At 44.1% G+C, this 60948-nt stretch overlaps 1 protein-coding gene across 1 annotated transcript; it reads left to right on the forward strand.

Moving 5' to 3' along the window:
• The first annotated feature begins 3970 nt into the window (after positions 1–3970).
• Positions 3971–50572, forward strand: zeb1b (zinc finger E-box binding homeobox 1b). The gene is made up of 8 exons (XM_034126738.1): positions 3971–4101; positions 35113–35268; positions 40307–40468; positions 41507–41709; positions 42466–42571; positions 43033–44690; positions 46275–46455; positions 47154–50572. Exons 1-8 carry the CDS (start codon positions 4044–4046, stop codon positions 47861–47863), a joined length of 3234 nt encoding a protein of 1077 aa, XP_033982629.1. The 5' UTR covers positions 3971–4043; the 3' UTR covers positions 47864–50572.
• Positions 50573–60948: the final 10376 nt, after the last annotated feature.

The following is a 60948-nucleotide window of genomic DNA, read 5'->3' on the forward strand; positions in this document are numbered from 1 at the left end:
TTGAGGTGTGGCTCACTCCGACAAGTGTGTCAGCTACTTCCTGTCTGGAGAAAAATCCATAGAAGAAGACGGAAGTGACTAGCTTTGTGGAGGAAAATAAAGAGATTGACATCTACAGTAGTCCTCAAAACATTGCATTGTTGGGCTCAGACTCTGACAGCAAGCATTCAACTACTGAATACTTTGGCTGATATTTGTTTCAGGAGTTTCCCCCAGGGACTGATTTGACCTCAGTAGAGAGACATGAGAAAAATGCTCAGGCATGCACTAAGATCTGTTTATTTGCAGCGAGCCAGATTGTTATAAGGAGCAGAATTTATAAATCAAAAACAGGGTTTCCTAACAAACTCCTCTCAATTCTCACGGCTTTTTATGTGCACTCCACTTCTAGGCTGAAATTGATTTTTCCACACAGTATCAGTTGCAATGTAGGCTCCACCTGAGCACTTTTAAAGTGTGCGTGTGTGTGTGTGTGTGTGTGCGTGTGTGTGTGTGTGTGTGTGTGTGTGTGTGTGTGTGTGTGTGTGTGTGTGTGTGTGCGTGTGTGTGTAGGTGTGTGTATCTTTTAGCTGGATAACTGCAGCTGCAGCTGAGTGCCATGAGGGTGATAGTGGGGGTTGCTGGTCTGTGGGAAGGGGAGGAGGAGGAGGACCTCACATTTAGCTGCCGTCCCTTGGGAGAGATTAAGCAGTTTAGTCTTTGCTGTGTCTCTCTCTATCACTGCCACCGCCTCCTGCTTCTCCTCTCTATTCGGAGTGTACCTTTACTGTCATCCTGCTTTTGCACTTTCTGTTCCTCTCTTCTACTCTCATTTCCTCTGTTCCTTGACTTGCTTTCTTTACCATTCATCCTGCCTGTTGAGCTCTTTCCGCCAGACTGTTTCTATTTTAAACCCTTCTCGCCTTCTCCCTTTTCTCTTACCCAACCCTCTGACCCCGAGACATCCAGCTGATTCTCTCCACCGACAGCCCAGATGGCACAAAGCTAGTGTTTGTGGTTGGATGTACGGGACAGTGCTGACCCCCCCCCCCCCCCTCTGTCCCAACTCACCGATAGGCTGCTTTGGCCGGGCCGTCCCACTGAGCTAAACCTCTGGTCCTGCGTGGAGCACCACAGGGCTCAACCACTACTCACATTAATCTCCTAAACGATCCTGGACCTAAGAGGATCAATACTCATTTTCAGGGAGCAGCATGATCCCTTAATGTAGTGGAGGATGGCTGCTTATCCCTCACTCTCTCCCCCCCCTCCCGCGCCTCAGTTTCAACTCCCCATAGGAAGAGCAGGAGTCAGCCTTTCATTCTATTTCATGGCCCACTTTAGTTAAGACAATATCTTGATTTTACTGCCAATGTCGTTATTCAGGTGAATAGCACCTGTGCGTCCTCTTGGGGGAGACTTTTCCAGGCCTTCACGATAATAAAAACTGCCTCTCTTTATTAGCTGAAGTAGCAGTTTTAGTGAGGTACCCATTTTTATGATTGGAGATCAATGTCTTGTAATTGACTTCTCTGACCCCGCATTCTTTCAAATCATAGAGGGGTCATCGGGAATCCTGCTTGTTTCTAACAACCTCACCACCTCCATGTATTTCTCATTTGTTGGAATTTGCTCTGGTACAAAATACACAGTAATTTGCCAGAGAAAATAAATCACACTGTTTCAATCCAGTTCCTGAAACACAGCAGAGATGTCTTCAGGCTATTTCGTACGAGTAGTGGTCGTTGATTGTTATTCTTTGTTTTCCACAGACGCTGAAAAATGACGTCATGCTAATAGCGGGGCATCCAAGGAAAATGGGAAAGACCTGACTTTCCATTGGATAACAAGCATCCTATTTTTCCAGGCTCGGTGTCGGGGCACACCGCTACGACTGCACGGTTAGCCGAGCGTCTCCTCATTGATCTTTGCTGATGTCGACGGTTTCTGGGGCCTTTTTCATCAGGGGAAGGCAGAGACAACGTCTGGGAGCCCTCCCCTCACCATATCCCTCTCAGGCAGGCTGTCTATTGGTGGAAGAGGCCACCTGGAGCAAGTTTGGAGGTGTTGTTTATGCTAAAGCTATTACTCTCTGTCTGGGCAGACTGCCCTGAGAGCTGGTCTGCTACTGAATTATTCAGCCAAGAGATCTGCCATCCTATGAATACAAGCTGTCAAATGTAGTTGAATGATGAACAGATTGTCCAACAATGAGGTGTCCGTATCCTTGAGTATAAATGCTTGATATGTAGATGTACCTTAAGGCTACATGCTTGTGACATAATATCTAACTTAACACAAAAAGTAAGGACATTTGTGTTTGGTAGATTGTTTTATTGTAACAATGCTTCTTGGCAATAAATCTTATACCGTTGGAAAGCCTGTTTATTTACCTTTCAAATGGTGCCACATTTGTGAGGAACATGCATTTGTGGGATGAGCAGCAGAGCTGAGTATGTGGGTTGCGCCCATGAAAAATGTGACAAATATGGCAAATGTAAATGTTAAGTTTATGATGGTGAAATATTGGTAATGTAATCCAAATGTATCCCGTAGAAAGACAGAAGTCAAACTGGTTACTTCTGCTTGCTCCCGTAAACATCCAAAGCGATTACAAAATATAGCCTCATTTAACAGTCAATACAGGACACACAGCTTGAGGTAAAACTGGGTTACACAGTCTGCTACAATAGACTGTCTGATGACAACATCTCACATACCAGAGGTCCAGGCATCAGAAACCTTATAGTCATCTGCCTCAAGAATAGCCGCAGCCTGGCAGCAACTGCTGCTCTTCTGACCTATAATTGCATGTCATGGGATCATTTCATTCTGTGCTCAGTTTTTATACTTCATCTTCCCTTCACTATAACTTTCCAGAAGAATTCACCTCAAACATGTGATTGTGAGTTATTTTTTCCTTTCCAGTTACACAGAGCCTACTGTGATCAGTAGTGTGTATGTGTTTGTGTGTGTGGAGGTTTGTCTGCTGAAGTGGGCTCCCCTCAGGAGAACAGCAGGGTTTTTCTTTAGGTAGAGGATCGAATCACTGATGACAGTCTCATGACCTCTTCCTGTCACACGCACAAACACAGACACACGCTCTGTCTGCTGCATTTCTACCACACACACACACACACACACACACACACACACACACACACACACACACACACACACACACACACACACACACACACACACACACACACACACACACACACACACACACACACACACACACACACACACACACACACACACACACACACACACACACACGTAAACGTAAACAACAGGTCAGATCAAAGTTGATTAACAAAATGACTTAACTAAAGTTGCTTATTAAAAACATGATGCGCACTGATTGTATTTTAAATTGTTCTTCAATCAATTACTTTGACATGTGTTTGGGTGTGTTTAGTTTGTTTTGTTTTGGTTTTGACATTTACCTGTATATCATTTTAATTTTAATGTTATCTTTAATTGTATTAATCTTATGTGAATCTACTGTCCTGATTTTCGCTCTCACTCTCTTGCTGCTTAAACTCCTGAATTTCCCCACGGGGATTAATAAAGGTCCATCTTATCTTATCTTATCTTAAATTGCCAAATACATCACAATATTGACATTATTCCAAAACACTTTTTTTTTGGCAAAACAAACAAACACAAGTGAACAAGTTATGTAACTTGGTTTATTTCAATGTTGTAAGCAATGCAAACTTCTCTACAACCCCTATCCAAAATTACCTATTTCTACCTTCTGTACCTTTAACAGCCTATAAAAGACATAAATACATCTCTGTATCGTGTTTTAAAACATGACATGTTAAAAGGCTGCAGGTAGGGTGCGCATGCAGCCATCTCTCTCACTTCCAGTACTTACAATGAATGGTACTGGCAGCGTGGGTCGGGGAGGTGCGGGAAGGTGATGTCGTAAAGCTTAGTGTCGTAAACCAGGTGCGGAGAAGGGGAGGTGAAGGGGAGGGAGAAGGAGGAGGGGGAGAGGGGGTGAGAGAGGAGGTGACTCTCCGGCAGCATTTAGACACAACGAAAGGATCATGGCGGATGGCCCCAGGTGTAAGCGCAGAAAGCAGGCGAACCCGAGGAGGAACAACGGTGAGTTAAACTACTTCCAACGCGGGGCTTGTCTTTCGGGGAGACGGTGCAGAGGCTGTTCTGTCTCCCGGTAATTTCAGCGAAAAGTTTGGGACCCCAGAAGTCCGGTTTTTAGTAACTGAAAGTGCTGGGAAGTAGCAAGTGAGCGCTGTATTACAGCCCTATGTGGTGTACCGTTATACCTGGGTCGCGTCTCTCCCTCCGCCTAGCGGTCCGCTGCACTGGAGACCGTTATACGCACCTCACCCTGTTAATAGTGGACCAGCTTTTGTCTGCACTTTGTACTTCTTTATTCATTTTAATACACTTTAACCCTCTTTACAGACTCTGCTTTTATTGAATTTGTTGCATTTTGTCGAGTTTTTGAGCCAACCACGAAACTCGGACCTGTTTCTGTGTGAAACAGGCTACCTGATTGTTATTGCGGAGATCGACAGACGGGTTATCTTTAACAGTTTTGGTTAAAAAACATCAGATTTAGCGGTGATTTTATTGAAAACGTTGTTAATATGGTTTATGTTGCTGAAACAGAGGGAGCACAACTGTTTGGTTTGTTCTTTCTTTCTTTTGCTCACTCATAGCAGGTAGCGATAGGACACTGTTGCTGCAATAGAAGGGCTGACAAAACGTAATTCGACGGATTTTATCCTGTCTGCAATGTGCTTCAAATGAAGTCTATATTACCGACGGCATCATATCAACGTTTTACTAGAGAAAAGTGAAGAAATACGTGTTGTGTTGAAACGCGCTTTGGGCAGGTCTCTTTTCTTCATCTTGCAACTTATAACACTGTTGTAGTTATGTACTGCTCATGTCGTTAAAGTTAAATGCTTTCACACTGGTCTTCGATAGTAAACTAACGACAGAAAGATCAGTCGAAACATGGTGAGGGTAACCGAGGTTCCGGAGAACGAGGAATATCTCACGCGCTGTTTGTGTGAGCAGGGCGAGCGCAGCCCATATAAGGAGAGCGGATCCTCTCCTGTCGCGCGCTGGGAATCCTGATTCTTGTTCGACCAGGGACGCGAGCGAACCTTTACACAAACTCATTTTTTTAACGTAATATGTTAGCATTTTCTCTTATTTTAATGCGCCTGTATAGCCTACTAACAATTCGAGTGGATAATGTGTGTTTCGGTATGCGATGACCAACGGTTTTCACCCAGGTTATTGTCGTGAGAAAATAGTGTTTATATTGTTACAAAGTAACTAACGTGAATCTCTTCAAGGATACAGTTTTTTTTACTAGATTTATCTCCTAGTTTTATCACACATGTGTTTGCTAGTTGCGTTTATTTTTGTTAAAGGGAAAACTAAAGGACTTTTTCGAGTTGTTGTCTGTTTTCCTGCTGCATCTTTCCATGTATTTACGTGGGCTCTTGTGAATCCGTAGAGCGATATTTTACCACGCAATTAGCTTTTTATAACTATTTTATTGAGAAAGCAAGCCTTTTTTGTCGCAGGTTTGACAACATGTGTTGTCTATCAACAAGTCATGTGTTGTGCCACCCAGTGTAGCTCAAAGGAACTGGGGTAACACAGGACATAGCGTTATTTTGTCAAATCAACCTTGTATCATTAGATTCAGGATAACCGTACTCGATAACCGTAAAGCCGTTTCTTTTTTGTGTCAAAAGCATTCGTTTGGGGAGGAAAAGCGACCAAACGATGTGCGTTATTGCTGTTTTGTGAATTTTCTCTGAATACCTAGTGTGCAGAGTGGCTTTTTATAGGTACTATCGATGTTTTCTACTGTCATCTTGTTTTTTATGGGGTGTGTTCAGCTATGCATTCCCTCCCTGGAGCGTTTGTTCAGTTTAATATGTGCAAGGTGTGGACACACCTTAAATAACGGTCCTGCTGTCTAGGTGTGGATATTCCTCTGCCTTGTGTTATTTGCTCTGGAGAGACTTCAGGATCTCTACCTGTCATTTGTTGCTTTTCCCCTTTACCTTAACAGGGTTATTTTAAATAAAGACACATCTCTGTTGATATTTAAAGTCACATCCTTAACTCAACAGATGTGTTTCCCTGTTACTTTGCCTCATTTGCATTTGTATCAAAGAGCTTCCTACCACCTCCTGACAAGAGAGTGATCTGTCATGTAAATTAACATCTCAGAAAACTTAACTATTTAAGACCTGTTTTGCATGTTGTCATACACTTGATTTGGTTGTCATTTTATAAGTTTGTTATAGCTAGTTTGTTAAATGCTCTCTGAAGGAGCAAATTACAGCCTAATGGCTACTTTTTCATAATAAAAAAAGTTTCTGTAGCCATTGCTTGGGCTATTTTAATTAAGCAAGTCCTAAAGTTGTGCCCGGCTTGTTATAGTCGATGTCTCTGCCAGGTCCCCGGCGAGCAGGGCGATCTGAGATCAAGGTGAGCCCCATTCCCCGCTGTAAACAGAGAGGTGTTAACAGCCTGCAGGACGACAGGTGTTTGCAATCGGCGGGATACTACAGCTTCCTTTGTCGCTTCTCCCCACTCAGCTCCCCTAAAGGAAAAGCAGCCGTTCCCTGCAACGGTAATTTAACACAGCAATTTGGGAATAGAGGAATGCGCCCGGTGTTAACATTCTTTGCAAAAAATAAACAGTGCTGTGCTGGGACAGCTTTGTACCCATGTTCAGGAGCTGATGTTTTAAGAACAGTGGACAAGTAGCTAGGATTTCTATTTATTTAGCTATATCACACGGGCCATTTGTATCATCCCCTAACCTGTCTCTGTGTCTTCCCCCACTCTCTTTTTCTATTTCTGAACACACACTGGCACCTTGATGAATCATCCATCAAATGAAGTAAATGAGTTTGTGGGCTTGGCACTCGGCAACTCATGTAATGTTGAGGAGCATGTTTATTGGCCTGGTAAAACTATACTTAAACTATACTTAGTGCCCTGGACTCCCTCACCCTGTCTAGAAGCTATTGAATACAAGCACATGCTGTAAGTTAGTGGGAGAACAATAAAACATGCTTCAGCTATAGCCACAGTTTGTTAGACGAAACAAGTGGGGCTGTGGTGAAGCTTCGGAGGAGGTGCGGATTGGCTCTGTAGCTCCGCATGCCACTTCGGTTGTTTAAAAGACATCTGTTTACATTTAAAAGGTCCACCCCTGTTGTGTGAAGAGTTGAGCAGAGGAGGACATTTTTCATTTATCTCCCTGCTTTTCACCAACTTCCTCGGCAGCTTCATTTAAAAGTGCCAAGTAAGAAGAAAATCTCCCCGCCTCCGCACTCTCTTTCTATCTCTCTCTCTCCCCTCTCACTCCTCCTTCCAGAGCTTGTCCTTTATTTCGGGGGGTTAAGACACAGTAGCCAGGGGTGCTGTTGATTGCCCCCTGACCTAGGCACCCATGCGTGCCTAGAGTATGACTTCACTTTCCCCCCCTGTGCCATTGTGAGGCTTCCAGCATGTCCAATTGTGTTTGTGTTAAACTCTGTTCAATGAAAAGGGAAGAGAGGAGGAGGAGGAGGGGTTGGAGGATGAGAAGGGGGGGTTGTCGGAGCTGCAGATTTTTCTCCCTTCTCTCTGTCCATTCCTCCCTGACCCCTTAAACTGTGGGCTCCCATGTTCCCTGTGGAGCCGAGAGGGGGGATGGAGAGAGTTGGTGAGAAGTGTCCGAGGTGACTAAAGAATTTTACAACAGGTGACAACTGAGGGATTGTTGCTGGCAGATGGAAAGCATGACACACAGGGCAGCTATTGTATCTCCTGCGGGAGAGCTAGATTTATGTTTTTCAAATCAGCTGAAGTAAGCTAATTCTAGACCCCAAACAGGTACAAACTTTTCACATGCTTGTTTTTTTTTATTCATCATCGGAAGGGGAAGGTTTCTAAGCTTCACCCCTCAACTTGTCCGTCAGGGTGGGAAAGGGCTGTCCTCAGCTGACCATTGGGCGGAATTAAAATTATGTGATGTACGACCACACTCCCACCTCTGTTAAGGCAGCTTAATGATTAGCTGCTCCCATGGAGGCTGAGAGCATTAGCCTATAAAAAGGTGCTCTCTCTTCGTAAAGAAGGAGTTTTAAACCCAGAGTCAGTTTCAGTAACCCCCTTAACTGCGCTTGGATGTGCTTTATTGGGGTTTGTGTGGCTGAATGCTTAAATGAACCATTGTGTGTTCAGGCTTTAGTGAGAAAGCCTGAGGAGAAAGAGCCTAGTTACCTTTGCAGTTTGCCTGCTCTACCTCATACACTTTCAGTGGCAGAAGAAAAGGCCCATTCAGCGGCCCGGCATGGGGAGGGAGAGCCCTTTTCACACTCCGCTTGTGGGAAACTTCTCCTCCATACTGTGCATGCCATTTGCATATGACCCATTCTTTTCCCAAAGGTCCCCGTGAGGGAGGAATCCGCGGAACGCTCACAGAATTCATCAAATCCCTCTCTCACACGGCCCTCGGGCCCTCAAGAGCCTGCTTTGCAGCACACTATTTGACATTTTTGTCTTGGAAATGTATCGTACGTCTGCGTCATGCTTTAACGTTATCGCCGACACATCCCTGTGGCATTTATGTGCCGTGTATTTTTGAATGGCAATGCACTACCCAGTGGGCTATTTTTAATGCCAGGATGAAGGCTTAATTTGGCACAGCAGGCAGGAGTTTCCCCAAAATCCCCAGCATGGGCAATGAGGGGTCCATCTGCATGACAGGACAATGTGATGGGGGGCCGCGCGCCTCGGAGGCTCCCTAACTGACGCGGTCATCCACAGATCGCCAGCACTCTCCCTGAATGACACAAATATTGAGCATAGGGGGTATTATAGGGGTGAGGCGGTGGGAGCTTGAAGCGACGCGTCGGCTCAGTCAACTGGACAAAAACACGACCGTTGCTCTCCCCCCCCCCCCACAAATGCTGCCTTGATGCAACACAACACGTGCAACAGCATCCATACTGACATGCTTGTTGTTGCTGAGAGAGATGTGTTAGTCTGCAACAGCCTTGACCCCAGACACTGATACTGACACGTAAAGTGGTGCAGGCAAGTATTTGTTGCAGTGCATTGTAGGGAGGAGAGCTCAGTTAAGTGTATCATGTCGGCTAACTGAGCAGAAAAGCCCCCTCTGCCCTCCTCCCCTGACTCCAGAGCATTGAGTCACGGGCAGACAGGTGTATTTGCAAGATGTCTGCAACCCCTTCTTTTCCTTTACATTAACTGTCCCCTTGTTCCCTTTTGGCCGTCTCAGCCCCTCCCTACTAGTGTGGGGGTGAGAGATAATATTCTCCAGCAGTGTGTATACTTGAGGGAGAGATTACCTCTAAATTGCCATCCTGGTGGAGGTAAATATTGTGTATGGTGTGCGCAGCGCTGTGTGCTGATGTGTGTTTTTAATCATGTATTTGGTGGCCTCTCTTCAGGTCCTCAGTGAATCCCCTTGGGTCTGTCTGCAGAGCCCTCCTTGTCCCCCCCCCCATCATCACCACCACCTCTTTCTTTCCCTTCCCGCCCATCCATCCCCTCCCCTCCCTTGTGGTCCTCAGTGGAGCGGTTAATGAAAAAGACTGGACTGACACAATAGGCAGAAGGCGGGCCCTCTAAAAGGGGCTCCTGCACCAGCTTGTGTTTATGGTAAAAACTCATCAGCGCTAACCTCTTCTTCAGCTTCACTTCTGACCGTTTGTGTGTGTTTTTATCGTCTCTCTTGACATAGATGTTGGATGTCTTATCCCTTTTAAATATGCTTGACCTCACCATAGTCCCACAGTGTCTCTGTCTACAGGGATAAAATTAGATGACATCAGATGAGGAGTAATCCGCTGCCATGTATTGTGCTTTGAACACTGGCTTTTTGCCAGGCCGTTATGATGACCATATTGATTTTCCTCTCCGTAGCACACAGAACTGATAATGGCCCTCCTGAGGGGGTAGGCATTCATATTCACATACTGATTCCAGTTGCACAGCTTGACTGTGATGTGACTGACAAATCAAATGCCCTTCTGTCCCCCAGGTCCCGAGCAGTGAGATAGCTAGGCTAGCCCTGAGACGGCTTCACCAAAAAAACCTTAGTCACCCTGTTTGTTAGTCAGAGAGAAGGACGGCTTCTATGTTGACTGTCGACATGGATAAACATCCACACAGGATTAATGAGAGGAGAATGGTCAGCCTGAAAACAGAGGGGAGGGTAGAATAGAGGGAGGCACGGAGCATCCGCATCGCCCCATTTAACTCATGAGTGTTTTGTTGGGCTCCCCATGACCCTGCTTGTGTGACCTAACCGAAGGAGGCAGCCAAGCCTATCACTGTTGACTGTTTTAAGAGAACAGATACATATGTCTTTATGAATTCAAAATTCAAAATATGGATAAAGGGCAAAGGAAAGAATAACATATGCAGCCTAGACTAAATTGACACTGGATCATAAGAGCAGTAAACAGATTAAAACAAAGACAGATTAGAGTAATTCATTCTATTCTTAAGGTATATTAGGGTTGTACAGGTACATACATGTAAGAATACAGATTTAGGAGTTACAGCTAAGTGGCAGTTAGGTTAAAAATGCATTAGACTACATTTATTTGGATTTATTTTAATCAAACAGTATATGAAAGTTACATTTTGCCGACTATTCACTCCTGTAAACATGTGTACACTTATGTAATATACAGTAAGAACACTGAGCAAACACTCTGTCAAAAGCACAATAGGTAACACAACTGAAAAGCTTCTCCTATGCTATGAAATATAAAATACATAACAAAACAAGTGGCCCATGTATAGTACCAGGGTGTTTCTCGATGAGTACAACAGCTACAGCCTTAGGAGACATGTTCTGCTTCCTAATGACTATGTTAGGTCAGTCGTGTGAAAGCGGTTTCATTAACTTCCTCCTTAAAGAGACTCAACAGGACTGGCCCCATTTGATAAATACCTGTTTGAGTGGTCTACATAAGTGATTTCAAAAAAGCTTATTCCCTTTAAATCACTTCTTTACACAACCTGGAAATGTAGGTTCTCTTCCCCACAATCACCTGTGATGTTTGACGGCCTTCTAGAGTAAAGTACATAGTCCAGTTTTCCCCACTGGGTTGTAGTGACACTGGAAACTGGAATGAAGCCACTGACCTTTGACCTATCTCAGCCCAGCTGTCCTATCCTCAGTTCATCACTACCAGCGATCATGTGTTTACAGTCAAAACAAACTTGGGCCTCGTCCAGCACATTGCATAAACACACGTGTGGGTGTAATGTGTGTGTAGCAGGTAGTGAAGGGAAGGGAGTACATACCCCTCGGATCCTCGTCGCCAGGCGATGATACATCTGTCTTCTTCCTCACGTAGACAGGACCCTCCCCTCTCTCGTTACACTGGCGCCGCCGCTTTCGCCTGCAAGTCAATGAAGAGTGGCCTTTAATTGATCACGTTTGGAGTTGTACGACACTGTCAATTAGTGCTTGCTCATCACTTGTTTGTTTGTTTTGTCCTATCGTTGTCATCATAACACCCTTCATTAGTTGTGCTAGCAGCGTACCTTACAACATCTACAAAGCCACATGCTGTTACTTCACTATCAGGTACTTCCTTTTTCTCACAAAGTGTCTCTTTCTTTGGCTCCTTTTTGAGTCCTATGTATTCTTTTCTTCATGCCGTCTCTCTTTCCCCCCCACTCCTCTCTCTTGCAGCTGTCTTGGCTCTGATTCTCCAACACCAGCAGGTGCTGTAGGCATGAAGCAATTCAGCTATACAGCACTCATAAATAACACCTGACAAATGTATGAGAGAGCCAGAGCTACGGCCCGAGTGAGGTGGAGAGGCAGAGATTGAAAGTTTCCTCTGGCAGGAGAACAGGGCGTGGCTCACAGTCAAATGCTGGCCTTCAAAAGAAGGACATGTTCAGAATAAAGAGAGAAAATGTAAGAGAAGCAGAGAAAAGAGCAGCAATGAGAGGTTTTTTTTCATGTAAAGTGTGAATGTGTTGCCTGTACTTGCTCTTCGCCTTAATGCCAACTTTTCAATAAACCCCCTTTCATGCAAATTTCTAGCAAAATGGATCTTTTTAGCACAAGGCCAGCACTTAGTGACTGGTTAAAGAGGAACTTGAAATTGAAGGAAGGGAGCGTTATCTTTTCTGTAATTAGGACGTAAGAGCTTGGAACAATGTTAATTGTGCTCTAAAAGCAAATGAAGAGGTCAGGGAAGAAATGATATGCACACTTTTATAATCATCATCCGTAATGAAGCAGCACTCAGAATAAATGAACCCATAAATCAGGCCCGATCAAGGACTATTAATGAACACAGCTCAAACTAACTCTGAGCTGTCTCTTTGTCATGTTATGCTCTTTAAAATCCACCACGGGCAGACACACATCCTGCCTCATCAGAAGCTATCGATCAGCCTCTCAGGGCGAAGGTTAGTTTGTCATTTTCTCTTGCCTCACGGTGAACAAAACCAGGAAGCGTGTGAGAGATTACGGCCCAGGATGCAACCTGAAAGCTTTTTATCTCTGTGAAAACAAGAGGCTTCCTGCGGTCCTGCTCCCATCCAGGCCACCTCCCCCCCCTCCTTCACCTAACCGGGCCCCCAGCACCTGTGGCAGCCTATTTAAGGCTCCTCATCAGGGGCCGCGGAGACCACAAACCGGGGAAGAAAACATGAAAGGCTGGGAAAAGAATCAGCGCTATTGCTAAGCTGAAGACTTTCACACAGAGGGCAGAGAAAAACAGAATCTCTTTTCAGACACATAACATTTAAAGGTGATCCTGGGAAAGAAAGGTCGGTTTTTTTCTTGAAGGGAATGTTAAAACTAGGGAATAGTAGAACACTACAACTGTGTCAACCCAATCCCCATGCTTCCAGTCACTTCTAAGTTCCCATAAAGAGCAAAGAGTGCCCTGACACATAGGCCTAAAGAGAAAATAGAAAATAGTCCTGTCCTGTTTGCCTGTCTTGTCATTCTTTTGAGGAAGTTCACGACTTAAATAAGCCACTGGTGTGCTTCTTTTTCTTAAGTGAAACTGTTGCCTAATCTTCTGAAAGATCCCTCCTCTCTATTTCAACATAAGATTCCTCCACTCTGCTGCTATTTTTTATGAGTAAGCATCAAAATCCTGTAAAGTTGTATTGTTAACCCACAAAAAAACACTCCTATGCTCCTTTGAGTTGCTGCCACAGCTGGCAAGGGTGGTTTGTCTTGACAGTATCCGCGTTGAATTTCAATGACCCTCCCCCTGGTCTTATTATGCCATCGCTGCTAACTGGCTCCTATTCACTGCAGTGTCCTGACTTCCCAAAGGGGGCCTAGATAAACAAGGGCTATTCAGTCGCTGAAAAGCCCACCCCCTGCCAGCCTCGGACTCTCCTTGTTTCGGTGCCAGGCTGCAGCGCGTCTCGCTCGCCACCGACGCCAGCAGCAGCGGGCACCGTGCCATCGATTCTTCTGCAGCACACAGCACACTTTTAGGGAGATTAAACTCTAGACTTAACCGTGATGACTGATGAATGGCCGCCATAAGAATGATGAGGAAGGCTGAGGTGTATGAGGAAGGGGTGCCCGAATGTTTCTGCACTCGTGTGAATGTTTCTGCGTTAAAGAGGGAGCAGTTATCTGTAGGTGTGGTGTGATGTTGCAGGCTAAGCTCACTTCCTGTTGTTGTAGTCCATCAGGGAGATCAGGGGTGGGGGATGCTCCCATGAGACTACCCCGTGAGAGTCACATGGTCTGGCTCCAATGCATTTAAAGGCCATGTTTTTTGTGTTTCTCTCTCTCTCTCTGTGTGTGTGTGTGTGTGTGGCGCAGTGTGTTAAGCGTGGTTTGTGAGTGCCTTCCTGACCTCCACCTGAATTCTGACCCGAGTGTGAACTATCTCTTCCTGGTTGTTCCTTGACTTTTTTTTGTTACATTTTTTTCTGCCCTCCCCTCCATCCTGCCTCCTAATCAACAGATCTCAGAGGAAAACCACACATCTCCCCAGGGTGCCTCTCAGCTTCTCTCCTAAGCAGATGTTTAAAAGCTGCTTGTTTGTTTATCCAATGGAAGTCATTTTGATGGATGGCTACCATACAACTGGGCCTTCACTCTAATTCCACATACCTTTGTATTAGAGTTAAATATTTGAAAGTACAAATGGGTTGGCCAATTGCATCAGCAGTTGTCCACAGTTGAAATGATTACAGGCGTCATTGTGATCGCTGGCGACTCTAGGCCATTGGTAAGCAAGAGGAACAGTGTCCTGTAATGGCCCTCCTGTCCAGCCCACCTTCATCAATCCCTGACTCGCCAAGCTAATTTAAAGCAGTGCCCTTCTAATCGAATGGCTGTCTGATAAATCTTTGAATCAGGACAGATGTCCAGTGGGGTGTGGCAGTGACACAGCGTCTAGACGTGCCGAGAGGTGAACAGACGACTCCAACGTGATTCAGATGCTAAGGAATCTCTGTGTCTCCTGACGTGGAGCGGCATTTTAACCAAATCTGTTCCACTTGAGTGTCCTTGGGTCAAGTCCTCAGCAGGAGAACTCTCAGGCCAATGTGGATTATTATGGACACACAATGATCCTCGAGTACACCCTTTAGAAATAACATTAGAGTTGATTGAAGCGTGCATTACGGTGACAAGGCTTGTATTTGGGTCAGGCTTTATCCAGCATGCTTCTTAGAAAAAGGCAGAGGCCTAGGGCCTGATTCCACCTAATAATTGTATTGCCCCGTGACAGATAACACTGATGTAAAGCTGTTATTGTTGGTGATGAGTCTATTGAGCCCAGCCATGCTCTTTCCCTTGTCCTTGGGGAGCTTATCCCTCAGGCAGGGCTTGTTGTGTTTTTATTCAAACCCAGGTTTAAATGGACCAGGTTCGCTGATCGACAAGCAGATTAACCAACTAATAAAACGTACATCACGATATATGGAGAGGGCCCCCCCCTGAGACTCTGGCTATTAATATACAAATATGGAGGATTACTTGTCTCCATGGCCGTGGAGAGGGGATTAGGGTCCCGGTCCAGACAGATTGGATTTAATGTGTGTGTAAGACTAAACGATTGCTGTACTACAAAGCCTTCATGTAGGTGCACACCGATCTGCGCTCTCCGGCTGATACGTCATAACATCCTGTCGTGTTTGTGGATCACTTACATCCATTACATGTCTCACTTGTGTGTAGATAGAGACATATAATTATTGTATCCTCTTTTTTAATGTACCATACCCAGTTAGTCATCTGCAGCTCTGAATTTGCAGCTTGTATTAACCGTATTTACAGTATTATATAACTCTTGTTTGCTTGAACAAACATGCAGGTTTACAAGAACAAACTTGGTGTCCTCTCCTTGTGCACGTCCTTATATTAAGTGGTGAGTTAACTAAATAGATAACAACTAAGTATATGTAGTATAATTGTATATATACAGTAATAAAAGCTCTTTAATAGCCGTGTAGATACCTCACAACCTACCTGTACTCAGGTTATAATAGGTGAAATGTTTATAGAGCTCTCAGCTACATTAAAGGTACTGTAGGGTAGGTAAGTTTGAGAAACCGGCTCGAGATACACTTTTTGTTATATTCCATGGAATGCTCTTAACATCCCGATAGCAATGAATATCTTAAGTGCTTTGACAAAAAATCCATAAAAAAATGTCATCTGTGGAAGCCGTAGTACTGTAAAAAGTATTTTTAGTCGGCCCGGCTAAAATGGATGGCCTACCTGCCTGTCAGCCTTCCATCTGTGCACAAACTTATCTCGTGCCCTCATTGGTCATGTGTGCGTTCGTGTGTGTTGGAGGATAAGGAAGTGGCAGATTTTCTCCGGTTGTGTATTTTCAAATTCTAGCGATCACACACAAAGAATCATATGACTCTCTTAACTTACAATCAACAATTTCATAGTCAACAGCATGCGCGAGACACTGAGAAATTAGCCCCAGTCTGGCATGCATATTGTTCCCTCTAGCAACTAACGTGACTCCAATTCAGCCTGACGCACTATTGAATTGACAAATTACTAGATAATGCACCAAAAATCAGAATCCTTCCCAAGCAGACACTTTGAATAAAAGAGTACAGAATATTAATGTATTTCCTGCAATGGATTGGAAACACCATCCTGTAGAAGCAGGGATACAACTCCAGAGATTTGCTTTAAGTCACAACTTCACCTCAGCAATAAACTGAGCCTCAGGGGAATCCTCATAAAGATAAATTACAATCTTTATGGGAATAATAATTCATGCAAAGTCGCAGAAAAAGGTATAGACTAAATCCTCACAGGTGACTTGTAGCTATAATCAATTTTTAAAAAGTGAAAACCTGAGGTGTCCTATACCACAGATGTCCTAGAGATAGCACTTGGTGTGTGTCCTTTACCTGTTTTAACATGCGGCCCACACAGAAACACACACACACACACACACACCATGGGCTGTTTATCCCCAAGGGCGCCCAGCTAAAGGAGAGAGAGCCCCTTAATCATGTCCCTGTCCTACGTCCTCGTTATCAGCCACGATTAATGAGCTCTCCATTAATGAAAAAAAAAAACAGGAGGTGCTAACCCCCGAGACAAGGGGGGTGGGTGTGTGTGAGGGGGCCTGATAGTAAACGCTCCCCAGGTGCAATGACATCACCCTCCAAGGTAGATATGATAACTGTCACAGCTCGCTTTTGTCGAGGATGACAGGTCATGTGTCTAAGTGTGTTTGCATGCACGTGTGAGTGTGTGTACCTCACACACAATACACTGTTTTGATTGTTCAAACCCAACCTCTTGGGTCTAATCCCTTTTGCCTTTGTATGTCTGTCTTCCTCTTTTGTCTATGGGGGCTTTATGGCGTGAGGGAGGGGTGTGAGGGAGGCAAAGGATAAGGAGCGCTTGATGAGACAGTGGAAGTGCAGGAGGAGGCGGAAGAGGAGGAAGAGGAGGAGGAGGAGGAGAGGGCGGCAGGTGCAACGGACACCCGGCGCAATCACCGGCGCTCGGCAAAAGCGGGGACAGGAAATCAAGGTTGTCTTGGCAACCTGGCACTATCGATTAAGTGCGGCCGTCTCCGAGCTCACATCAGAGTCCCGATGGAGATGGTGATGCGTCGGGTTTCAGAAGAGGAAGAGGGGAGGAGGTGATGCAGGAGGGAAAAGTAGGAGCAGGTGAGGAGAGGAAGGGAAGGTGATATCATTGTGTCTCCCCAACACTTTGGTTCTGTCCATCCACCTCTCCATGTTGTTCTGAATCTCTTCTAGATTTATGAGCGCACAGTATTTCTCATCCCTAAGTCATTTCCATGGTCGAGGCCTTCTCCGAACCCTGCAAGCATTTAGCACGCCTGTGTCCCTGCGTCTCCTCCTGCCTCCTTTTGTCCTCCCTGCGTCTGTCTCTATATATGGGTCCATGAGAGCACAGTTCTCCCAGTGTTTCCAGGCCATTAGTTCACATTGTGCAGTTTGATTTAAGGACCCCGTGGCACACATGAAGAGTTTACTTTCCTGTCTCTACAGGGCGAGCCGTTTCTGTGCAAACCCCTGCGTGGCCCACAGTGATTTCGCCATCATTGTACAGTGAGGTAGTGTGATGTTGCATAAGCCCTGCACAGAACTAATCAATACGCACTATTGACTTGTTAGGAGGAGTATTTTTGGCTGATACTGCACTCAGTTGGTGTATCTAGATGGTCTAATGTCTCTTTCACACTGGCTCTCTTTCTTCTTTCTTTACTTATAGATCGCCCCGTTTATTTTTTTGTCAAGATTGTCCTGTCAATCATCCAAATGAAACCTCTTTTCCCACCTACAGCATGAACTAAGCACTTGTTAGATTGAAAAGCCGTGTTGCTGGAGGAGATCTGCTGTCTTTTCATTGGAAGGACAACAGTACAAAACTCTCCCTGTCTCCATCCCTCCCTCTCACTCTCTTCCTCCTACCCCCCGCGGTCATTTGAACACAGAGCACTCCTCTGTCCTGCCATCATGTGGGTGTTACAGTCTGGTTAACCCATAGCTATCTCCTGAGCAGGGCTTTATATTGTTTCACACGCTGTTTCATTTAGTGAGTTCAGGAAATCATTTGTGCTGAGGAATAATTCATTTCTTTGTATTATCAGTGCAAACACTTTTTGGGTGAATTTGAAATGTTACTAGGGCTATTGTGCTGGACATTTTCTTTGTCAGTAAGTCACTGCGTCATGCAGTGACTTACTGACAAAGAACTTACAACTATTCATCAGAGAGCTTTAGAGGTGCTGCTGGGCGTATTTTATCATCTTGAGACAGTTTCCCCCTGTTGCTAGTCTTTAAGCTAAGCTAAGCTAACTGCTGATTGTAGCTCCATGTTACAGACACATGACAATTGTATAGATATTCTCCTCTTACTATGATTATAATAAATACATTTCCCAAAATATTGAACCATTCCTTTATAACTCTGCATTAAAACTCTGCTGTTGTGTTACTTGTGAAGTCATTAGCTAGCTTAAAATATGGCACATATAGCTCAGTCCAACACAGTCTCACGGCATTTCGTGTTATAGTCACGAAATTAATCTATTGTTTCGTGTTCACCAACACGATTTCGCCATTTTTTTCGTGTCACAGAACGATTTTAAAAGCAATGTAAATAATAACAAATTAGAAGGAAAAAGACATTTAAAAAAATACAAATTGAAGTATTCTGACACAGAACGATTTTAGAAGCAATGTATTTATATTGGTAGTATGTTTCGTGCCTGCACCAAATAATAACAAATTAGAAGGAAAAAAAGATGACATAAAATACAGATTTCAGTATTCTGAGGCTCTGAGCTCCATTTCTTTTCCTCACTGACGGCAAAAAAACTCAGACATTATACAATTTAAAATAAAAGGGATAGGGTTAGGCTTAGGGTAAGATATTGAGTAAGAACATGTTTTTATGAACCACACAGCTTCTGGTCTTCCAAGACCCGACCGGACAAAAAGACGTGTTGCAGGCACGAAACATACTACCAATAGAAATACATTGCATTTAAAATCGTTCTGTGTGACACGAAAAAAAGGTGAAAATCGTGTTGGTGAACACGAATCAATAGATTAAATTAATTTCGTGACTAATAACACGAAATGCCGTGAGACTGGGTTGCTCAGTCAGCACAAACACACAGAGTATGACCAGCATTATTTTGCTGCATCATGGGTACATTTAATCATGTCCAAACCCATCAGTGAGCTAAGGCTTTTGATGATTTGTGCAGCCGGTTCTGAGGCATATCAATTAGGTAAACAAACAGTTATTTAACGTAATTGTTTTGAGCTAATGACTTGACAAATGACAAAATCAGCATCATGACAATTTTACTGAATATTCTTCAATAATTAAGAAGAATATTGCAATTATCCTAAAATGAATTAAATATTGCAATATTAGACACAATCAGACTTAAAATTAGCACATTAACAGGTGGGACAGGAAATGAACACAATAAAATCGGGTAATAATAAACAACAACATTATTGCATTGCTATTATACTAAAATGATTTGAATAGTGCATGTCAGATGCAATCAGACTTTAAAGGAACATATTATTTGATGAGAAAAGATCTGAGGTGAACTCAACAAAATCATTTGTGGTCTAGAGTAATGTCTTACAAGACTGTAGGGGCGCCTAGCATCCCAACTCCCCTCTCATCTCTCTTTATTCGGGGCTATTCTGAGCCGGACTAATGTGGCGACGGTGCTGCGCGCTGAGTGAGTCAGCGGTCATTAGGGCGTGCAGACAGCACTCTGCCCGAGGCCACAGGAGCCAGTCAGTCTAATGATGAGGCCAGTGAAGTGCTAGGGACCTGAGCGCCCAGGACGTCCTATAGCTCCATCCAATTAGCCTCCATCAGCCCCGCCCATAGTCACACTTACTTGGACCATGCAGGACAGCCATTAAGGTTTCCTGATTGTTAAGAAAGATCTACAGTTTGCCATGTCCAACGTACAATTTCCTCATCATGCATGCTCGCATTTCCTGTTTGTACCCTAAGTCTAAACCAAATGCGAGTATGTCTATCTGTTGTTATTATCCTGTAAGTGAGTTGAGCCATGGGAGAGAGAGAGAGAGAGGCTCAGCCCCGGCGCTCAGATCCAGTCATCCTCCCCTGGGAGAGGCTGACTGAACAGGAATGTAAACATGGCAGCTAAATAAACTGCTGTGTGGGGCAGAGAGGGAGAAGAAGACATAGAGAGAGAGAGAGTTCAGGATCACTTAAAGAAAAGGACACACTATTACAGGCCAGATCTCAGCAGTTTGAAGTGGAATATATATCTCAGAGTAAATGGTCTGAATCCAGACGAATGCAATAAAGGGGATTTTTTTGGGCCATTAGCTTGCAGCAGCTGTAATCAAGGAATTTAACCTGGGAGGGGAGACGACATCAACTGCGCAGCGAGGCTTACAAGGACAGCTCAGCATTCCTCTCTACCTCGGCTCCTTTTAACACCTTATCTCAACCTCTCACTCTAAAATAAGATGCACTCACACCATGTCACATGGCAGCAGACATCACCCACAGCTTCTCAAATAGTCCACAGACTTTGAAAGCTCAAAAAGTACCTCACATTCATCTGCAATTTATGGAGCTGTCATTACCAGCAAATATGACTTAACCTTTTTTTACACTTTCTGTGACATTTTAAGCATGTTATTGTTACTATCTTGTTTAAATGAGCTAAACACTTTTCCCTTTTATGAAATATCTTGGCCTTCTTAGTACTAACGTTCCTCTTGTCCCAGTGACAAGAGAAAAGCATCCTAAAAAGCGCCTCTCTGTCTGTGGATCCTTCTTCTTCCACTCCACTCCCAGCAGTATTCTAATCCTTCAGGCTTGTTGTGATGTGGTGATGTGACTGTTGAGCACAGGTGCTGCCGGCTGCTGCCACAAGGTCTCTCTATACTGCCGTAAGCCACGACAGGTGGCCGCCATTACAACTGTCTTAGGTAGCAGGTTTAGCCTTCACCGTCCAACAGCCTGTTCGGCTCCATCACAACTACCTATAGAACACTGTTGACATAGCTATATGCCATGCCAGTTTTCCACTACCACCTGTCCCCTCGTTCCTTCTCTCTAAAACCACCAGCACTTCTTAAAGTCTCTGCTTTAGATCCCTCTTCTTGGTCCCTGTGTTGCTTTTTTCCCTCTTTCTCTCAATGCCTTTCATTTTCTCCCAAGGTGGATCAAAGAGCAGAGGTTTGTGGAGGCGTATGGAACCAGACTCAGTGTCAACAACAAGCTTTCTCTGCCTCCTTACTTAGCTAGAGTTTACTGTGTGAGAAAAATCCCCTTTCCACTTCTGAATATCTCTGGGAACTGGTGCCTCTTTGCCAAAATGCCCTATTCTTTCACCCAAACCAACACTATTTATATTCTATCAATCATTAGATAGTCATAGCATCCTGATATTCTACCTGATGTCTTCTTTTCATCCCTCTCTTTGTCCTTCCTGCTACCACCCCTCCCTCCTTCCCTGCCTCCCAACACTGGGCGCCGGGCCAGAGGTGCTAAACAGCGTCTTAACCTGGTGTCTGAGCCTGGACTCATCCTTTATTCATTCCCATTAAAGGAGCATGAGAGTTGTTCTCTGCCTGTAGTCGCTGCTGTTCCCCCCTCCATTAGAAAGACAAACGGCCGCAGTGCGAGTCTATCTACCTAGTCTTCCGTACATAACTAATGGGTGGGGGTGAATGAAATATGCATGTTGGTGCTCCTCCGATACCTGTGAGTCCAGTTTGTGACAAGACGCACCATAGTGTGAGGATTAAAGCAGATAACAAAGACTTTAAAGGGGTCAGGTGCTGCATAAAAAGTCTGTTTATCTTGAGTACTCTTTTCTGAAGCCTTCAAAATTGTAATATTATAAAAATGTTTGCGCTTTGTGGGTCTTTAAAACATTTCTTGGTAGACCAGTGAGAATTCCACCCACTCTGTATTCAGTTCAGATAGGTCTACAGTTGTAATTGTTTTCCTGTTTATTAAATTTGGTCTCAAGTTACTTGCAGCGTGGCAAAACATTGTGCTAAAACCTTGAAATCCTCATTTGAGGAGGCTTGCAATCATTTTGAAATATTTATACTGTTAAACAGGGGCACGAAGGCACACAAACAATACCACGCACACTCACAGAGTACACATAGTGCACCAAATGCCTCCAGCAGAGCCATTTAGCTGGCTGAGTGCCAAAGTCTTCCTTTACGATATAAGCCCCCAGGCTCTCATATATGGTACTTCATGTAGAAAACACACACACATCCACACACGGGCCAAACAATATCAGCATCTCCCACCTTTACAACCTTGTTTCCTCATTTAAAAAGAAGATAAAGAGAGGAGGGCGGCAGACGAAGGGAGGAGAGGAATGAGATAAAGGTTAAGAATGGTGATGAAAATGGAGAAAAGTGCTACGCCAGCGACTCCGGCAGCGAGACAGACAGGAGTGAGCATTTCTGCCCCGCTGGTGGATTTTTTTTTAGAGTATAGGGAGGGGTGTGTGTGTGTGTGGGGCAGGTAAATTGAATATCAGCATATCCTGTAGACTATCATCCTCACAGTCTCACCTTGTCTCTTAACCCTCACTGGACTGTACTTCATCTAAATGAATTAATGGTACAATTTCCGGGCGACCCATTGGGAACAAAGATCATCTCTGAGACATTATTTTGTGTACTAGTGCTTCCTTGTGTTTGAATGTGGGGACTGTTTGTCGTGTTCAACAGAGGTGAGCGTGGGATTGGGTGAGCTCCTGAGCAGTAATCCAGCCAGTTAGTTTTGGAGGAGCCATTTAAACTGAGCGCGGGCATTAGAGAGAGGTGGATGACAGGGTCAGGGTTTTCCTTTAATCCTCACACTGCTGCTGCCAGAGGAGACTGACAGGGGCAGAGGCATCAAACAGTGACAGTACGTGCCACTGTAACACTCTATATACAAAAAAACACACTAATTATAGTCGAATAGAATGAAGCTCGGGTTACATGGGTGCAGAAATGTAAACACAAACCAGATGCATGTGAAGTGTGTTAAAGATGATGTTCACACAGACATGCAAGGGAGCTTAAGAAAATAGCTTTTTCAGCCATTGTCTCATGGAAACCTCTCTAATAAATGAAAAGCTATTGTTGTATATAGGTCCAGATCACACCAACACACACAAACAATAATCACCAGCCCCGTGGATGAGGGGCATTACAGTAAAGTAGCAGGTGCCTGACCATGGCCGCGGTGCACGGGGCTGATTTGATGGTAATCTATAATCTGTAAAGCTTTGATGCCACCGCCAGGCTTATCAGCAAGGTTTGTTTGGCCAGGCTCGGAGCGCTAGTTTTAACAGGATGACAATGTTGCACGATTAACCTTCGGTGCTTCACAGTGTCATCGCCGCCGTTTTTTGTTTATGCATGAATAGGTTGACGGTTGTATGAGGTATGTGTCTGTGCACAGGCATTTCAGGAGTTTTTGTGCATTTGGTTTAACTGCATTGTCACACTACATTCATTCTGTTGTGAATGTGTGCGTATTCACCACAGTGGTTTGGATCCACCAGGTTAAAAGTGCAGACTGGAAATGCAGCAGACAGTGGGGGCAGTTGGTGGTGACACGTACGGCTCACATGGCGCCAACTGCCTTTATTGGACAATAATGGGAGGCTGCCATGGATGACTTACAGGGACGCACCCGCAACCTTACATATGGACGGGTTTTATTTGAACACTTGGTGCGCAACTGCGTGGAAGGCATTTGAACCACTGTATGATGTATTTGCTGGCATCTAACGCTTCACACGGCAACACCTATGACTGACAGTGGGTGTTGGGTGTATGATTGATTGTGTTCTCTCCGACTAGTGGAAGATTTGACATGCATTATAGGTGAATCACTGGGAAAGGTTCGCGGTTATACATCTGTTTGGTACTTTTTGTGCTTTCATGTACTTACACTCGTGTTTTTGAGTGTGTTAAACATGTGCTTGTGATGTACATCTACTGCTTAAGTGTGCATTCATTCAAAGCAATGAGAATACATTTGTGGACCAAGTAGACAAAAAGCAATAGATTGTTTGCTCTCACCTGTAGCACCTTTTTGTGCGAGTCACATTGAGTCTGGCGTCATATATAGATTAGCTTCCTCTGAAACAAGTCACCATCCTGTCTCCTCTGGCAGGTACTGGAAGTGTTGTGTCAGCTCTGATAGCCCTTTCAACTTCCTGCTGCTCCTAAGATAAAACTTCCCTCTCCTGCAGGCGCTCAGCAGGAGAGGTTCTGTGGAAGCACGCTGCAATCTGCGGTGGAAAATGGAGATATTAGAAGGCATTTCAAGTTATGGAGTGATACATGGAAATGCAGGCTAATAATAAATAAGACCTACTCTTAGTACATGAGTGTTTCTTGTTCCTCTGGAGAGCCATCGCCTCTCTCTGTTCTTCCTTCTTTACTTTCTCCCTCTGTTGATGTCCAGTCGGAGCACCTGGGAGGAAGCAGCTGTAGGTGGTGATTACAGTTCAGAGACTCCAAAATAACCTGCTCCCTCCCTCCATTCTCTCCTTCTCAGCCACCTTCTTTTCTCTGAATCACCCAATCATCTAAATAATACATTTAAGAAGTCCACGATATAAGACGTAAAAACAATAAAGAAAAACAACATCAAAAGAGGCCAAATTGCTTCAATCATGCATTTCCGTGTGGGTTCCTGTGTGTTTGTGCATGTGTGTGTGAAGCCATGTAAACAAAGTGACTATACACACTGCCATGCTCATCAATATGGGGAACGGTGGGCTCGGCTCACACAGATGAACACAGGATGAATAATGTTAGCTGAGCATTGCTGCATATGACCACCCCTCTCTCCACCCACCTCCACTGTGTGTGTGAGCATGTGGTTGCTGTGCTAAAGCTCCCATCAATCACACGCCCAGAACCTTTCAGCAAGCTACACACACACTAAGACACCAACACGTATACACACTCCTTCTGAGTTTATTAAAAGCCAGAGTGTTATCAGTGATCTCTCTGGCAACAGCTGCACATACACACACATATAAATACAGTCATCTCTACCACAACCATCAACGCAAGTCACACTCATGTTGGTGGTGTGACATGAAGAGGACAGATCTGTCTTTCTTTTCCTCTTCCTCCCGGCTACAGAGCACATCACCACAGTTGAACAGGAAGGCCAGTGTTCAGGGTCACACTGCCCAGTGGAATTCCCCCTACTCCACAGGGTGCACACACGAGTAAAACACTGCTTTGTTTGACCCAGATCAGCCACCGTAGGGTCAGAGAGACAAAGAGCAAGCTCCTCTTCCATCCCTGCTGATTTCACCCAAAACTGTTTAAACTCACTATACGGAGGCAGATGTGATATGAAAAGTTGTGTCAGCACTGCAGGAGCCTTAATCTACAGGGTATTCTTGGTAAAACTGTGCCCCATTGATGTATAAAGAGAACTAGATACAGTTTTCATACTGGCTACTTGACATGAAGAAGAGGGGAGGCTCTATTCCTAAAAACATCTGGCTGTTCCCTGCTGAATGACTTCACAGTATGGGTGACATCACATGGGATAGTCCCGAGAGTCCGGTCCAATGATTGCAGTGTGCTTTGGTAATCGACGTCCCACCCTGTTGGCTGTTGCATACAAGAAAAACCCACATTTGGCCTCCATTTTTCAGCCTCAGGGAGAAGCAGCTGACATCTGACCAGAACTGAAAAGAACATGACTCAGCACAAGAAAAGCTAGCATTCAGTCAGAAAGTACCACCATTTTTCTTGTTGTTGGTCAATTCAGCAGTGGAGTCACTCGCTTGTGTTGCCCTCTCAAAAGCAACAGTTCATTTGTTCCTGTGCTTGAAATACACTAAGCGAGGTGATATAACAGAGTACACAAGGGTCCCACAGCAGCACAGTAGGCCCATTACCAACCATGGCAGAGGGGAGTGAGAGATCTGCGCCTATCGATTGCCCCGGCTGGACTGTCGATACTCCCCTTCGGATTCTGACACAGCGAACTAATGGTCTCCCAGGCCGGTGGCAACCAGACACACGCCCACGCACAGTCCCAGCACCTCTGGGTGTAATGGACAAAAGAGGGCCCGTCAATACATCAATACATGACGGCCTGTGTTTACCTGCTGCCTCAGCCATTTCACCAATCAGCACCGCATTGAGAGGGTGCATTAACAACGCCGCTGCTCGCTCAGCTCGTGATTTTTCATCTGTCCGCCCCGGTTCCACCAATCATAGTTAACGTGTTAGTCACCGCAAGTACAGTCATAGTGAAAGGAGGAGGTGTCAAGCTGTTAGAGGGGCACAGTGAATGTATTTGACCCCCTTACACACACTTAAGGTGGGGTCTCGCAACATGTACCCTTTCTGTCTCGCCTGGTTTAGCAAGACAGATTTTCGTAGCCGTCCATCCGACAGGCCGCCTGTAGTCCACCCTCATGGTCATTTAACAGCAGGGTAATGGTGTGAACGGCACTGCTTGACTGCTCTTCAGCTGTAGTCGCCTGGAGGCTGGTGTTGTTGGGAGAAGGGGGCTAACCCTTCCTGATCACACGGGGAAAAGCCACTTTGCCTGGGGAGAAAAGAAAAGGACGTAAGAGGAGGGGGGTGTTGGTGGAGGACTGAGGTGACAAAAGAGCTTTTGTGGTTTTAAGTTTACGGCGTTAACCCCTTTCTCTCCCTGCTTCACATGACTAACAAGAAACCACTGTGACAACTGAGCAATAGCCCCGGGCCGTGTGTTTGATTATGCGTTTTGTGTGTGTGTCAGGGGTTGTCCTCAACGCTTGGCTTCGGGTGTCTTGTGACAGAGCTGACATTCTGGAGAAGTGAGAGAGTGGTCAGCTGTTGTCAAAATGCCACAAAGAGCAGGATTTTCGACAAAAAATAAGCGCTCTCACTGCACTTTTGTGCGTTAGTGTCAGAATTAGTGAAGCCACAGTAGGTTGTCAACACGGATCTTGGCCCCGGCTTCACTGAGGTGTGCTGACCTGCTGATTGCTATAAATGGGAACTTGCAACGGTTGTAAAATGAGATGCAACCAATAAACAAAAAGGCACTTCTCGGTTATTTCTGCACTTCCACCTGTCTGTGAATGTGTGTACACGTGTGTGCAAAATCTGCAAATGTGTGTCTGTTGCCCTACGGCCTGTCCCCTCACCGAGACATCTGTCAGGCAGAGCCACAGCTCCAAAGAATGACCTTTACTGAGGCGCAGGCACCCAGAGAATGCACACACTAATGTAAATATCGCCCTCACTATTTTAATTTCTATCTCTTTCCTCCTGTCACTTCCTTGTTGTCTCTTACATTCATTTTATCATTCACCCTCGTTTCAACCTTTTATGTCTCCTTTTCCCAGCCTCTCCTCTGTGTTCTCTCTGTCTTCCTTTCTCTCAGTCACTCTGACAGTTTGTGACACTCCCTCCCTGGGGCAGCCATCAGTTCAGATGAGCATTGTATGTGACAGGCCAGCTTTGTCTTTTTAAGCCATTAGCAGTTCCTCTCCTCCCACCTCGCCATCGTTCCCCTCTGTTTACCTTTTATGCCCTCTTTTGTGATTGCATGCACACATCTCACGCTGCAATCTTTGTAATAATCTACATAACAAACCCAGACTCGACTAGAGTGAAGAATTGACGAGCGTAAATATGTGGCGGTCTCTTTAATAGACCGAGGTTGTATTTAATGAAGGCAGTGATAAATCTGTGCAGTAAGGTATACTTACAGGTAAGATTTAATGAGATTTTCCAGTTGGAGAATTGTTAGTCAGTGTATGTACCTCCCTCTTCATAGGCCAGAGTAATTCCCCCTACTCTGTACTCCCCCACAGTAAAGTGTCAAGCCTAATACAGGCAGGAATGTCCAGTCACCTGCTCCTAAAATGCAACAGCCCTGTGCTACACTAACCTAATATAGACCTGCGCTACACAAGCAGGTTGGATAACACCGTTATTGCTCATTGCATATATTTAAACACTCACCTCCATGTGCCCCAGCTCAGCTGTTAGGCTACAATGCTACACAGTGGAAACTAACAACATGCAAGGCGATTTAATATGATAAAAGGATGGATTAGATATCGTATGTTTGATGATAAAGAAGGTACAAATGTAGTATTATGATCCCTGTTATCCGCTAGAAATGCTGCAGTGCTAACAGGCGTAAAAAGACTGGTAGCATTCGTAGCATGTTAGCTATAGCTTGGAAGCGATCAGCCGGCTGACCCATGTGTATCTATGACAGAGCTTGGATCAAGCTGTGAAATTGGATTCTGTTTTCTGACAACACATATAACAGGTTCAGCGGTTTGGCCTGCCACTTGCCAAATGATTATCACAGCTCTGAATACATGTGCCTATTGTCCAGCCTTAATGTGTGAGAGGATGATTTTTAACACATGTTGGGCTCAAACAGAATCTGCTGGCTCGGTCATGTTGCTGTTATTAGTGCTTAAGTGGCTAGGACAAAACAAAGACATGTAATGATGCTACTGATGTAACCCACTACATTTGAATGGGCTGAATACCAATAGATAGATTTGCTCTAATTCTATCCTCACAGATCCTCAACTCTAAATGTCAACCCTAGACACAAACTGGCAAAGTCCAACTGGAAGAAACACTATTATACCACTGCACAGCTTTCAAAAGCTATCAGCCTGAATAGAGTCTGACAGCAGAGGTGACAGGGACATTTCATGTTGCCTGCGACACTCCAATGAGAATTGACGGAGGCTAATGTCACATTAGCCAGGTTTGTGTTTGGTTGCCTGCCTGATGTAACAGAGGTTTTGCACTTAACTTGAAAAAGCCGCTAACAGAAAGGAAGCAACAGTTTACCCAGGTGTGTGCTGTTGCCTTCCTGTGTTGCTTTTTTGGTGTTGTTTATGTGTAAAGATGGTTTCCAGTGCAATCATGTGGAAATGATATCAAGCCACATACATGGTAGGGCTCAGGTAACACAGTTTGTTATTACTTGGTGTGTTGGTCTTGCATTCAATGAGCCAGATCAACCATAAAAAACATTGAAATGAACCAGAGAGATTAAAGAAAGAGCAGTATGAAGCATGACTGCAGGTTTTCTGGGCATAACCGAATCTAGAGCAGGTGTTTCCTCTCTGAACCCCCCTCCCCCTAACTTCTACACCACTGCTTTTTTTTCAGTCACCTGCCTATATTTTGTATAGCTGGACTGGTTCACTGGGTGGGCGTTCTCTCACCACAGACCTGCTGAGTGTTGGAGAACCGTAGCAGGTCTCCACACTGATGGAGGGTGAGATGGTGCAGAGATACTGTAAGTGGGTACAATAGAGTTTAGGTGCATGTGTGGGAGTTTTGTAGGCACCTTCTTAGGACATTTTGCCGTAAAGGTATGTGTTAATTGTTCATTGTGGCCTTCTGTGATTGCTATTAAGCCACAGTCATGTGACCACCCATTATGATTGAAAGCCCTTCAAATGCCAAGCATGCCTTTACCGGCTTAACATACAGAACACACACACTCTCGCTTAGGTGTTCCAGTATTATTACCGTTGATGGGGCTGTCTCACCTCCAACATAAACACGGCCTGGGAGACAAGTGTAAACTTGGTGGCGGGGGCATTGCTGTACGTGTGGTGTGATCACACCCTCCAGTCCTTACCAGCCCACTGGCCTTATTTAGAAGAGCTGAGAGGAGCCAGATGCAGCAACTCTCCGAGGACGCCCGGTGTAACAGAATGTGTGTGGCTCATCACCATGCTCATTAGCCTTGGATAGAAACACCATGTCCTGCCACTATGATTCCTACCCAGAACAGGCTGTGACTTTCCCTTCGGTAGAAACACAGCCTATTATCTAGGTGTCATTGAGGTGCAGCAGCACTATCGAGACTAACCATGAGTAATAAACTCATGTTGCGCAATAAGCAAAGCACATAACAGTCTTTTTGAGAAGCAATCCACAATCTCTGAGGTGCAGTTAAGTTATTTTACTTACACACATTAACAACCACTGACTTCCTTTACACTTCCAAGTGTCATCATGCAGATGAACAGAACAATAGCACTATTAGCATTAGTGTTATTATGGAAAGTGCTCATCAGATGGGAGAGGTACCTGCGGAGGCCCATTAGCTCACATGCTAAAACCTTGATCAGCGTCATTAGGAAGACAAGAGCCCATTGTCTTCTAGCTCACCTCTGAAATGCTTCCTGTAAAGAGCTCTGCTCCACATGTTGTTGAAGTTCTTAGATTGAATAATCCTAACCAATTGTTTATGCTGTGTATTGTCATTTGCCTAGTTGAATACCTGAATCTATCAATAGAACATTTTACATAGTAGGTTAAGCATACTGAAACTGAATCACAAGTGACTAATTCTCAGGAATACTTGGTGCCATTTTCTTTCTATATTAGTGCTTCTGCTTTTTGCTCCTCCCAGCCTTACTTGGAACAATGAGTAACAGTCATTGGGTGTTGTTTGGGGAGTTTGTGTGCTTCATTTCTATGGACAAACTGTCCAGGACATGCCTGACTATAGATTTGACTGACCTCCTCCTTGTGGTGGAGAGACTTGGCATTAGCTGTTTGGAAACAGTCTCTTGGGACCCCTAGTGCCCTCTCCAGCTAACTGACTGTGTGCTATGTTTCCACAGTTATATCTCTGAGCAACTGGGACCAAAAAAGCCTTTGCTTGACCCAAACGGCCGAGCGAGGCTGAGGCAGCCTGTGAACTATGAAAATTCCCCAATTCTTTTGTTTTGTTATAGGCACTTGAGTTGACCTTCCTGGCTCTGTGGGAGGAAGGCTGTTGTTTTAACAAAACCAGCAGCGTTTACCTCAGCGCTGAATGAGGCACCTCACCTTGAGACAGCATACTTGAGGTTTTGAATGGCACGTCTTTGTTTTACTTTGGTTCGAGCTGGGTTTTTTTGTAGTGGTTGACTTCCCTGAGAAAATGGCATTGCAGAGCCGCAAGGGCAGACTCTGTGACGACAGGGTCTGTACTCTTTGAGGATGCCTGTGGTAGTTTCACCGCTGCCTGCCTGGCCCTGAGCTCCATATGAGATAAGTGGCGTACCTCAATGAGAGAGCCTGTAGTACCAAGGCTAAATATAGAGATAGAAGAGAGTTAGAAGGACAGACAAATAGTGGCTGCTGCTTATGATGAGTCAATCTGTCTAATCACAAGCAGAACAACAGCAGACCTAGGAATACGTGTCAGTCCTTTGGCTGAAATTAGTTGCAGAGAGAGCACACCCTTTGATCTGTGTCTTTAAGACAGGGAAAAGTGTTTTGGTTGGACATTCCAGACATACCTCCTACACATTCTGGTATAAGAGCTGTCGGCCTGCACATAAGACGTATATCTTTACAGATGTCTTTATAGGTAATGAATCAAGATAAAAGCTTACTTCAGACGGTAATGTGTTTGTTCACAGACTATATGTGTTTCGCTGTGTCCTCATCTAAAACTCGCTTATTAAGCCAGTCACTCACACCTTGAGGGCCTCAAAGCACAGAGATAGCTCACTCCCACAGAGGTTGAGATACTGCCATTCCAATCTGGCATGCCTCAGTGTATGAAAGCACAAACCGAGCCATCTGCTGTTGTACAAACACGACTCCACAGTGATTGTAAGTTCCTAATGTCTCGTTTTCATCAATCAGGTCAGGATCAAATAGCCTGTGCCTAAAATAAGTGCCAGCGAGTTTACATAATTACAGGACAGAATCAACACAATGAACCTGTGTCAGGGGACCCATGGCGCTTGATGTTCTGTGCTGACAGATCAGCCATGATATGTCTGCCAAGGTGATCCCCTCAAATGGGGTAACGGTGAGCCTGTTTTGGGAGTAACCCACACAGTCACCCCTTTGCCAGTAATTGATACAGCCTGGCAGGTGTCATAACAACACAGCCGTCTCTCCAGCAGGCATATTTAAGTGTGGCTGACAGAAACTGTCTGGCGCTATCTTTCAATAGACTCTGGGAACTTCGTTAGGGGGAAAGAGGGTGAGGAGTGATGGTGAGGGTGGAGAAATTCAAGCAGCTTTCAGATATTTACTGAGGTCTTACGGTACTGTAGCATGGTGAACTACAGCAAGTATTTGTAGCATGTTGCAAATATGTGTGAAGACTAAATAACATGCCAAGAGGCTTTCATTTCATCAGCTTGTCTGCTACCATCACAACACTTGGAATTGAGACCATGATGTATTTTATGGCCCATAGGCTAAGTGGATACATTCACCATGGAGTCACCCATTGCTCTGTGGCCCAAAGGTTGTTTTTTTTGCAAGTACAGGTGACAAGAAGGTAAAGCAAAGTACAACCAAATGCAGAAAAATACATTTTAAGCCAAAAGAAGTTAAAATTAACTTTCATGTACTGAAAAAACTCAGTGAAATTGTAACGTGCTTCATTGTCTATTCTAACCCTAACCCTCTAAATGGGAACATACATTTACATCGAGCTATATTGAAAACAACTTAAAACTTGCAATGTCACACACACAAAACAAAGCTACAACTTGGGTAAATAAATCAGGTAAATAGTATTTCTCATAGACTTCGATACAACCATCTGTCAACCAGTGGAGACGCCCCCTGCTGGCCATTAGAAACATCATTAAGTTGCCTCAAGCTGTTAAATGTGGAGCTATAATCAAGCTGTATTATGTTGAAGCTGTTGGGCTTGCATTGATTTTTGCTGTTTTACCCAGATCCATAGAAGGTTTTTGTGTGGGAGGGAGTTGTAAAGGTGTGATCTTTGCCCAAAGGCTACGGACCAACTTAAAACCAAAGACACCGCCAAAGGTTATTATTACCTCAGGTGTTCAACACACTGCAAAACCTGAAAACTTTCCTCCACCTATCAATGCTTTTTCTCTCAGCTGCGTAGGAGTTGTCCTCTTGTTGTGTGCTAGCATCTTAGCGCTAATGAGGCCAGCTGTCCAAACGCTCAGCCGGTCAGCCAGAAGGGACTGCAGCCTTTGTTGATGCTAGGTGTTACATCTCCTGTTGGAACACACATTTTTGTTTCAACACCGCCAACCATTTGGCACAGGAAGACCGTCTCTGCTCACCCCCCACACCACCAACACTACTCGCCATCCTTTACTCTTTCTCCCCCCCCCGCCCCCTTTGCTGTACTTTCCTACTTTTATTGTCCTGCTGGCCGTTGCCACCCCCGTCTGCGCACACCAGCACATTGATTTTCTCTCTACAGCTTTATATTTGATCATTTTCTCTCGACACTGCCAGTGTTGCCTTTGTAATCGCTGACCTCAGCTCCACACCTGAGTGGCTGTGGCCTTAAACAGTCTCTCAGACTCGTCCTAAAGCACCTTCTGTTTCAGAATGAAGAGTTGCACTCTGTTTGGACTGCTGAATGGACAATACATCACCTGGCAGAGACTTTATGACAGAAAAGAGAGGTAGGGATAGAGGGAGAGAGAGGTGGTGTAAGGTAGAGAGAAGAGAGAGTACAGAGTAGTTTATACAGTCGCAGAATTCTATATAAGTCCAATTCATTATACGTTTATGTGAATGTGAGGGTTGCAAGTCATTAATTGTTCTATTGGCTAGAAATCCAAGTACAAAGGGTGTGTGTCACTCCTGAATGTATCTTTTGAAAACGACACTATGGTGGCAGTCACATCATATCCAAGAGGGGAAAAAAAGATAATATTGTGAAGTGAGGAATAGTGCAAAGAGAGGAAAGAGGTTTCGGAATGAAATAGCTCTCCTGATGAACCCTATAGGATTTCGCAGCTGCGGCACAGCGGTGTTGACCCCGCAAACGACTCGCCAAATAACAGCGCTTCTCCCTCCTCCTCCACCACCTTTCATCCCTCCGCCCCCACACCTCCTTCCTCCCGCCTCCCCCTCAGCCTGAACCCTGCACGTCTACCGAGTTTGTGTGAATACCAACCGGTTGTAATGACCTGCACAATGCGGAGAGAAAGGAAGAGACCTCACCGAAACAATTCTCATTGATTGAAACAGAGGATCACGGTTCTCCCAGATACGCCTCCTCCCGACAAAAAACATTAGCAGCCACTTCAGAAAGAGGTGGGCGAGTTGGGTTGGGGTGGGTGAAGATAGAGAGAGAAAATGTTCAGGTGCTTTGTACTGGCAGTGCATATTCAGCGAGTGAATGCGAGCCGTGTGTGTGTGTGCGAGCGCTGTGTGTGATGTGAGATAAAGTAGCTGGAGAGGTAGTTTCAGTGCTGCAACCCGGGCCCTCTGCTGACTGGGCTGCTCTCACTGGAGAATTGATTTGGCCTCGGAGAGGATCTGTAGCTCTGTAGTGGAACAGAGAGATGGAGCGGAGGGAAGGGGGGGGGGAGAGAAATGCTAGGAGAGTGGGTGGAAGTAACACAGGTGGAATTGAGAGATGGAGGAACTGGGTGGAAATGAAAAGGAGCACACACTCACACACATCTGAGGCAGACAGTCGGTCAGGGAAATTTACTCCCTGTAATAACCCTCTCTGTGGGCCGCCTGTGTCTGTGTCTCCTGGCTCCTTCAGCCCATAACACAAGCGACCAGGTCACACCGACTCCCACGCAGCACACACACCACTTCAGCCCGCTCTGTAATGATCTCACACACCAGGTCTGTGTGTCTCCAAGTTACTAAGTGTGAATTTTCGGTTTCTCCCTGTTGTTTGGGAGTTTTCGAGGTTACGGTTCATATCTTTCTCAAATGTTCACTTTTTACTACAGTGAGACCTCCATTCGCTCTGTTGTTGGTGCCCAAGCTGCTTTAAAAAAAAACTATTTTTACCGTGAGGATCATTTAAAGAGTCATCTTATCTATAGGACTTTGGTGTGTTTAATTGGTGTTTCAAGCTCCTTACCCTCCTCCCTTTAATAGTCTTGATATTTAAATGACATACTACATATATTTAACCTCTCTGACTTGTGGCCTTTCACATTTAGTGCTCATAATCAAGAAGCACACACCTCCTATTATCTTTATCAAGGATGAAAATGTGTGTAAAAGGCTAATACAAATAGACATAATCTGAGCAGTCATTCTAACCTCTGTCCTCCATGTCTCCTTGTGCAGTGACCAACTACAGTGATGTGGTGGAAGCCGGCTCAGAATCAGATGATGAAGACAAGCTGCACATTGTGGAGGAGGAAGGCAGCCTGGCGGACGGGGCCGACTGCGACAGCACCCTGCCAGAAGAGGAGCACCCCAGGGAGCGCTGCTGGGACGGAGGTGAGACATGACGCACACTCATAGGACGTATTATTAATATCATTTGCAGTGAGCAAAGCAAATACAAACGTCATCTTCCTACTCACCATTTCCACAACGTTCTCAGACTTGTGTTCCTCTTTTCTGCAATGCACAAGTTCTTATTTAATCTCGTTTTTAGCTTTAAAATGTACAATCATGCTAGTGGGGTAAAACAGCATTTGATTTATTGTTTGCCAGATCTGTCTTTAAGTGCCAGTTTATTGAGACAAGCCACAGTAAGGGATTTCATGGAACTAGTATCATCCAAATGACACTGGAAACTGTTCCGTATCATTGTTAAGCTTGTAGACAAACTTTTTTTAATTAAATGTCTCCAGCACATAAATGAAAATGTGCCTTTCCGCCTCTCTATGTATTGTTATGACATTAATTTTCTTACCGGTACTGTCTCATTTTGACCTCCTGACGTGAAGCAGGCTAAGTTAAGAAATGTTTTGCTGACGTCTGTGCGCAGATAAGTACCAGGCTTTGTCTCATTGTGAAACCCAGAGTGTAAGGAAACAGGTACTACACGTGGTGGGTCTCCAACTAAGGCAGGAAGTACGATATTAAACAAAGACAATGCCAACACAGGGAGAGACCTTCAAGCACAGAGAATAGCCTCGCAACCAAAAAGCCAGTGGAGAGCTTTATGGCACTGGTGGGCATTGGAGGGGCTGCCGTGAACTTCTTGTTACCTCAAACGGTGTGGAAGTGACATCAGAGGCAGCTCAGTGCCACAGGAAGGGCTGACGTCACACCCCATGCCCCTCCACAACAACAATCACAGGTGCTGAAGGATACTGGTGTTTCAACCTGTGCCCAAGGCCTCTGCGTGGCGTTTCTGACCTCATACTGCATGTGCATAAAAATATGTATGTGTGACATTGTTAGTGTCCGACTGTGCCAAGTACAGTATGTGCACCACATGGACAGGCCCATATGAGATGTAATCCAGCCACTAACATTTTTATTTGAGGGTGTTGTTCCTTACACGGGTGAGAGATGTGTGAGGCTGAGGGGGGGCTCGGATTTAGCAAGAGGTCAAGTTAGCGCCTGCCTTAATGTCCGGCTAGCTAACGCTTTCAGTTTAGGGAGGGATCTTTTGAAATTCCTGTCCAATGAGTTTCAGCTCAGTCAGTTTCACTTGCAAGGTTTCGGTTGCACGTGCACCACAGACCTGTGCACAGTGGAGCCACATATTCCCCTGACTATGTTGTCATTTTCATCGCTACTCCCCAGCTGTACCTCCATGCATAAAGGGAAAGTTGGAGGAAGAATAATGTCATTGGTTTTGGCCGGGACTTGTGAACATTAAACACTTCAAAAGCATGAGTTACACTGAAAGAGCTCAGTGAGCTGGCAGCGCTCCACAGTTATGCCTGATCATGCATATTTTCTTTTGCCTTCACTCAAGTGCACACACACACCTCTCTTTCTCACTCTCTTACTGTATATAGCCTTCATATCATACATCAGGCAACATCCTCTCTGCCACTCTGAACCGGACTGATGAAACATGGGAAAGCCGCAGTTCTTTAAACAAACACACTTCACTCGTCTCTCATCTCCTCATCCCTTGGTTTCACTCCTGAGATCGGAGAAGTCCCTGGAGCAGCCTTGAATAGTGACCACCACCCACTAATCTTCTCCTCAACGCTGCTTCAAATTAAAACCTTGACACCCCTTCTCCTGAGACTAACGCGCTCCAAAACCAAAAGGTGGTTTTTCAATGCTCTACCATCTCTCCTTCACTTTCCTCCCCTCTTTTTACACTCTCTTGCTGTTTCTCTCGTTCTGAATCATTCCTCCTGATTATATGGTATCATGGGCACCCTGCTCGCTGTCATTACTCATTCACTCCTAAATGATTATGCAGGAGTGGAGGAGCCCAGTGTTGGTGCCGTAAACTACAGCCTGCTTTTCTCTAAGAAGAGGCCGACTAACTCCAGGGGATAAAAAGGTGGAGAGAGTGTTGACCTGGGAGGGCTTCTCCTTTATATGTGATGATTTGTAGAGCATGATTACATCTCAGAGAATAGGCAGGGTGGATCTGGAGAGCTTTTTTATTGTGGGGCAGCAAAGGCACTTAATGACAGCGAAAGGCTGGGTTTAGCATGGAAATATTTCCTAAGGCAGTGAGAAGCTGGCTGTTAGGGCACTAAGTCAGTACTGAAGCGAAGGCTCTCACGCACAATGACACCTACCAATTTCCTCACTGTTGGCCCAACATGCAGTGATGATATGTCATACTCCTATGAATCAGTCTAACATCCATTTTGATCACAGTGGACACACAGGAACACCTACATTCCTGATGCTTTATGTCACCACGTGATGTTTAAAGTGAGCCACCCTTCTGGACAGGAAAGGAAGAATCTCCAGAGAGCTGGGAAGATTGTCCAGTGGAGACATACGGCACAAATACATGATAAGCAAGTCATCCCAGATTTGGAAATACCTTGCATGTAATCTCTGACTTCCCTCCTCTGAGATAAAGTGTAACATCTTTACTGGGATTGTTGAATATTTTAGCTGTTTGTGCAAATCCTTATCACTGATGTCTCTCCCATTCAAGATACAAACATGTGTGGATGCACAACCACAGGAAGCAGTGGGGGCAAAGGTCATCCAGGGCAGGAAATGCATCATGGGATACCGTTGTATCATGTTGCAGGGATGTAGGCAGAGAAGGATGAGAAGGGAGCGAAGGAAAAAGAAGAGTGGGTGGTCTGGTGATTTAGTTCTAATACGTACTTTGGTAAGGAAACACTGTAAAGCGCAGAAAGGAAAAACCTACTTTTTTTGTGCTGCAACAGAATGTCCTGCTACAACCTCACGGGGTTTTTGTTCTGGGGTTTCTGAACTGATTTTCCACTTGTGCAGTGGTGCGTTCACATCCCTGCGTCAGCACATAAATGGCCTGTGTGGTGTTTCATGTCAGGGGAGCAGCCTGATAACGCGGAGCCGCCTCAGCGAGGCTGTGAACCCTTCTGGCTTCACGAGGTCTGTACTTAACAAAGAGCCGAGACACACACACACACACACACACACACACACACACACACACACACACACACACACACACACACACACACACACACACACAACACACACACACACACACACACACACACACACACACACACACACACACACACACACACACACACACACACACACACACACACACACACACACACACACACATCACACACACACACACACACACACACACACACACACACACACACACACACACAACACACACACACACACACACACACACACACACACACACACACACACACACACACACACACACACACACACACACACACACACACACACACACACACACACACACACACACACACACACACACACACACACACACAGAGTGAAAACAACCGCTTGTACTACCTTTGCACCACAGGCCCCCCACTGGGACTTCACTTCACACACATGCTCAACATTTAGTAGCCTAGAGGTGTGTTTGGATGCTGCCTTTGAGTTGAAGGGGGCTCAACATAGACAGATCAGCAATTTCCCACATGCGACAATGTGTGTGCAATATCTTGTCAACAGCCAACACAACTGTGAAAAATACACTTCATTGAAACATTTCCCACAATGTCAAACTTTTTCTAAAGAAGAGAAAATGTAGCAAATGTGTCTACGGGGTGTTGTTGGTCGTGGGAAAAAGCTGCGTGCTATGTGGGGGTTAGCAGCCCCTAATGTGTTTCTGACCCTCCACTTTATGATGAGAATTCCACAATTTCAAAAAAAAAAGAAGAAGCAGCTGTTGGTTTCTGCCTTACACATAACACCCAGCCTCTTTCTCTGAACGATCTATTATCCAGGGTTTTTTATAGAGGGAAGTTTCTTCGAATGGTCTTTAATAACCGTAGCAACAAATGACCGCGCTCATATTGTCTCATGGCTTTGTTAAGGTGCACCACAGGAAGCCCAATGTTAGAGAACTGGTATTCACTGTGCGTCTGTGAGTCATGATGTGCTACACCTGTTCCCCTCTCCGAGGAGCACACAGCTGGCCCCGTCTTTCAACACCAGCACAATTCACAAAACACAATTCTCAAATCTCCCCTAAGCTGGAGGAGTGCTTAAATCAATCCATAAAACATCTGCCCAGTAAACACCACCACAGTAGCGTAACTTTGCTTTTAGCTGATAGCTCTCCCTTGTAATTATTCCCTGTAATGATACACATAGGCACACTAACACATCCATAGAGGAATAATGCTCGGGTTTTATCACAGACACACTTTACTCAGTTCCGGTATCCACTTCAGGAAGCATGCAGGGACGGAAAGAGGGTAGGAAGCTTTCCTGCATCCTTAACTCCATCCTCAGGTTACACTTCCTATAAGCCGCTGCTTGGTAATTAGTGCTCGTTAGACTAGCTAGCTCATGTGATGTGGAGGAAGAACGCTCAGCTCCCACATGCAGGCGCTCATTTGCTGCGATATTAAGCACAGTCTGAAGGCCAAGCCTCTCCAGAGAGCGAAGCGTAGAGTGTGTGTGTGTGTGTATCCCTTCCTGCCTAACATCTATCTGCTGCAATACAACAGGACAAGATTCATCATCTCATTATCAGTGTCGATCGCAACAAGTACCTTACCTAACATTGTGAATAGAGGCTTGCCATTCAGTTCTTACAAAGAGCTGGGTGCACGTACAGTAGCCCGTGGCCTTTGATGCTAATTAGCTTTCTCATCCTATTGTGAACAGCATTCAGGATGTTTTTGTTTTTTTTCCCCGGCGCCACATGCCTCATCCCAGGCTTGTGTACATGTCATGATCAAGGGCTTGGACTGCAAGATCCGTTTCAGCTATATTGACACTGACATTATTGGATTATCACATTTCATGTTCAGAGGTTAGGGCTTCATATGTAGAGCGCGCATCGATGGGAAAACATGTTCAAATAACGCGGTAATCGATGATACCTTTTTGCAAGCACGACTTTAATCAGTGTCTGTTTCACCCTTCACAGTGAAGGAGGATTGTGTGTCGGACGCTGAGGATGATGGGAGCACGGACGCACTAATGGAGGAGATGCTCCAGCAAGGAGACACGGCCGTCATTTACCCAGAGGCCCCAGAGGACGAGCCTCAACGCCAGGGCACCCCTGACGCCAGCGTCCACGATGAAAATGGTATGCCACAAGAGCAAATTCAAAATGTTTACACATCCTTTTCCAGACATGTTATCATGTGCCTTATGCAGTAATTGCTTTAAATGGATCTATAGCATAAAAGCAAGGTGTTGTGTCCCTAAATTACACACACACACACCACTATTTCCACCTGAGAGATCACAGTCACTGAGCTCTCACACTATAGCTGCTCCTACCCAGTAATTACGGCCCCCCTGGGGATGGCTATACCTGCTCCCCGTCTCACCTTAGGTGTTAACTCCACCCCATTAACGCCACTCTCCGACATCATTACACACACCGCTATTTGTTAAGTGCAGCACACTAGAGCCTTTATTGCTCCCGGGCTTTTGGCTTTTACCTGCTACGACAGAGGGGGGGAGGAGGGGAGGGCCTGAGGGAGCGAAACAGCAACACCTGAGTAAATTTGTCACGTCTGTGCGAGGTCTGACTCACGGCTACCTGGCCCATAATGTGTGTGCATTCCCATCCCGAGGCCCTCACCTGTCCCGCAGGGGAACTTAATACATCACCTGTTAACGGAATAATGCTTCACCTGTGTGGGAGCCGGGCATCTGAGACCTTCTGTTAACCAGGTTGGATCTCTGCAGGCGGCTGTTATTTACCGAGTGCGCTGTTCCTTACATGAGTGGGTGTTTTTGACACGCTTCAAACGCACAATAGGCAATCAAATTGGATGGAATTTCAGGCGTGTAAAAGCTATAATTAAAGTACAAAAGCACAATTAAATTCCAGTCCTGCATTGGCAACCCAGCGTGCTATTTCTTTAAGGAAAGGAATGTGTTAATATGGATCACTAATCAGCTTTTGTACATTTGGTTACCTGGGAGCTGTTTACCTGAGGGGGAGGATCTCTCGGTGATTGGTGAACTAGCAGAGGAGTGTGACTGTGGCAGGCCTTGTGTAACATCAAAGAGCCCTCCCTATTGACCATGTGTTCTAACCCCCTCTTTTCCTCCCCCCTTTACTCTCACACATGTCATTACAACACTTTCCTCTTCTTTTTTTCCCCCCCAGGAACTCCTGATTCCTTCTCTCAGCTGCTCACCTGCCCATACTGCGCGCGTGGCTACAAGCGTTACAGCTCCCTGAAGGAGCACATCAAGTACCGGCACGAGAAGACCGAAGAGAGCTTCAACTGCCCCGAGTGCAGCTACAGCTTCGCATACCGCGCTCAGCTGGAGAGGCATATGACGGTCCACAAGGGCGGACGGGATCAGGTAAAAACTGACTGACAAACCGGCTAGGACTGGATACTGATAAAACACCTTCACTGGCTTTTTTTCTGACTTACGTGCTTAATGGAGTTAGATGATTTATACATATTGTGGTACTGTGAAAATGAAGTATACACATTAGCCTTCAACATTTTTACAAGATTAAGATAAGATAAGATGGAACTTTATTTATCCCCTTGAGGAAATTCAGGCGTTTATGGCAGCAACAGTGTCAGAATGAAAAACAGGATTCACACAAGGTAAAAATAAAGATAAAATAGAATACAAATCAAAATAATAATACAGCATAAACAGGATATCACAGTAAAAAGTTGAGCATTTACATATAAATATATTTACATAAGTGTGCAGATGTGAGTGCAGGTTAAAGTCTTGTAAAAACTGGTTTTATGTATGTACAGTCTACAGTCTGAGAAACTAGTCAACATCTGCTATGTTTATCATTTTGTATGACAAATATTCCTTGCTTGACTGATTTTTATATTTTTAACAGTCTTCTTAAATAGTCAGTGCAGCTTTAAGTTGCTAATTCTTCTGTCCCGCTGTAGTAATTATCCATTGGCAAATTGATTCTAAATGATACAAACCTATGTGGAAGCTTATTCCTGTTTCGTTAGCGACTCATTTCCAAACATTGCACTTTTGCCCTCATTGATTAATGACATTGTGACATGAATTAGTAGCAGTTCAAAGGTTGTGCTATCGTACTGAATATCCCCTCTCCTTTTCGTCCGACAGAGACACATCACACAGTCGGGAGGCAATCGTAAATTCAAGTGCACTGAATGTGGCAAAGCATTTAAATACAAGCACCACCTGAAGGAGCACCTACGCATCCACAGCGGTGAGTGGACCACCATGGCTGCATTCTGCGTGTGTGTGTGTGTGTGCGTGTGCGTGTGCGTGTGCGTGTGTGTGTAGGCCTACTGAAAATGCCATGATTCTCTGCAGGCCACAGATATTTCAGTGTACATTAAACCAATATGAATCTTTTCTATTGATGATTTAGCAATTCCCTATGTTTAGATATCCTTCATTGTGGTTCAATGCATTGTATGCTCTACCTTTAGTGCCATAATTGTGTATCTTTTGGCATTATGGGACAGCAATTAGAGAAGGGCATTTCCCAATGGTGCCATTACATCAGCGTTTAAGCATCGTTGAAATGCATTAGAGGTTTTTCCTACTGTGCTGCTCATAGTCTAACTTGCTAATTTAGCTTCATTTACTAATGGAGATCTGCTTCTGTCCTCCCCCACCCCCTCTCTTTCTCTCTCTGCTATGCACATTGTGGTTTTTATTCAGGAGAGAAACCGTATGAGTGCTCCAACTGCAAGAAGCGCTTCTCTCACTCAGGCTCATACAGCTCCCACATCAGCAGTAAGAAGTGCATCAGCGTCATCTCAGTTAACGGCAGAGCGCGCTTGGGGAACGCCAAAACCCAGACCCAGGCTCCATCTCCAGGGCTGCCCACGTCACCATCAGCCCTCCGCACCCAGATGCAGAAGATGGAGCACAGCAAGCCACTGCAGGAGCAGCTGCCACTCAATCAGATCAAGACTGAGCCTGTGGACTATGAGTACAAGCCCACATTGATGACATCCGCAGCAATGGCCGCTATGAACGGTGGGGTTTTCAACGGAGGTACTGCATCTTCTCTGCAGGGCACGGTGCAGGCTGTGGTCCTTCCCACTATGGGGCTGATGTCACCCATCAGTATCAACCTGGCCGACCTGCAGAATGCTCTCAAGGTGGCGGTGGACGGAAATGTCATTCGCCAGGTTCTGGAAAGCAATGCCAAAGGTCAGCTGCAAATGCACTCGGGACTAACCACTGGAATGCTCCATCCCACACAGCAGCAACTCATCTCAGCCATCAGTCTGCCTATTGTGGGTCAGGACGGAAACACAAAAATCATTATAAACTACAGTTTGGACCCCAACCAGGGCCAGCTCACAGCCCATAACATGAAGAAAGAGCCAGAGGCAACCTCACTAGGCCAGAAACTCCCAGAGGATCTAACCATCAAAGGCTCCCGGCTCAATGAGACTAAAGAAAAAGAGGAAAAGACCACTAAAACCTGCCTCCTGTGTGATAACTGTCCCGGTGGGCTGGAATCACTCCATGCCCTCAAGCACTGCAAGGATGGCCTCAGGCTGAACGGTCTAGATAAGTCTGAGTCTGCTGTGGCTGCCTTGCTGTCAGAGGGCGGGCTCTGTAACCAGCCCAAGAACCTCTTGTCCCTGCTCAAGGCTGTGGCCTTAAAAGCAGAGCCCACCAAGGATGAGCTGGCCAAGATCTCTGACTCAGTCAGCCTGCCAGCGCATGTGGTAAAGAAGTGGTTTGACAAAATGCAAGAGGGTCAGATATCACTGGGTGCTCCAACACCTCCCTCAGAGGAAGAAGACACCTGTGAAGCTAACAGTGTGGTGTCTCTGGTCCAAGGGAAGGACACGTGCCCCTCTGTGACCCAGGACAGCCCTACAGAAGCCACTCCAGCGGAGTTCAACGGCGCCCACAGCTCGCCGGCCTCTCCCTCACCACTAAACCTGACAGCTGGCGGTCCCGTCCCATCCCAGCCTTCCCAGAGCACTGAGGGACCCCTAGACCTGTCACTGCCAAAGCCCGCCGGAGGGGGAGCAGAGAGAGCAGTGGGTAAAGCCTGCGTTAACGCCTCTCCTTCCCTCCGCTCTACCCATGTGGATGAACCCCTAAACTTAACTTGCACAAAGAAGGAGGCATCGCCACTCTTAGCCATGGGCGCCAGCCACATCGCACTGTACGCCAGCCAGCAAAGTGCCAAACCCCTCAACATTGTTACCACAATGCAATGCCTAAGGGCACTTTCCACTAACAACAAACAGACTATCCTGATCCCCCAGCTGGCTTACACCTATACCACTACAGCAAACAGCCCTGCTGGGACCCAGACCCAGGAAACCCTCCACCTCAACGGAATAAAGGTGCGTTATCATTCAGCGTCCCTGTCTGTGTTAAAAGTATAGTGTTACATTTTAGAAATGTTGGTTATTTGTCTTTATTGCTGAACTCTCATTCGTATGCTTAATATGAAGCTACAGGCAGCAGCTAATTAGCTTAGCATAAAGACTGGAGATAGGGAAGCAGCTAGCAAGGCTCTGTCTCAAACTAACAAAACCAGCACTTCTAAAGCTCACTGAAGTTATAATGCAAAAGAAGAAAGGAAAAAAACCACAATCTTATTTTATTGGTGTGTTGGACTTTAAAACAAATCTTTACCAGGAAATCAGACCCCAAACAGCTCTGCATGTGTGACCATTAAAGAGGGTTTCATCCCTCCGATTCTATCTTCTATATCTATATTATGTGTTAATTAGTCAAATAAGGAAGTGCCTGTTGGCAGATTTTGTAGCCGTTTTCCCTGTCTCCAGTCTTTGAGCTAAGCTAAGTGACTGACTGTTACTCTACATTTACTGAGAGCAGTATCAATCTTCTTATCTAACTGGTGCCAAGAAAGCTTACAAGCAATTCCCCAAATGTCAGACAATGGCTTGAACTCCCACTGTCTGTAATCCTCAGCCTATAGTACTTTCCATTTGAGATGAAATGTTATTTTTGGTCCCTTTAGTTTCATTGGTGCAGAACAGACAATAGTTGTTGGAGGTCATGAGGCCAGCCAAAGCAAAAAAGTTTGAAACTTAGAAAACGATTGATTTTCAAAAAGTGCAGGAAAGAATTCAAGGTCTAATCCGGCGGCCATTTTGAGAAGCAAGTGGATTTGAATCAAGGTGGCTTATCTCTTTTTGGAGCAATCAGTCAACCTCTTCTGTCCTGATCATTAATTCTTATTGTTTGAAACCACAAGTACATGATAGATAGTGTGAATCCATCCCAAATACAATCAATAAGTCATATATAGAAATGTCAGAATTCAGCTCTTTGTAAAAATGATAGCCCTTAATAGTCCTGCATTGTGTGAACACCTAATGGGCCTGTAATGATGGATGTAGATCTCTGAGTGTATGAGTGATCTTCCTGGGCTGTCACCCAGAGGACATGAGGCTGCACTTTACTGCAGAGCCCTTATTGATCTGCTGGAATCTGTTTAAACGGCACACCTCTGCCTGCCTCATTGATTTATTGTTGTTGTATTATACTTTCGTGTTAAGTGGATTGGCATAGACCTGCCTTGTTAAAAAAAGAGCTCTGTGTATATATCATCTCCTTAATATTGCCCCACATCCTCTTTGACTGCATCAGTAGATGAGATTTACCAGCCCGGGGACAGGAGAAAAATGTAGGTGTGCTCTTAAGTGCACAGCACGGTTATGTTTCGGGCCAAGGGAAAGATTCCTCACAAATAAGCTGACAATACCGAGTGATTTTACATTTACAAATGTCTCCAGAGAGCTATGAGTTGGAAATGACGGGGTATTACTTCCTGAGAAATGCACCACTCGCACACGTTGTTTGCTAGTAGTGCTACTTTTGTGAGTCATTCATTGTCAAGCAGAGCAACATCATTATGAATTCCAACCAATACATGTGTGATTTGTCTTATTCACCAGGAGGAGAAGATGGACCCAGGCTCAGATGGTATGTCCACCGTGGAGGAGCAGAACGACTCCGACTCGGGCCCACAGAGGAAGAAGATGAAGAAGACGGAGAGCGGCATGTACGCCTGTGACCTGTGCGACAAGATCTTCCAGAAGAGCAGCTCGCTGCTGAGACACAAATACGAACACACAGGTAATTACAAACTCTTTGTGTAGCAAAGGCACAAACACAGCCAAAAATCATAGATGGATTCTGGTTTTGAAATAAAACAGAACCGGAACTTATCTCACCACCACTCACTGTTTGAGAGATGAGTCAGAGTGTGAGTGAAGGGGGATTTTTGAGCTACAGCGTAAAGAAGGGTGGACACCTCCATTCCAGCAGGTATTACTCAACATGCACAGAAGAGGTCTGAGAATTTCTTTCCGCCAACTCCCCACCTCTGCACTGCCAGCTTCTCATGTAAAGCACTGAATGTTGCAACAGGCTCTGGTAGTGATTTGCGTAGCTCTAAGATGATGATTCCGTGGCCAAGTGGAGGTCAGCGCCCTGAGAGGCGTTTTCTTTTTTTTCTTTATTACTCTGATACCTGGCTTGCAACCATAGTTTTCAGCTCCAAATGACCTCATCCAAGGTGAAACTAGATGTTCCCTGCCTGGATAAAGTTTCCTATCCAATTGTTGTGATTTTGTTGTATTGTTTTGAAATGTTCTCCTTGGATACTCTGATGATAGATACTTATATGGGCTTCACAACCTTTCACGCAACTATGTAGGGGGGATTTCAAAGTGCAATGGAGTGTTTATTGTTTTCCTCCGGTGCCTTTTTACTCAAACAACTTCTTCTTAAACAGAGATGTTGATACATATTTATGTTCTCCTTCTCTGCAGGGAAACGACCTCACGAGTGCGGCATCTGCAGCAAGGCCTTCAAACACAAACACCACTTGATCGAACACATGCGGCTCCACTCAGGGGAGAAACCCTACCAGTGCGACAAGTGCGGCAAGCGCTTCTCCCACTCGGGATCCTACTCCCAGCACATGAACCACCGCTACTCCTACTGCAAGAAGGAGACGCCGGGTCAGGGCGAGGGCCACGAAAGCCCCGAGAACGAGGCGGAGGCCAGAGCTGAGATGGAGGCGCTGAGCCGGCTGCAGCAGCTCCTCGCCCCCTCGCAGCTAGACTTGGACGAGCGAGGGAGCAGCACCAGAGACGAAGAGGAGAGCGAGGAGGAGGACGGTGCGGTGGACATGGACGACATCCAGGTGGTGGAGATAGGGGACGAAGGAGGGGATGAGGATGAGGAAGAGAGGAATGAGGAGAGAGTATTAGTGGAGGGAGGAGGAGATGAGGAGAAGACAGAGATGGAGGTGGCAGAGGAAGAAGAGGAGGAAGACACAAGGCAGGCGGAGGTGCTCGGGAGCATTCAGGAAGAGGAGGAAGTCGAGATGCAGGAAGAGGAGGCGATGGATACGGAAGAAGGGGTGACGGAAGAGGGGAAAGAAGAGGAGCAGGTCACGGAGGAGAGTGGAGGAGAAAAAGACAGTGAGACGGTTTCTGAGGAGCAGAAGGAGACGCCGGAGGAGGAAGGAGACTAAAAGAGGAGTCAGGCTCCTCAATGGGACACAATCAGATTCCTCCTCGTGTGCAGAGGAAGAACGCAGGAGATGATGTCTGGTCACTCTGACAGTCCGTTTCAGTTCACTACTGTGTAGAAAATCCAGGTGTGCCTGAAAAAAATACTAGTGACTTTTCCGCAGGAGAGCGATTTCTTCCTGTAAGAAAAATCAATTTGTAAAGAAAAAGATGAAGACGAACACAAATTTTAACAAACGAAGGAAATGCATTATACAGACTTTGGAAGCTAGAGCCGACATGTTTTAGATAATGTTTTATTACTAAAACACCTTGGGTCATTTCTTTTTATCAGTGTTACTAATTTTATCACTCATATTTTAACCTTTAAAAGCTGTACAGTTGGGAGATATTTCTATACCTTTTTATTGCCAATGAACAAAAAAAAAGTCAGTATTTTATTAAGTTGGAAGGAAAATAAGAAAAATCCTGTGCACTACAAGTGGCTTGGTTTACCTATGGATTAAGCAGTTGTGTTGTCAGCCCTTCAGTATTACCGCACTAGATATACCACGCCATCATGCTAGCAGAAGTTAGCATTTTGTTTCTTTTTTATGTTCTTTTAATTGGATTGTGAGCCTTAAGAAGAAAAAGTGGAGGGAGGGGTCCTTTTCAGTCATGTACTTCCATTTAGACTGTAGACTCATCGTTTCATTTTACAAATCAGTGTTTTTTAAAGGTAATAGTTTGACATTCGGGATAATAAAGGTATTTTCTTGACTTTGTTGAGAGTTAGATGAGAAGATAATGACCACATTCTGATAACTATACGGCTACAGCCAGGTGCCGCTTAGCTTAGCTTAGCATGAGGAACTGAACAAGGGGGAAACAAAGAATAGTGCTTTGAAGCATATTTGACATAGTGGCCAAACTGTGGAACTACAACATGTCTCCATAGGCTTACACAGGGAAAGAGACCTTTGTAATCTTTTCCTAAAAGTTGTAAAATCCACTAATAGCCAAATGCAGAGTTACTTTCTGTGATTGAGCCCAAGACAAACTATGGGAGGTTGGTTTTAACAAAGCGCTAGTGCACTTTTTACTAAAGGCTCCATAGATGTGGAAGAGCCGGGTAATATTATACTTCAAAGTCACTTTTTATGGGCTTTATTCACTACTAAGCTTCTTTCAAATGAATGGACAGGAGCCCGCTTCCAATGCTGTATCCAGATGTCCTTGTACATCCAAAACAACAAGCTAAAGCTAAATCTAACATGGCTAAAGCTAGCAGTTACTTCCTATGTATCCACTGCTTCCCACTCCAGTCCAGCAAGTGGCAGTAATGCATGCTGGACTATTTGTGACTTCCAGACAAAGCATGGCAAGCTATTTTCACCTATCTTGAGTATTTGCGCTAAATAAAGCTAATCATGTCCTGGCAATAGCTTCACATACAGTGGTACTGATCTACTCATCTAATTCTCCTGTAGGAAGCACATAAGCATATTTTCTTAAAATGTCAAACTATTGCTTTAAATGTTTAGAGCGAGCAAAAAAGGGTTGAAGAAAATGTTCTGACCCTCCCTATGCCTACCCCATACTCCGAGCCATATGCAAATAATCAAACTAAAACAAGACAAACATGCATATCAAAAGTGCCATTGAATATTGCTGTTGAAGCTTAGAAGCTATGATCAAGTATTCCTAGATCAACCAATAAAGCCACCTAACCTGTGAGAGTAGAGTTTAGCCAACAGATTTGAGAGAAGTTGCTTTAATTTCTAATCTGAGCAGCTAAAAGAATTACAATGCACATTTGTTCAAATGGATGATTATGAAGTATTATTTCTAATTATTAACCGTGTCCTGCCTTTTCAAAGCTTATTCAGTGCACTTGTTTAACACACCATGAAATGCTCAGATGTCTCTTCAGGTAACAAAATGTAGGCAAATCCCAGGAGTTCAATTCAACAACCTTTTTACCTGTCAGTATTATTTTTTGTCTCTTAAATGTTTTATGTTCCGTTTCGTTGTGTGTGTACTGTATGTTTTCAGCAATGGCAGTATTATCCCCACCCAAAGGAGATGGGTATGTCTGTTTAGTCATAGAGAACTTTTATATTTATGTGTCTTATTTTTTATATTTCTTTATGGTTATTTATTACACTATGTAGTGTACAATACTGTAGTTTGTATTAATACGATAATATATTTTAGTATGGACAAAAAAAGATTCAAAGGCAAATAACTAAAAGCCTAGACAAATGAGACTCCAGCATACTGAAGTATGTTTTTCGAACGAATAAAATGAAGTTTTCCCTTGGGAAAAAAATTGCACCCTGCAAGCCTGAAAATTTGAACCTGTGACCTCTGTGCATCCATTGTCATGTTAATTTTCTTCCCCCCTCTCTAATATGAAGCTACTGAACTTTTGAAAACTAATCGTATGTCTAATAGCATGAGTGTGGGCTGTTTTATTGAAGGAATATCCTTAACGACACAAACTGTCCTTTTTGCCAAGCCAAAATAATATTGACGTTTGTTCTTATGTTTTTATTTGTGCCAATTTGTTACTTTATATGTCAGTGTCAAGACCACGCCCACTTTTATATGCCCTTCCCCTTTTAACACCCTCATCTTTTTTTATAGTGATTGTTTTTTGTTTGTTTTCCTTTTTTTTGTTCATTTTTTATGACTCCCCATCTCACAATAAAATACATCAATTACAAGCTGCTGGGTTTGTGAGCGTATTGTTATTGAGTAATTATGACACAATATTGAGTTCATAATTGTACTGCAATTTTCAAGTTAATAATATCATAAAGAATGCCATAGGGAACACTACAAAAAACGAAAAAAAAGAAGGGTGGGGGTGAGGTTTCAGAACATAATTTAAATAAATATTTAACATGAATGCTTGTTCTGGGGTCATGTTATCCTGGCCCTGTTTTACCAGCTCAAGTTTAAACACAGTTTTTGAGTTTTTTTATATATCTTTGTGAATTACTTTTTGTTGAACTAAAAGGAATATTAGTTCAGACATAGCCCATATATATGTTAATGTTGTAAGGAACATATCAAACATGAGATATTTCCTCATGTGGTGCTTTATGCTAATTTGCACATAATTATCCCCACATTTGCAAACTCAGTTTATTACAAAGATAAAGGTCACAACGTCAATTATTTTATATAATAAAATGGAAATAATGAAAGAGTAGGTTATGTACTCGAAGGGTTAAATAAGTACTTTTACATAGATGAGGGGGAAAAAAGGCTTATTTGCTTTAATATCAAAGTGTGGTAAATATGAAGCTAGCTAGCAGCCAGTTAGCTTAGCTAAGAGTGAAGACGGGAAGCATGGATGGAACATCCAGTAAGTGACTGCACCCGGTCAAGAAATCAAAACGTGTACTTAAGAGGGTATATCTTTGTTTTATTAATCATTGGACATAGCCATGGTAGCTGTTTTTAGCATTTAGCTGGTAAGCTAAGCTAGTGGTTGATAACCAGCTTTTCCCCAATTACTTAAACTAGCCAACTGCTGGCTGTATAGCTTCTTATTTAGCATATTTGTGTGTTTATGTGTAAGTGGTATTGATCAATCTTTGCACCTAAATCTGATGAAAAAAAATCAAAACTTCTTTTTTTAAGCTAAACTACATTTTGCCTATATTTATATGAATAAAGAACCTACACACCTATTGTGCAAATTCAGAACATATTTTTCAGTCCAGTCTGCCTGTTAGCAGCCCAGCCCAAGGTCAACCCTATTGATCCAGATTAGGTTTCAGGAGGGTCGACCCCCCTCCTGCACCCCCACATCCCCAGCCCCTGCAACAGCATTAATTAGTAATGGAATGGGCCAAAAATCCATAGTCTGTTGAGGAGTTGAAAATGATACAATAGCTAGTGAACATATTTGATTTTTCTCCCTTGCTCTCTGTGTGATGATTTCAATAAGCCTCCCTCTGCCTCCAAATGTTTTTGGGGGCATTTTCAGGAAAGTACTTAAGTCTGAAGAAGGGAAACGAGGTGGGAGTGGGGAGGGATGATAACCTGCACCTGCCTCCCTTTGTCCATGGATGTAGCAATGTGTACCTGAGCTTGCAGGAGAGTGTGTTTGTACGTGTGTGTTGGGGGAATACGGTGTGACAAAGAAGGTTTGACTGTCATCATGTTAAATGGGTCCTCAGAGACCCTTGGAAGTGGGGGTTGGTGGTGGAATAATGCTTTATAGGACAGCTCACACCATAACGTTACTGTGTCAAACTGTTCCAACAGCATCTTGTAATTGTGCCTATTATAAATGTCTTTATCAGTGGTCACAGAGGCACCGCTCTGAAAGTCCCAAAGGTCAAAGAGTGTGTAGCCGGTGGCTGCATGTTCAGCATGCGGGGCCGTTTTACAGGCTTTCAGTCCAATCCGCGACTTAAAGCCAAGATATTGCCATATGTTCTGCTGGGCTCAGCATTTCAAAGGAAAATTGAAAAGCTATAACTGCTAAGAGGATATGGAGTGCTCTTGCCAATAATGGTGCAAAAGCCTGATGAAGTATCATGACTGCCGGGACTCTGACACCGAGCCAAACCCAGGGGGCTGAAGCTCCCCGGGGAAATTTAGTGAAAAGCCAGGAGGAGGAGGAGGAAAGAAAAGCCTGCTTTCAGGAAATAGCAGTCACTTAAATATCATGTTCATTTACTCAACCACTAAATAGCAGAACGTACACAGAGACATCATGTGTGTGTGTGAGTCTGGGTGTGTGCATATGTGTAAAGGGGCGGGTTAATATGTCACTTTATGTGACAAATTGCTGTTTCAGGGCTCCATTTTTAACCTGCTGGTCAGCATAAGCTCATAATGTATCTGAGGATATATTTATTTATTAAAATCTGAGAGACTCACATGAATATATTCAGAATATATTGCTTGTCTTTACAATAGACTTGTCAAACAGACAATTACACATGCAAGTCACTATCAAACAAGATAAAGCATCCTAATATATATTTCCTAACTGATAACTTGAAAACAAAAACAAATGTATACAGTTTTTTGGAGAAAGAATTATAGGTATGTATATAATGAAGAATTGCAGATTGCAAAAATCATGCAAAAGCACCATTTCAAATGGTATGATTACTGGAGGTGTGCTCATAGGTTTCTTGGATATAATTCATTAGTTGATCAATCAATCAATCAATCCTTGATTTCAGGAAACGACTTGCAACACATTTGAACACACAATGCATTTGTATAAATGCAGCGGTCAAAGGACTCCAGGGTCAACTCTTGAGGAGGTCAGTTAGAGCATCCGTATGTGTGTGAGTGTGTGTGTGTGTGTGTGTGTGTGTGTGTGTGTGTTCCCAAGGGTTGATTGGATTGTCATTGTGCTGTATTTAGCTCATACCATAAACATCTCCCTGGAGAATTACCCTTCAGCTACAGTAATTTGAAACCAATCGTTCACCATGTTGAGTTCCTCTAAGGTTTTAGGTGCCCTTGTTTTTGCAGGGAGCCATTATCCTGAATCCTGGTCACCTTTTACCAATCAACTCAATCACCAATGAAGCTTCACTTCTCCATCACACACACACACACACACACACACACACACACACACACACACACACACACACACACACACACACACACACACACACACACACACACACACACACACACACACACACACACACACACACACACACACACACACACACACACACACACACACACACACACACACACACACACACACACACACACACACACACACACACACACACACACACACACACACACACACCTTCCAGCTGAATCCTATTACGGTGTTTCTCAGAGATAAGCCCTGGTGAAATCTATCTATAAATGAAATGTATGCATCATTGTTTAAGCCTGTAATTGCTTAGAGACTCAATTCATTTTATTAGACGGCATATCTTCTCTATTGCTGCCGAAGATGTGTGTTAGTAACTGTGTTATTTTGTCCTCTTTTGTGCACTTTGGGTTGCTTTGTCATTGGGACAATGAGTTGATAGGTATGCATGAACTCATTCTCAAATCACGTTCACTCACATTCTCTCTCTCACACACACACATATATTTAGCATTAATGTTCTGGCAGATTCTTGCTTTCTTTTCAGGGTGAGGTTCAGGGCTGACTTTCACCACTTCCCCTCCTCGTTACCACATCGGGATTCGAGTTGCGCTAGAAAAACACCAGCGCAACCACAATCACCTCACAACCCCTGTACATACACACACACACACACATAGTGCAAACCTGCCGGTGTTTGCAGGTACGGCCGGCCCTCCCACACTGCTGGGACAACATGGAGCAGCTCTCACTCATGACTAGAATAACAAGGAGCTGCACAGAATTAAATTAAATGGTCTGCTCTTTGAACACACACACACACACACACACACACACACACACACACACACACACACACACACACACACACACACACACACACACACACACACACACACACACACACACACACACACACACACACACACACACACACACACACACACACACACACACACACACACACACACACACACACACACACACACACACACACACACACACACACACACACACACACACACACACACACACACACACACAGTTGTATGCGTTGGTCTTCCCACACATACAGGAAAGCATGCATGAACACATACACGCAAATATCTATTTCTCCCCTGTGTCTCTGCCGTGTGTGTGTGTGTGTGTGTGTGTGTGTGTGTGTGTGCAATCCCATTGTCCCGTCCTCCTCCGAGAAGCCTGGACCTTCAAGTGTTGTCTCCAAAGCTGCCACCTGATTGGCTACTGGAGGTCAGTGGATAAGCCCATAAAAAGGCGTGACATCTCTTTACGCTCCCTTAAATGTTCACCTTGTTGTCCTTACAGGGCCTGTGTGTTGCTAGGACTGCCTTTGAAACCTTCACTTCGTCTTGTCTGGGTAAAAAAATGAGACTGCTGTAACAACACTAAATAAATATTATCCTCCATGATGCTCGATCTGTCCTCAACTGTGACTCCCTAAAGAGTGATCAAAAGACAACCAAAAAAACGTCTTCTTTTCATTTTGACTAAAGTCCGCTCAACTTTAGTCATAAACAACTCTGCGTCTTCGTGTAAATGACTCTTTGCCCTTGGATGTTGTTCCGGCTATGTGCCAACCATGATAGAAATGTCATCAACACTCTCCGTGAACGCTCCAGAGTAACTCTATTCCCACCACAACTTGGGATTAATCGGACATTACAAGGACTTTATAAGAGGAATCTGGCAGGGAACGGACAGCAAACGCTTACAAAAATGGCCTGGGGTATAGGGTGGCTGATGGGCTTATGACTTTAGACTTTGGTAGAGCCCTGTCTCTGAGGAGTGTTGATCCGGCCGAGAGGGGAAAGTCATGGAGCAAACATCCAGATGTGGGGAGTCACTCAGAACCCGACAGCTGAGCACAGATGAACCCGCCCTCGAGGTTTTATTTATCTTCTCTGCCCTTCTTGGCAGCATCCTGCGTCTTCCATTGCTCTTATTTGAAATGTGTCCACCGTCCTAGACCTTTGGTATACATGCCTCTGTAGAGATGACCTTTAACCTTGGCCTTAGTCTGACTCCACATGTGAGTAGAGATTAAAAGAGGGGATGCTATTAAAAATGGAAGGATTATAAAGGCTGAATACAGAAAGGAACTGGACTGTGTGACACCCCCAAAATAATATGGCTTCTTTTAAAATGATGATGTCTGCACAGGCGCCAGAGGTTTTTTTACACAAGAGTGTACAAATGATGGAATAATGAAAGGAGTCTCAGTTTGAATAATCGGAGACAGAAACTAAGAAAGGGGGTCTTGTTTGTGATCATTTTCTAAAATAACATCTATGTGATTCAAACAAAAAATGTAAGAAACAGAGAGTATAGGTTTTCAGTTGGAGGATAATGCACTTTTGAAAGTGTGGCTGAAACGAGGTAGATTTTCTCACACTTGTTATGAAGCATGGTGATTTTAGCCAGTGGGAAGTTGAGCCAATCTTAGATCTTCAGTGTACTCACAGTGTGTGTGTGCGTGCGTGTGTGTGTGTGTGTGTGAAGAATTACAGACAGAATCAAATTAAGTTGTTAGCATGTTTTTTGCACTGAATTGCTGTTTAATGTTTGTTCAAATGGTACGATGCCTGGAGCAAATCACTCGTTTGGTTATTTATTTTATGATTATAGTTTATGGCTGATTGAGTTGAGTATTTTGCTGTAATGTTGAATGTTAACCTGCATTAAACAGATGCTAACACTATCACAATCACATTAAGACTGCCTTACACGAAAACAATGGAAGAATTGAGTTCTTACGTATGACTTATGACAAAAACAGTATTGAGTCATCATAACAAAATATTTGGTTTCAGTTTTAAACCATAATAAACCATATTTTCTGAGTCTGGTTAAAAAGTAAGAAGCTGTGCAATTTATACTACCAACTTTTATACTTTCACCTGGCTGCTATATCGCTAAACTGTTATTGTTATTGGTACTGGATGTGTATCTTGAGAGATATTAAGCTACCTTTGGCTCTTTGCTGTACCAATTGTACATTTCCCCTCTGTGGGACAAATACATATATTCTGATTCTGATATTGTGAGGCACATCACCGGGAGAAATGTATTTTGTTTTTGTGTACATGTATGACGAAGCCAAATGCTGAAAACATCCGATATTTACAGTAAATAGCAGACTGCAATGAAGCAGGAACACAGGAGAGGTCATTACAAAATATGACTAGTACACTATCATATTAGTTTAAGCACTGTTGAAACACAGGCTTGTTTTGAAACAATCAAAAACGAACAGAAGTCAACAGATTACAGTTTAATTTGATAATCCGAGTAGGAGGCACAAAGCAGCTATCTGGCTGAAACCTTTTGATAATGACAATGATATTTATCAGTCCAGTGTTAACACAGTGACTTTATTTATCAATGAAAATCAGTACTGTATTTTGGAACGACAGTAATAGAAGATAAGGGAGAAACAAGGATGCCGTAATTGATTTATAGTGGAAGTGTTTTAGCCACTTGTAAACCGAGCTCCATAAAAAGCGTTAAAAAAAGACAAGTCTGACATTTAATAGGCTTGTTAGATTTCTATTTCTATCTCACTGTATTGGCTGTTTACACATCCAGCAGACAGTGTATCATTTATACTACCTGATGAATGTAAGTCCGATATTCATTCTCCGTATATTTAGCTTTCTGAGAAAAATATCTCTTTAGAGGCTCATTAGCTGCTTAATGCTAACCGCTAACTAAGTCCATTTGTAGAGTGTTTGAGCAATAATTATATGAGGGTTCATCGCCAGTGGTAAAGGAAACAGTATACCACAGTGTATAAAATACAGTAAAGGTGTTGCATACTTCGGTCTCTTTTTGTCCTGATCCATTTATATAAAAACCTGAAGTCTGAAAATGAGCTGATCAGATTTTGGCCACTTTGTGATGTCACAATGTTGTTTTGGCTTGTGTAACCATTAGCCAATAGCCTGAATCTCCTCCTAGAGCACCACTGTGTTTTTATTAACCAATCACTTCCATAGGGGGCGTGGCCAGCAGCAGCTCATTAGAATTTAAAGCTACAGACACAGAATCAGCACTTTTTGAAACACGGATGAAACAGAGGGGTTTATGGGATGCTACAATGCATGATCTGTTTGGTATTTCGAGCCAAACACTTCAGTGATAAGGTTGGATATATCTGAGACCTTTAATATATTGTTGAAAGAGTATAAGAGGGGGCTTTTAAATGATTGACATATTAAGCTGAAGAAATGTTTTTACATGACAAACCATAATCCCAAATCCATGTTCTGTCAGTCGACTAATTGTTACTCCAATAAAGTTCCTAAAATATGTATTTAAGTTCAGTATTTGCCACTGTTCATCACCAAGACTGATTCATTTGACATAACAATTAGTTGTTTAATGCATTTTCAATACAAAAATATGGTAACACTATAAAAGACTTAACATATTGTGTGCATCAATTAACTATACATTTACAAATTATAGCATGGCCAATACAAAATATTATACATTTTCAATTAATTGATTGTTAAAAGTATCAGAAGACATAAATGATGGTTATTATACATTAGATCATTTGGCAGAGACATGTACTAGGCGCATTTAAAAAAAAGTCAATACTCAAACTGTGTATTTTCAATATGTCAGATGTCGGTGTTTTCAAGGCAATTCCTGATTCTGAGTCATATTTTATAACGTGTCTATTTTAGTAATAATCTGAAGATATCCAGTGATGCACCACATCCTGAAATATATGTACAAATCTTACTTGGAGACATCATCAACTCGCCTGAGGAATGTGAATCATCTCAGCCCCTGATCCTTAGAATAAATGATAAGTGCCAAAATATGAATTATGAGCTCTCCACACATCGGTAGAGATACGCTCTCAGTATCAACGAGAGCGGCTTTTAGAGATCCTGACAGTGATTTTTGTCTTTAAACCACACTCAAATGACAGAAATGAAAGCTAAGCCCTATCATTACTCAGAGTATCGATCAAACAGACACACTTCATTTGCTTTTCTTATCATAACCTTTAAAATGACCCTAGAAATGAGGCTGCCAGCGAGAGGGAAGGGCGATAGAGGGAAATGAAGTGAAGAAGGGTGGGGGGGGGGGGGGGGGGGGGGGGGGGGGGGGAGATGATGAGGAGGGATCCTAATCAGTGCGGGCAGCATCTATTCTCTCCTTCTGTCTCTGTCTGTCCCCATTTCCTCCAGCTCTTCTCATTAAGACACCGGGGGCCTCGTTTCTGCGCCTGCGTCCATCAGCACTGACCTTTTGATCCCCGGCGGGGCCCCCCCCGTGTGAGGGTTAGGACGTGTGTGTGTTTGCCTCTTGGCACCCCTTCAAGCTCTTTAATGCCTTCTGTCCCTCTTCGTCATTCAGTCTGGGGCGGGGGGGGGGGGGGGGGGGCGGGGGGGGCATTGTTAACCACAGGGGGACGGAACCAGCCCACTGGAAAGGTGTAAAATAACCTAGAAGAAACAGAAGAAGACACACTTGAGTGAAAAATACAAGAGATATCATAAAACCCCAAAGAGTGTGCGTGTGTGTGTAATCCGAGCTCCTGATGGCCCCCCCCCCCCCTCCCACCTCCCACCTCAGGAAGGAGAACAGGTTGGAGCCCCATATTTTCTGTGCCAGATGGCTCCACATTGACAAATCAATTAGGCTCCACCTCATCACCGGGGGGACCGGGGCTACAAAACCGCCCCCCCCCCACCACCCTGGGGTCCTCAGTCGACCACTCCTCCGTCTCTCTCCTCGCCTTAATCACCCCCTGATCCCCCCAGAAAGCTTTGCCTGGGTAAAGAGGGCAAGAAAAAAAACCCAGATAAAACAAAGAGGCTGGCAGCACATGAATCACCTAGCATCAATATGGATGACTTCCATGCTAATGCAGAGGGGAGCGGAGAGGAGCGGTGGCAAAAGCTTGATTTTGTGTGTGTGTGTGTGTGTGTGTGTACAAGCTCAGTCAGAGCAGATTTGCCATGTGCTGAAGAGCCAAGTGTCTCTGGTTGTTTTTCCTTCACTCTGTGGAGGTGGGAGAGGAGGAGGACGGTGAGGAGGAGGATGAGGAGGATGAGGAAGAGGAGGAGGGTGGACGTTTGGGGAAGTTAATCCTTTAAGAGAATAAACAGCGCAGCCTGGAGCAGGTATGCATCTGGGTCGCATCTGAATCTGTGTTCTTCACTACACCCTAGTGGCAGAGGAGGGACACAGCAGGGAGGAAGTTGGACGGAGTTGAAGATTTGGAGAGAAATACCCACAGTATTTGTTCGGAGGAGGAGAGTTACCTGATGAACTGCTGGTGGATGTTTACAAATGCAGTCCCTGGAACATTAACATTTCAATAGTCTTATAAAAGCAAACCAAAAGTCTATTAGGATAAAGAAGATAAGATATACTTTATTGATCTCAAATTGGGATACGTTTTCGTTGCAGCAGCATGTACATCAAAGTATTGCACATAATTAGAAATAACAAAAGATTAGAAAATACACAATTATACAATATAAACATCTCAAAATGGAAGATAAAACAGAACTAAAAGAGTGAAAATACAAAAGTTGACCATGAAGATACAAATCTGTAAACTATCTGACAATTAAAACACTATTGAAGGGCTAAATTACAGCTAATACAATATAAAGGTAGGATATTATTTAAATTTAGTGTGCAAGAATGGCATAGTAAATTAAATATAAATGTAAAAAGTTATAAGTCACAAAAAGACCATCCTTGAAACCAACCACCATGAGATCATGGTAAAAAGATCTTGAAAAGTTTGTAACTAGACCTTGAGTTCTACCAAAGTGACTAAATTAAGAAGTAATAACAATCGTACACTTAATATCTATGTAACCATTTGTACATTTAAAAAGAGAAACATATACATTGAAAGAAATACCATGAGATATCAATTATACTACTCCAACACAGAGCTCAGATATAAGATGTCAGCATGCAGACTAAACTCGCTGCTGATGAACTTTATTGTTCCACAATACAATACACAAAGGAAAACAGGAAGTACTTACAGCTGGAATGAAAATGATCAAGTTTGAAGTCATGACAGCTCCAGGAACATTGTGGAACAGTATTTTCAAGTTATAAATAGGTTTCTTTTTACACTTCACGGCTTATATTGTTATTTTTCTATTGTAAATCAGCAGCAGTTTTCTGGAGTTGCAAATTGAGGAGATGCACTGCAACATTATCAATAACAAGTTTTGGTCTCCACCAGGTCCTGAGGGAACTATCCGGCTCTTTATTGGCTACACGCTTCACTATGTAATCCATCTTGTGTCTGCTGTTTGGCAGTGGTGGAAGTACTCAGATACTCAAGGATAAGTAGTATCACAATGTTGTAATAATACTTTGTATTAATAGTCACTAATTAAAACTCAGACTTAAGCAAAACAAAAAGAAGAATCATGTGTTTAAATGATCAAAAGTACTCAAAATGCATAATTGGCAATTGAAGTGTTCAATATACAT

This window comes from Trematomus bernacchii, unplaced genomic scaffold, assembly GCF_902827165.1.
Source record: "Trematomus bernacchii unplaced genomic scaffold, fTreBer1.1, whole genome shotgun sequence".
Lineage (NCBI taxonomy): Eukaryota > Metazoa > Chordata > Actinopteri > Perciformes > Nototheniidae > Trematomus > Trematomus bernacchii.

Bases quoted from the DNA above. Each gene is read 5' to 3' on its own strand.
- zeb1b (XM_034126738.1), top strand. From the start codon at position 4,044: ATGGCGGATGGCCCCAGGTGTAAGCGCAGAAAGCAGGCGAACCCGAGG. The intron at 35,269-40,306 runs GTGAGACATGAC...CACCCTTCACAG, and splicing joins GGAGCGCTGCTGGGACGGAG to TGAAGGAGGATTGTGTGTCG. The intron at 41,710-42,465 runs GTAAAAACTGAC...TTCGTCCGACAG, and splicing joins ACAAGGGCGGACGGGATCAG to AGACACATCACACAGTCGGG.